The following is a 68,285-nucleotide window of genomic DNA, read 5'->3' as shown; positions in this document are numbered from 1 at the left end:
CCTCAATTCCATTTCATCACCAGGATCCATCACCCCCACCCCACTGCAGAGCACAGCAAACAGCCCCAGGGAAAAATGCTGAGCTCACAGCAGGTCCCCCCTCTACATTTAGACCCCCAGATGGGAGAGGCACTCTTTGGGGCTTTACCTCCCAAATCCATAACTGGAAGGTTCCAGATGGAAGTTCTTGCCATGATGCTCCATCAGACCACCTGGGAAGCTGGGAATGGCCCAGAACCTGCCAAAAGCTGTCACCCCCCTGCAGCCGAGCTCTGTGGCCTCTGTCTGAGCTGGCCACTGGATCAGAATGGGCCAACGAGGAATCAGGAGGAATGCTGCTTATTTGCTGGAGCTCTGCAAACAATTGATGTGGCCTTGTCCTCCGGATGAACCTGGTTTGATAAGGATCCTATTCATATTCCAGTGATTCCTGGAGAACAGAAAGTTGAGTGCAAGTGAGCCATCCTGCTCTTGTCTGCCAGAGAAGTGCATCTGCTGGCTCAGAGCCCTGGGAAAAGAGAGGTGCTCCAAGCTTATGAGGATTTTCTGCACAAATCCTGTGTTGTAAAAAATATATATATATAAAAATATTTAAATATACTATAAATAAATAAATAAATAAATAAATAAATAAATAAATAAATTTCCACCCTGTAAATCAGGTGGGAGAAGGGTGGTGGGGAATCACTGGCTGAAGAGGCAGCCTGACATTCAAAGGGCACCAAAGGATGGGAATATCACACTAGATCTTTAGGATGAATGGAAAAAAAATGGTGATTCTTTTACACACAAAGTAGTAGAATAATGAAAACAGACGAATACCCAATTTCACGGCTTATTAAAATCCTGGGGAAGGTGATCCTCTCTCTGCACACAGCCCCCTGAGGAGGAACTGTGATTCACTGCTCTTGGGAGGACTCAAATGCTACAGGGATGCACAGAAGGCTTTAGGCACAGTGGGAAACACAAAGGTACCTTTGGCTGGGGTACTTCATCCTTCTTTTTTTTCAAAATACTAATTCAGATTGGAAGAGAAATACATAACACTCATGGAAATACATGCTTCTCTCCAGGAAAAAGAACTGCAAGCCCACACAGCCACGCACAAGCTGGGAAGAGCAGAAATGCCGACAGCTTTGTTCTGGAAAGCTTCTCCCCATGACAAAGACAACCTGTGTGTAAGGAGTGTAAGGAGAATTAATTCAGTGTAAGGAGAATTAAGTGGATTCAGTGAGTGGCTTTTGTGAAGCCTGTGGCTCACTGAGGAAGAGGAGTGGAAGGAAGACACTGCCTGCTGCACAAGAGAACCATGACACAGACATAATCCAGCTTAGCTGCCCTGCTGAAGCTTGGAATGATCCTTAGCATGTGGGGAATTCAGATCAGCTCGATTTGCATCAGCTCAGTGGCTCCTACAATCCCCACCTTTTCCTTTGCAAACACTTTTCCTTTTAGCCACTTTCATTCCCTCTTCCTGACCACTCAGTGCTGCCAGAAACGCTCACACCTGCAGACTGAAAAGGAATTCTGCTCCAAAAGAGCAGCTCTGGAAAAGCTGGTGGGGGGGGCAGGGTTTGATCTCCATGACCTGCAGAAACTGAGCCCACAGCTGTGTCAACTCTGCAGTGCTACTGAGGGATAAGTGGGAATGCTGCCACCAAACGTGGATGCTCAGGTGGGAGCCCCACCCGAGTTTCATTGGGGTTTTTCCCTGCAGAGGCTGCACCAAGCCTGCCAGAGGTCAAGAAGCATTTGGACAACACTCAGGCATAGGATGGGACTTTTGGGCTGTCTTGTGCAGGGACAGGAGTTGGACTCCATGATCCTCCTCAGGATGTTCTGTGATTCTGGATTTCCCCAGGATGGGCTGTGCTTGGAGAGGAACTTGATGGTTGAACCCCTCTGATAAACCCAAAAGGAGAATCAGCAAGCTGTAAGCAGAAACAAGAACAATTTGCAGTTTTTGTTGCCCCGAATCAGACCTTTGCTTTTGTTTTGCAGGAACCCCTGGTATTTTTTGCAAAGACTTATTTGATAGAAAAAGGAAAGCGTCGCTGGACTCAAGCAAAGTGCCAGCCCCTCTCACTTATCTGTGTTTATACAAATACACACAACACCTCGCTGGGTTTGTACCACCCTGCTGATTTCCAGGCAGGTCTTCTTGAGAACAGCCCTCCTCTGGTTCCACAAGTGCCCGAGAACTTTCTAAACAACTCACAGAAAATGTAATTGGGAATGTAACAGGGCAAATGTAATTGAAATGAGCAAAGGCAATCAGCTGGCAGGGGGGGAAAAAAAATAAAATCACACAGAGCCACATGCCTCGTGCTCTTCCCGTGGGGAAGGGGAGGCAGAAAGCCAACACTGGCCTGTGTTCCATCCGTGGGGATGCTGCTTGGGAAGCTGGGAGGGCAGTCCAGCACTGCCTGCTGCCTCCAATCACACCGCTGGCAGCTCTCGTTGCTATGGTCCTCAGGTCCGAAACTTTGGAAATTAGGTAAAAGGTCTGAACGTGAAACTTTTTCTTTTTTTTTTTTTTTGCCTCCTCCCCCTCTGCAGTGGTGCCCCTTGCCTAGCACAATCCCTCTTCCTGCTGAGCCCGAGGAGGAAAGCAGCTGGGATGAAGAATTAACTCTCGCGGTCCCAGGGGTTTTCCAGTCAGGAGCAGCAATGTGAGACAGGAACGGTGTCCCAGGGGAGGGGGAATGTGCCAGCAGATCGTGATTTCCACCTGTCCTGGGGTGGTGAAACACCGAAGGGATTCATGAAGGCATTCATGAAGGGATTCATCCCATTCGTGGAAGGATTCATCCTCTCCTCCCCCAACAAGGGCGTGGATTTAAAGTGGGTTTCATGCTGGCGTAACAAGCATGGCAGATCCCAAAGGATGGGATTTTTTTCCATTCCCTGGGTAGAATTTGACATTTTTAAGGGTGCTAGACCTGGAGAGATCCATCTCCTGCCATTCCAGAGGAGAGGTTACCATACTGATACATGGATCCCCAAGTTTTCCCTCCATCCTGGCAAGGGGCTGGCTTTGCGTGGCACAGCTTGGTTTGGCACAGAGAGAGGTGATGCTGATCTAGCACTGTCCCCACCCACCAGGGACCCTCGCAGTGCCATTCCCACAGGAATTCCTGCCTGTGCCCACTCCTTCTGTGCCAGTTTTGGGTGAGCAAAACTCTTAGCAACATTGATATCTCTGTGAAACCTACAGGACTGGGAAAACTCACTCTTTGTCCCTCATGGTTCTACAAAACCTTGGTTAAATTCCTTCCTTCTGTTGTGTCACACATCTCCAGCATTTCAAATCATGAAAGGGGAAAACCCTCCTGATGGAAAAGGTTTATACCACCATTACAGGAGACAGAAGGGGCTGAGGGCCTTATTTCAGTGTTTGTATAAAGCTGCAAACAACAGTATACAGCTGCACACAGTTTTATCTGAGTTGCTTTGATGTTGCCATAGTCTTAGATCCTTCCAGCCCTGCCTGGTCCTTGCTTTTGAGTGGCAGCACTCATAAATTCAATTTCGAATTTGTGGCCATTCCCTCACCCTCCTGCCCACCAGGGCCACCCCAGGTGTGCCTCGAGGGGTACAGGAGCACCTCCAGCTCAGCGAGGTGGGCTGGGAGCGCTTTCAGGAGTTACCCCATCCGAGCCCCTTTTATGCTGCTGCCAGGTGAGAGGTTGCTTTTCCAGGTGAGAGAGCAAGTTCTGCTCAGCCAGCCATCCCCAGGCCTCCAGAGCGAGCCAGGCACCTCACTGCCTTGGGGCCAGCTCTGCAGGGATGGCAGGGGAAGGGCAACAAAGGTGGCTTTGTTCCTCCTGCCTGCTCGCTGCTTCACCCCAGCCCTGCTGTGGCACCTCCGAGGTGGAGTCATCTTTCCACAAAAAATCTCCAGCAGCGTTTCCCAGATGCCGCGTTACCACAGCGGGATCGGGATCATCCCCCTCCCACCTTTCCCCAAGAAAATTCCAGGCCAGGAGCGATGCAGGTGGGGTTATCGACCAGGAATGTTTGCGTTAATCCCTCTCAGATCCCCGTCCCCATCTCTGCCTGTCTCCCTGGGACTCACCTCCCACCTGGGTTCTGTCAGGGGGAGGAGCTGTGGAAAGCACCTCACACATCTTCTCTTTCAGAATCACAGAATCTTTCAGCCCTGTTTACCCAAGAAAGCTAAGGTGGATAAACCACAGGTGTCAAGTCCTTAAATCTGTAGGGAAAGGAATTATTCTCTAGCAGAACAGCTGGGGAAACCCCAAAGAGATGCTGGCCCAAACCCCCCTCAGGTTTGAGATGGGGCAAGAGGTCTCCAAAGCAGGGCCTGGCCAGGAGCAGAGCCAGCTCTCATTGCTGGTTTGAAGCTGGCCACGTGTCTGCTCACACGTTTCTTGTTTTCTTTCCCTTGTGCCAGCAGGTGAACTGTTTGTTTCCCAGTGATCCCAGCGTCCAACAATGTTTTACCTCTCCTGACAAACTCTGCCTTGCCCATCACCCAAAACCAGCCCAGCAGGCACTGGGCAGCACTGCTACAATCCCTCTTCACGCACAAATGAATCTCTATTTGACACAGGAGCTACATTTAGGGACAGCAAAATATGACCACTTTAAAATATCATCCTGTTCTTTGTTCATGCTCTCAACTCCCTGCTTAGAAAAAGCCCATCTGGGAAAAAAAAAATGCCCTTGGATATTAAGCACCTGCAGCTCCTATCAAACATCAGCTGGGCCCACAGAAAAGGAAAGTAGGGGTTTTTTTGATGAGGAATTTGCTGCCTGAGTCTCACCTGAGTGCTCCCAGCACTGTTGAGTGGTTTGGGCACAGCAAGCTGGTCTGGGATGGAATGGAAGCTCAAGCCTGTCCCACCAGAACAGGCTCCCAGGGCAGCCCAGCTCCTCCCCATCCCTGTCCCAGGAGAGCAGCAGGAGCCAAGCCAGGATGCACCAGACTCATCCATTATGTGGCTGTTGGATCCCAGGCTCCTCTGGCACTCTGGAATTGCAATAATTGCATTTTCCCTGCGAACTCTTTTGGATCCTGATGCATTCAGGATGCTAAAAACGTGCATCCTGTGCCTCACTTCTGCTTCCAAATACAGAGCTGCTGTGCAGCACAATGTTCTGCCTCACCACCTGCAACACAGCACCAGACCAAACAAAAATGCCAAAAAACAACCCCCAAAAAAATCCAGACCTGAGGGGCCCGACCTTGCTGTGGCAACGGTGAGACTGATTTTTGGGATGGCAGTGGGTGTGCAAAATAATGTTCTTCCCAGCCTGTGCCAGGGGAAAGAGTTGGGAAGGATGCAGGGAGGAGTAAAAATTAATGAGGTGTCTTCCCCTCCTCCCATTCTATCTTGGGTTTAACAGTTGGGAAGGGCTCAGCAAATGCCAACAGCTGGAAATGCAGATTTGTGCCAGGGAGCCCAGCACACCCAAATGAGCCCAGGGATGGGGCAGAAACGTGCAAGACAATAAGCCCTGGGTGAGAGCAACCAAGTCAGGCAGCAAAAGCCATCCAGGGGTGTAATTTATTCCATGCTCCCACTGCTCCTGTTTGCTGCTGTGTTGAGGGGCACATCCACGTGTCTCTGGAGGAGCCACCTGGATCCCTGAGGATTTGGCAAGCTGGAAACAGCCAGCACAGGTACAGGGAACAGCATGGCCAGGACAGAGGCTTTTGTTTATTCGGTGAAGGGAGGTGCAAAGCAAGGGGAAATCACTGATAGGTAGAGGGAGGATGGAGCTCTGACAGCAAAGGTCCCCTCAGGACTAAGATCTCAGGAAGGGGAGAGAAAACAGAACAAAACAAACCCCTCCCCTCCAAACAAAACAAAACAAAACAAACCCAAAAAAACCAACCAACCAACCAAACCCCAACAAAAAAAAAAAACAACAAAACAAACACCCCCCAAAAGAAAAAACACACACACAAAAAAAAAATCCCCCAGGTTTTTCTTACAGAGAGAAGTCACATGTTTCCTCATGACTGGAATATAATGAATGGCCCAAAGAAATATTCCAAGCAAACAAACCAAAACCCTCTCATCTGAGCATATTCCTTGCCTTCCAGCCTTCTCCTGTCCCCAACATCCTTCTCATCCGTGTCCTACACTGAGCTACCCATTAGTGGGCAAACAGAGCAGAGGGACAGGAGGCTTGAGCTGAGGATCCAGAGGAGATGCAATTCTAATTAACACAACTTTTCTTCCCAAGTCCTTCTGTGCAAAGTGCAGGGCTCTGGCACGGGGGTACCCCCAGCACAGGGACAGCGGAACAAGTCCTGCCCGTGCCAGGGAGATGGGCCAGCAGTGCCTACAGGCACATCTGCTGCTGCTTGCTTTGCTTCCCATGGCACCGACATTCAAAACAAGCTGTTCCCAAGCCCAGAGGAAGGGCTGGCACGTGCCCAGGGGTACCTGGCAGAGGGAGGCACAGCGTATCCCACGGGACGGGCGCACGGTGCCGAGGACGCTTCCCAGAATTGTGGGAGGTTTTGGCAGGGCTGGAGCTCTGCTCTTGCAGCGTGCTCAGGCGGAGTGCAGAAATACACACACACAGCTCCAGGTGCCCCTGGTTTTTTGGGTTCAGAAGAGGACTGTCCAACAACAAGTGACCCACATGACTAAAATCTCATCCAGCAGCAGCCAAGCTCCTCATCCTGCTGCTCCCACAGACCCCTGAGCACACAGGATTGTTTCACCACCCCAAAATCCTCCCAAGCCCCAGTCTGGGAGCCCAGTTCAGGATTGCACCACTTTCCCTCAGCCCTAGATCTGGCCCAGCTCTGCTGAGAACACTTGATCTCCTCCCCGAGCGCTGCCAGCTGGGTGAAATACAGCTGCTGCCTCAATAGCGCTGGTGAAAAAAAGCCTGACATTATTCACAACAAAAAGACAAGCATTGCTGTGCTTGCTTTAGATTTCATGGGAGCAGTTCCCACTGCTCCATGGGCAGGGGGAGACGAGCAGGGGGGAGATGGGCAGGGGGAGCTGCTGCATCTCAAAGAGCTCTTTGGGCAAAGCTGCCACAAGCTCCCACCCAAAACATCCCTGCAGAAGCCATGTGGTATCGCTGCCATCCCCCTACCCCGAGCTCTGCATAGAGGTTCTTGGTTTGCCAAGACCATCTCTTCCAGCAGAAGCTCCCATCTTACAAGATTTTATCCGGCCCAAGATCATCGGCAAGCTGAGGGAGAACTTGCCAGGAGAGGCAGCCACAAGGAAAGGTGGAAAAGAGGGAGCCAGTTAATCACCCAGCATGTATTATCTGTCTGGGTGGAAAATGGTCTGAAAATACCCTGTATTTTGGAGCAAGTGCATAGTTTTTGGTCATTCAGCCACCTGAAGCCTTGTCCTCCAACTTTCAGATTAAGCCCAGCTGTTCCCAGGTAGCTTCTGAAATGGAAATGGCAATGGCATCTGGATAGGATAGCCCTGGGCACAGCTATTCCCACCCCAAACCTGGGGCCTTGCTCAGAATCCCCTAAAAACAAAACCACCTGAAGCTTATTATGTCACTTTTAAGTTTCTTACTCTGAAGTTCATCAGAAAATTACAATTTAGCATTTAAATCAGCCAGTATGCAATGAGTTTAGAACAATGCCAAAGGATCATTTGAGGGCTGAAGTGGTGCCTTAACTGAAACGATCTTTTCCTGTTTGCATCAAATCCAGAGTCCAGACACTCTGACAGTACCTTTTAACACATCAAGCAACTTTTCACACCACTTTCAATATAATTGTACTTAGGAACCAACCATGGATTAGTCTATAATGTTACAAACAGTATTTAAGCAGAGTAGAAAAGGCACCTGTAAATAAACAAGATATTTACAGGTGATAAAAGATTAGCGTGAAAAGGAAAGAAACCATCCTGAAGAGTGCAATGAATGACATGGAGGGGCACTGGGCAGATTGGGGTTTGTGGTTGAAAGAAATGGTCCCAGGATTTTTGCAAATAGCTGCTGGCCACCACGCTTACCAGAATCCAGCTCAGGAGGGCAGGAGGCTCCTATTCCCTTCCTTTCCTAGTGTTTTAGGCATTTTGGCCAGGCTCTGGCTCAGGACAGAGGCAGCTGGGCAATTCAGCAGCTGCTCAACATCTCCACGAAATGGATGGGTTGGAGCCACGCAGCTCTGTGATGAGAAATAACAGCCCAACCCTGGGTCTGATTAATATTTCTCATTTTAACAACATGTTTGGCACTGAGAGAAGCTGCCAGCAAAAACTGTGGAGTCTGGTGCCTCACCCACCCACAGGACATGAAAACAAGACTGCTGTCAGCTTCAAACCTGCCTGAAGGGTGAGGACCTTTCCTTCTGAACCCTTATGCCCAGCCAAATGGGGTCCTGAAGGTCACCAGTCCCAGCTGCAGGGGGTTAGGGCAGCTGGCTGAGGCTGCTGGGGAGCCACCAAACACCCTGCCAAGCACCCACTGCTGCCCTGCAGCCTCCTGCACCCTGCCAGGATGGTGCCAACAGGACCCCTGGGTGCAGGATCTCCAGACTTTCTGTTATCATATTGCACTGCAAGGCTTATATTTGTGAATTTGGAGAATGGATTACTTTAGAATATTAACTATTATTTGCCAAGGAGGAGGTAGACTTCCTGCTTTGTTGTTTCCTCTCGTGGCATCAATAAAAAGATCTTTGGTGGGACAGGAACCACATCCCACAGATGGGACACTGGGAGGGCAGCCAGTGCTGAGACAGGTGAGAAGTTTCTTGCCACCAACGTGGGTCTCCCCTAGGCTGCATTTTCCATGCCAGTCTGCCATTGTTTTCTGAGGCTGGCATTGTGGAAGCTTCCGTTTCCATTTTCCTGCCTTACCAGCATTTTCGAGCAAGTGAAAGTGAAGCCAAGGAGGGCAGAGAGTTCAGCAAAGAAGGGCAAGGAGAGCAGGGTCCTGAGGTGACCTGTGCACGCCTGGGCCACCCCCTCCTCCAAAGGGCTTGCTGGGAGGAGACCTGGGCACAGCCTGTTGACAAAGGAGCTCCCGAACAAACGAGCTGGCTCCACCTGGGGCAAGGGATGATTACAAGGCTCGGCTCAGCCCTCGGATTCCTCTCGGCAAACCGACTGTGGCTGGAGGCAGGGATTAAACCCCGTGCTGAGGAATGTGGCTCCTTCCCGCTGCGGAGTCCAAGTTGGCACCGCATCCCCACTCAAGACTCGGCTTACATAATGCAGCTTATGAAAGCAAAATAGCACGGCTATGCCAGCCTGTGGGCAGGCCAGGATGGGAGCAAAGAAAGGGAAAGAAAGACGTTTTTTTGGCTGAGGTGAAGCCTTGCTGCCCCCCCCTGCAGCGCTACCCCAACCTTGTGCTGTGTCACCGGGGAAAGAGAGGAAGGCAGCAGTGAGGGAGAAGGGCCAGTCCTCCTCCTAGGCTGTGAAGAGGTGCACTCCTGGTGCTCAGTCTGGAGCCACAGAAAGTGGATTTTCCTCCCCGGTTTGCCTCTCTGACCCTGGGTTTCTCCTCAGTCAGGCAAGTTCACGTTGAGGTCAACCACTGCAGGTTTTGGGGGGGCTAACATGCAAGAAGCACCCCAGCCCCAAATTCCATTCCTTCTGAACATAGACACTTCCAGAGGCAGCTCGGAGATGCTCTGACCCACATCATCTCCCACTGGGAATGGAGCCCCTGGAGATGATGCTTCAGTGGGGAGAGCAGTAGGATTGTGTCTGCCCAGATCCCTTCTCCACAGGTTCCCACTAGAGATCAGTGCCCAAAAAGGAGGAGCAGTCCCCAGACACCCAGCACTGGCTCAGGGTGGAGTCATGAGGATCAGACTGAGATCACCACTCAGGAACCAGGCAATTCACAAGTGACATCTTTAAGTCATCCCTCAGTGACCGATATCCCCCAGTTCAACCTGCATGGCCTCAGGAAAAGCTGATCCTGCTGATGGCCTGGCCCCTTTGTCAGCAAGCAAAGAGTCAGGGTTCAATCTGCATCCGCACCAGACGTGTTAAAACTGCAAATGGGTCATCAGTCCCAGCTGGAGGGCCTGGAGAACCACTCGTGGGTGGAGGACCCACTCGGGAGCCAGCCCAGGTCTGCCTCTGCATGCAGCTGGCTGGGGAAGCCCGGCAGGCCTAAGGAGATCTTCCCTTTCAAGAGCTCCCACTTATTCCCTAAGGAGCTGTCTTCAGTTTAATCAGTAACTGAACAAGTGGGATGAGATCCTGGCTCAGCTGGAGCTGGATTATGGATGTGTGTGATGGCAGGAGTCCCCTCCCAGCTCTGCCAGCTTCCTCAAAGGGCTCACACAAGGAATTACCACACCTGACCTTTCTCCAGCACCCTTCCAGCATGCCCTGGTCTCCTTCGAGGGCACAGAGAGCCTCCAGCCACTTCTCCTAAGGTGGAAACCTCATCACTTTTATCAGCTGATGAACTGCAAGTGCAGATCTCAGCCGGGCCCCACAGCAGAGGAGCTGCTGGAGCTCCAAAAGGCATTTCAAGAGAACAAAGCTGCTCTGATAACAGCAGCTTCAAGCCCAAACAGAGGCTCTTGCAGAGCAAATCACCCCCTGAGCAGTCTGTGCCTGGGGCCATCCCTTCCCATCCTCTGTGGGCAGAAGGAGATGTAGGACACTCACAGCACCAGCACCCCAGGAAGAGGGGAAAACACAGATTGGAGAAATAAAACTTTCACCCAGCAACTTCTCCCTCCCTGCCTCTCTTCTCCCCCAGGTAAGGGCATCCAAAAGACAGCTCAGCAAATCCTGACCCAGCTAAAGCTGGCTGATTCCTCCTCCTCCTCCAGGTGTGTAGAGACAGAGGCTGTGCCAGCCTGTGAAGGCTGACCTACCAACAAAATGTAATCAAGGAAGATCAAACAGCACTGGAAAATGCCAAAAAATAGTAAGGGAAGTGGGATGGGGATACTGGAGCAGCATCAGGGCTCTCTGGGAGTGGGAAAGGGCAGGAGAAATCCAAACAGCCACACCTGATGCACCAGGCTCTGCAGAAAGGGAAAATCCCTCGTATCCAGGCAATAACTGAGCTGGCACAGCCTGGCACAAAAAGATGCTTCAAGTGTGATCTTGATTAGCTCATGTGCTCCAGGCTGTGTTTGGAGGGGAGCTGTGGCTAATCTTCTTTTGATTGCCTTAAAATCCAGCTGTGGGGAAAAGCCTGGCATGTGAGCAGATATATTAATGGGTTAGGGGCAGCCTTGTCTCCTAAGCTGGTGTTTGATTAAAAGGGAGCACAACCAACAGGCACTTCAAAAAGCTGCTGCTATTTTTGGCTGCTTCATTTGGAGCAGTTCCTGATGCTTGGATGTGCCCAGCAAACCCTTTGGGACTGATCCTTGCTATATCATTATTCACATTTTAAAGATGTGTGAGTACAGAGAAAAGAGATTCACTTCCTCCTGAGAGGCTCAGATCAACAGTCAAAGTGTTTTCTATGAATGCATAAGATATAAATTCAGCTTCTGAAGGTTTCAGTCTCAATTTATAAGAGCCCCATGGCCTTAAGAGGAGGCCTCCCTACCCTACAGAGCTGGGAAATGGTGTTTAGGTAACTACAAAGCAGATTCAGCAAGCAGGCTTTAGGCAAAAAAACTCAGAAAACAATGTCTGGAGGGAATAAATTATTTTTGCCCCCTTCTAATTCATTATAATCATTCCCCCCCCCCCCCCATACTTTTAATAATGATCTGAAAAGCCATTTCCCAGCACAATGTTGTTCTGACCTTGTTTTCAGCCGGGTAATTGTGCAGTGAGTGGATAAATGCTTTCTCAGCTGAGAACAAGAGGAACCATTAAGCATCAAGCTCCTGACCTAAATTTAGGTTCAGGGCAGCCGGAGGAGCAAAGGACTGATGCCTGCTCCCCTTATCAGCCTGAGGGACACCCTGTAGATGGCATCTTCCTCAGGGACACCCCAATGGCACAGAGAGGTTCTGTTTGTCCCAAAGCAACCCAAGGAAGGTGTCCCTGCCCACGGCAGGTGGTTGGAATGAGATATTTAAGGTCTCTTCCAAACCAAACCATTCCATGATTCTATGGCAAAACACAAACCCTGCTGCCCATCAGCTCCTCCTGCCTTGCTGATGCTTAGTGGCCAGAACTGAGCTATGTCTCCTTTTTCCAATTTTTTTATTCCCCAGGAGGAAAGGGTTTCTGGAGGGAGATTCAGCTTCAATGATTCACAGTGTTTGGAAGCACAGGATCTTTAAGAAAAACAAACAGAAAACCAAACCATGTCTTTTTCCTTCCTTCTGTGCCAATGCTTTTAGAAAAGTTCCCTTACTTCAGGTGAAATCTGATTCTTTCCTCTGTAACATTTTCTTGGAGTGCATAAGAAACAGCAGCTGCCTTGCCCCTGAGCCCAGATCAGAACAGAACTTCAAGATTTCCAGGCTCCTGACTTACCCCTGGGTTTGTTTTGGCTGCAGCACCCCGGCTCCCAAGTCCTTGTGGTCGTGTCAGGATGGGAGGAAAGGAAAGGTGTTGCCTCTGTTCCTGTCACACCAGGCACAGGGACAGGGTAATTTTGGGACTGTGCTGAGGAAGTTGCTGCCTTCAATGTTCCCCAGGAGGGAGATGCAGGAAAACAGCTGGACCACAAAAAACCTGATGGCAGGAATGGGTTCATCAGCCCAGCAGGATGCTCAGGTGCAGTTAATCCAGATTTAAATGTGGGAATGGTTAAAGCATCCTCTCCTGATGGAAGCACCTCCTGGGGAGCTGGGGAGTGGCACCACGGGCTAAATAAAGGACCAAGGGAGCAAGGTGACACATTTCTACTGCCTGGTTATTTCCCCGAATGACTGGGTTTATGCCAAAGGAGGGAGGACAAACAGCATTTTCTCATTTCTCTCTCAGGGAGAATAGGAAAGGTTCTTCCACAAAGCTCCCTTTTAAATTAAGTCTGCTGGAGTTTTGTTTTCCGTAGGATTTCTATATCCTGTAGAACTTATGAGGAGGAGGCTGGGAAATGCACAAGCATTTGTAGCGACCCCATAACCCTCCCTATAGACACTCACAAGCCCAGGCCCTTTCCCATCCCAAAAGAATCCCATTCAAGCCAGAGCTGAACCATCTCTCACCACGGAACCAACCACTGCTGACAAATTCCCATTTTCTGGAGAGCATATATGGATTGAAAGACCCCTGACCCCTCCAAAAAAAAAAAAAAAACAAAAAAAAAAACCCTACAAATGAAAAGCCACATCTACCCACTATCAGAGTCAAAATCCTTTCAAATGATGAAGGCAACACACATACAAAAAGAGGCTGCAGAGGTCAGATTGAAGGTTTTGTTCTTTTTTTTTTTTTATTACAAAAAAAAAAAACAAACCAAACCTATTCAAGAAGAAGTCCAAATGCAACGGAATATAACTGGCACCATCTAAGATACCCAAGTGTAAAATCCCGGAACATCTGAACCCCCCAGCAGCAGCTGGGAGTGCCAGGCCTGGCTGGGAGGGACAGGTGGCCTCTCCCTTTCCTTCTCCTAGCCCCCATCATCCTGGCTGGATGGCAGGCAGCCTGAGAGAGCCAGGACACAACAGCGGCATCAGCGGTCTCTGTAAAACCATTCAGTCAGAGAAACTAAAAACATTATGAAAAAAAAAATCTAAAACTTCTCTTTTGTTTTTTTCTTTTTTGTTTTTTTTAACCTTTATCCAAAGCCCTGCTTTAGTGACATGCTAGCCCTGCTGGACAGGTGACACAGCCACAGCTCTGTCCAGAACGCTGTTGACCAGTCAACTCTTGGTTCAGGACACCTTCCTCCCACTGCGAGCGTGTCACGGCCACCTGAATTACAGTAACATATGCTTCTGCAGGCTTCCTGCTCTGGGAACCCTCTCCTGCAAGCTCCACTCTATGCTGGAAGAAATCTCATCCCAGTGTCCCTCCGAGCTCACCCTCAGTCCCACCTGCATCCGACTGCATCCGCAAGAGCTCTGCCCGCTCCAGCTGGATGAGGCGCTGGAACGGTATCTCTTCAAGAAAGAAACGCTTTCATATATAATTTTTTTTTTTTTTGCTGTTTTTATATTTAAATACAAAAATACTACTTCACTCTGTGTTATGAGCCAGAGATGGGTTGACTTCCAGTGACAGAACCAAGAGTTCTCCTCAATGCCAGAAGATTCCCAGAAACCTCAGAGTGGCCGGAGGGTGACGATGTCCCTGTCATGTCCCCATATAGGCAGGAGCACACGCACAGCTCCCATCACCACAGCTCCCATCTTCCCTTCTCCACAGAGAGGCACCAACCTCAGACAGCCATCAGTCTGCAGAGAGCCAGCAGCGGGGCTGGCCCCCCAAATGTGGCTCTGTTTTAAGCTTTCTCCTCTCCTATAGGCTTTCTGCATGTGCCGTCTGTCCCTGGAAGCCACTGGATCCCATTGGATGTACACATGAATTAGACAAAAAAAAATAAAACAGTGGTTAAAAGTTCTCTAACACCCCGTCCTCCTCTTGTCTTCTGAAGAGTCAACGACAAACAGACATGGATAAAACTAAACCTGCCCTCCTCCCCACCTCAAGACAACAAGAGTTACTGAGACACGAAACATGTTATCTTGTACCCTCGGGATTACAGCTAGAAGGGAACTTTAGGGGCGCGGGGAGCGCGGGGGGGAGGTGGCGGTGTCCGCGGGGCGCAGTCTGCTTAGTTCTTGTACTCAAAAGGCTCGTCCCCGGTTTCGTTGAGGAGACACGTGCGGACCAGGGCCTCTGTCACGGCGTAGGGGTCGCAATTGGCGGAGGGCCGGCGGTCCTCGAAGTAGCCCTTCTTCTCGTGGCCCACGTTGCGCGGGATGCGGATGCTGGCACCGCGGTTGGCCACGCCGGCCGAGAACTCGTTGATGTTGGATGTCTCATGGAAGCCCGTCAGGCGCCTGGCATTGTCCAGCCCCCCCTTGGGGTCATAGGCACGGATGTGGTACTGGTGCCGCTTGCTCAGCTTCTCGATGGCCTCCTCGATGTGCCTGCAGAGGGAGGGAGGGAGGGAGGGACAGCGGTGGCACAGTGAGGGACGGGACGAGCTGAACGCCTCTGGACTGTCGTGTCAAAGTGACAACGAGATTAATGGCCGTCCCCAAGGCACTTTGTGACGATGCCTTGTGCCCCACGGCCCGCTTGGCTGTTCATCCCAACACAGGGTTTCTCTCCGCTCCTGCTGCTGACCCAGAAAAAGGGTCCTCGTGGCCCCAAGTCCCGCAGGCTCCCTAGGGAATGCCATCTGTGAGACACCACCAGTTAAAGTTCCCACTTCCACCTGCTCTCGGAGGGGAGAGCTCTCAACATTGGTGTTTCTATTCATGAAGCTCACAGTCATGGGCTGTCCTGTTATCTCAGGGCAGCACTAAGATTAAGGCAAGAAAACAGAGCTGCCAGGATGGATCCCTCCACACAGGGTCCCTGAGTGCACTCAACACAGCAGTCCCATGCAGGAACTCACAGTTTGCATTTTTAGGATGTTCATCTTTTAAGAAAACATGGCAGCCTTGCCCAGATGAAGCAAATGGTCTTTCTCTTTCATCATGGCTATAAAAACATAATTTAAAAAGCCCTGTGCTGAGTTGGTTTGTTTGTTTGTTCCCAGCACTGGGAGGTCAGGAGCTGGACAGGCTGTTAGGGATAGCTGCATCCTGTACTTCCAGCAGCACTGTACTGCTGGCTGAATTGCCCAACAAGCATCAAGACAATAATGTGTCATTATAAAAAAAAATACATACTAAGAAAAAAAGAAACCACAAAAACAAAACGACCAAAAAAACCCTATCCAGAAGACTCAGATGTCACGCCAAGCACCAAACTCCCTTGTCATCCAAAATCCTGCTGCCCAGTAAACAACCCAAACACTTACTTGAGACCTCCTTCTTCCCTCATGCTCTTGGTGCTGAAGTTGGTGTGGCAGCCAGCACCGTTCCAGTTCCCAGGGATGGGTTTGGGATCGAAGGACACCACGACCCCGAAGTCCTCGCACACCCGGTGCAGGATGAAGCGCGCGATCCAGAGGTGATCCCCCATCTCAATCCCTTCGCATGGTCCCACCTGGAACTCCCACTGCAAGGAGGAGGCGTCAGGGGCTCAGTGGGGTGGAGACAGGCACCTCCCACCCCCTGATGCCGGGCACAGCCACACAGCTCAGAGCAGGCAGACGCAGCTCCCGCTGCCTGGGGTTTTTCCACGCTACTCTCTCGCTCCATGCGGCGTCTTAGAATGATTTACCTGGGCTGGCATCACTTCTGCGTTGGTTCCTCCGATTTTCACGCCAGCATAAAGGCACGCTCGGTAGTGGGCCTCCACAATGTCCCTGCCATAGGCTTTGTCAGCCCCTACACCGCAGTAATACGGACCTGCAACAGCACAGGGAAACATCAGCCTCCACAGGGAAAAATGCTGGCATCCAGTGGAGACCCAGCATGTACAGAGAACTCTTTGAAAGACCCAAGATGTGTTTTTCAAGGAAGAACTAGCAGGGTAGAACACTGACGGAGAGCGAGTTCCCCAGGAGTTTAAGTCTGCCCCCGAGTTTAAGTCCTCTGCAAACCCAGCAGCAAATTTGGATGTGGCCAATCCCCACCTGAGCCTTTCTGCAACAAATTTAATCTCGTGATTAGTTTTTGCCAATATTCCACTTTATGCCGTCCACCTTCAGTCCTAGGAACACCTTGGATCCCTCAACTTGCCTGAAGCTGTGCCACACAGAGTTCAAACACTCCTGACTTGGTCCAGGCTCCCAAAAGATTACCTTGGGGTCCAGGGAAGCCATTGGAAGGCCAGCCAAAGGGATGTCCGTCTGTCCCCAGAAGAGTGTACTCCTGCTCCATCCCAAACCAGGGGTGCTGGTTGGACACCATGTCCATAATCCTCCTGCAGGTGTGCCGGAGGTTTGACTCTGGAATGGAAAAGCGACACGAGGCTCATGAGTGATGCCACCTCCACTCCCCATTTCCACTTATTTTACAGTTTGAGTCTCAGCAGCGTTGAAGAATCCCAAGCCCAGCCCTTTGTCCATCACCAGCACTTCGTTTGCCCTCTACTTTCAAGTTATTTCTGTGTCATGCTAAGGGCACAGACAGCACTGGGCAGGTCTCCCATTCCCCTTCCCGGGAACACCACCTCCACCAGGAGAAGGTCCGTTCATTCACCTGCAGACTGGCGGTTGTATTTGAAGACCTCACAGAGAACGAGTTTGTTGGGGTCCTTGCGGAAAGGGTCCCGAAACATGGCAGCAGGTCGCAGGTACATGTCACTGTTGGAGCCTTCGGACTGGTAGGTGCTGGAGCCATCGAAATTCCACTCGGGGAGATCTGGAGCAAAGAGAGGAACCAGCCACAGTGACCCAGGGTGCCAGGATGGGCTCCCTGCTGCCCTCCAGTAAGACAGAGGTGAAGATGCTCATAGAGAATAGGTTTAGTCCCAGCTCAGCTGATTTCGTTGCAAGTGGGGGAAGCAAAAAAAGAAAAAAAAAAAACAAAATCCAAAACAAGCAAAGAAAAAAAAAAAATCACAAGAGTGCAAGTCCCCGGCCACCCTGGAAAATAACAAGTTGCTGGGCTGCTGGCCAAGCCCGAGTGAACAGAGTAGCACTGAGGACACTTCCCATGTCACAACAACTACAGGGATGAGCAAAGCACCCAGTCCCCTCGGCTGGGAGAGGGCAGACCACGAGCCACCTTCCAGCTGTGGGAGTGAGGGAAGCCATGGAACACCCTCAATCAGGCCTTAAGAAGGTGGGAAGGCAAATCATAGAGAGGTGAAATCTCATATGGAAGGGGAGTGTGGCCCCTTGCCCACCCCTCCATCCTGAGCACTGCCCTCCAGGTCAAAGCCCAGAACTCCACCCGGGCAATGTTATCTCCTCCATATCCCAGGGGGAAAGAGGGAGGAGGGGAAGCACAAAGATTTCAAAGGAGCTCTGCCAACCACTCCCTCAGAGGGAAAAGGGGAAAGGAAAGAGGGGAAAAGAAAAAAAAAAAAAAAAAAGAAAGAAAAAAGATAATTCTGCTCAGTCACACACAGTATTTTCATTTCATAACTGCCTCCAGCCAGCTCCATGGCAACCTGGGGAAAATCCTAATGCTATTATTGTGTAAGCTGGGACTGTTTGTTCTGAGGGACACAAGCTCTTAATTACACCGGATAGCTCCATTCTTTCCCCTGCACTTTCTTCTGCCAAACTACTTCCGGCCAAAACGAGTACTCAAGAGTCAATGGGCAGCTGAGCCCCTGCCAACAGCCCCCAGCCCCTGCCAACAGCCCCTCCACGGCGGGGACAGCACCAAGGACAGGCTCCCAGCCCCAGGCATCTCCCCGAAACTCCACATCTGGAGAGCTGGGAACGTTCCCCTGCGGCATCTGAGGAACGAGGTAACTGGAAGGGTGCGAGGAGGAATGTCTTCCCTAAAAACCATCCTTCTGCCACAGGAAGAGAGAAATGGCATCCTTCCTCCACCCAGTGAGGGGCTACGAGTGCTGCACCTGCCCTCTCACCTTCCAGGCTCTTGGGCTCATGGTCCAGCGTGCGGGTTTTGCAGCGGAGGTGCTCCCCTGTGCCATCGATCCAGATGTACATGGCCTGGACCTTCTCCCCCTGTGGCAGCTTCATGTACATGTGCTTGATGGCTTTGCTCAGGTGGGAGCTCGCTGAGGTGGCCATGGCTGCAGTCCTGATGAGGGGGTTCCTGCAGGGGGGAATCACAAACAGCCCCAGCTGTGAGCCCTTTCCTGCGTGCCCACATTTTTCAGCCCCCCTTCTCCACCCAAGGCCAGGGAGGAGCACGGGACAGCTCGGCCGCAGGGCTGGCTGCCATCTCCAGTGGTTCCCTGTCATTCCTCAGGGAGAACACAGCAGCTCAGAAACCCTTCATTAATACCCAAACTCCTGCTAATAAACCAGAGCAACAGACTTCCAAAGGGCTCTTTAGCCCCACATGAACTTTTCACCTCTACACTCCGCTCAAGTGCAAGGCTAATGCAAGGAAAGCTTAGCTGGGGCTTTCTTAATAAATCTGCATCATCGAGGAGGGCTTTTCTGCCCCAGCTGCATTCTCAGCCCGGCTGACGTTATCCAAGCCCGGTCCCAGGGCAGCAGGAAAAGCAACAGGCGGCACACGCAGCCCTGAGCACCCCAGGCAGCAATGGGGAGGCGGGATGGGCCGGAGTGGCTCTGGAACCAGAGGGTGGGAGCTGCAGCATCCCCAGAGTCCTGCGAGCCGGGCTCCTAACGCCAGCCATCCCACTCGTGTCCGACCCACAGCACCGGGTGTTTTCCAGGAGGCTTGGAAATGCCAACAGTTTGGAAACGCGGACTGACTTGGGAAGTCGCTCCAACATCCCGTTGTCCTGCGGGAGGGCTCGGGATGAGCCGTCCCCAGCCCACCCCGCCGCGGCTCCCACCGCCCCGCTGCCCTGCCAGAAGCATCTCCCGCGCGTGCACCTCCAGGGAGCAGCTGAGGAGCCTCGTGGGGGTAAAAAAAAAAAAAAAAACCAACCAAACAAAAAACAAACAAAAAAGCCCCCACAAAAACTGCAAAGGGAATGTTTTCAACAGAAAACTCAAGCTGCCACTTCCTCTCCCCCCTCGCCCCATCCTCCCCTTCCCCCAGAGGAGGAATTTTCCCTTGGAAGATCTGCCCGCCGGGCACCCCGGGGCTGCCTCCCCGGCCCTGCCGTCCCCGAGGGGCTGCGGGCAGCGGCACCCCCGTGTCCCTGCGTCCCCCCGGGCCGGTACCTGGGCTCGGCGGCGGCTGCGGGCGGGCGCGGAGCTCCCACGCTCGGCTCCCGGGGCCGCGCCCGCCGCCCCTTTATGGCGGAGCAGCGCCGGCCCCGCCGCACGGATTGGGCAGCGGGGCGGGACGGGAGGGACACGGGAGGGGGGACAGGGCCACCACCCCGCCTCCTTCCTCCTCCTCCTCCTCCGCCCGCTCCGGCGGCATCGCGGCCCGGCCGCCCCCGGCAAAGGGGCGCTCGGGTAGAAGGGGAGGGTGCGTGCGGAAAACTCAGGGAAGAGCGGGCAGAAGGTTGGGAGGGAGAGGTTGGGTGGGTTTGGGGTCTTTTTAACAACGCTCCCGACCGGAAAAACAACCTCTCGTCTCTTGGGCAGGCGGGAGCGGATCCGGGGCTCTCGGCAGCGTTTACATTAGCCTGCCTTGGCATGGCTCGCTGGGATGGAAACCGGCCGCCCCGGGAAAACGGGGGGAGAGAGGGAGGCACCGGAGCTATACCGAGCCCCGGGCACAGGCTTTGGCTTGGTGCCCACTCTTGGGAGGGGGACAAAAGCCTCGGTGCCCCCCTTTTCCTTGGAGCAGGTCACAGCCTCCAGCACCTGGATTTGCAGAGCCTCGCTGCAAGGATCGCTCACCGTCACTCGAGGTGGGGAGAAATCCCCCAGCCCCAGCACGGGAGCACCCAGCAAACCGCAGGCAGTGCCCAGTATTTTTCCACAATGTCCGGGTCTCCACCCCACCGGGTCGCTTGTTCCAACTCCTGCAGCTCAGCGCAAGTCCCAGCCCGGATCCAAGGGGCAGGAGAGCCACGGCAGGAGGAGCAGACAGAGCTGCCACCCCTGTGTGCACACGGCGAGGGCACACGCAGATCCCAGGGCGAGCACACGCCACCCACATGCCTGCCACGGAGCCACAGGATCCTGCTCTGCCCCGTGCCAGCCTCGAGGCACCAAAACTGCCATTCCTCGAGAAGCTGGAGCCTCCTGCCCATCGCTGGCCATCACAGCCACCCTGCCGCAGACATGGCCACTGTACAGCCATAATCCAGAGGGAAAGTGGCCAGGGAGAGCTGGATCCTCGGGCGGGAGGAGGTGGGGAAGTGCTGGCCAAAACCAGGCTTTGATTTATCGCCCATCTCAAGAGCCAGATCCCCACCCTCCCTGCGGGGACAATTTGGCTCAATCCTCACCAGCACCTTGGAGCAGCCATCAGTGTGTGGCAATCCCCCGAGGCTGTCCAGAACAAGGTGAAATTCAGGGGCTTTTCTCCTGGAATTGCTTGGGCAAGGCAGAGCCACCGAGCATTGCAACAGCCTCCCCTCAGCACTCCAGAAAGTGCCGCCTGCCAGCAGCCCAGCTCCTGCCCCCTGTGCACAGCGAAATGGCTCCAACACACAAACAAACGTGGTGTTTCACCCACGGAAATGAGCTCAGGAACTCACGTTCAGCCCAAGTTCAGCTGTGGTCACCCAAATCTAACAGCTCAGCTGGAGCAAAAGGAAGCAGAGCAGGAGCTAGTGCCCAAAATAGCTCCCATGAAGGGGAGCTGTCAAGCCACAGGCAACGTAAAGCAGTGTCCAGCCCTCTTCCCTAGGTTTGTTGAGGGTTTCTTTAATCGGAGAGCTCTGATAGCTCCAAATTCTTGGAATTAGGGTTGCTACCTGCTAATTTCCCAGTGACTTTGTCCACCTTTGGCTTCGAACACACCCAGATGTTTACAAGAGGAGGCCTCTGAGCAGTGGGGTGACCCCTGTGCCCTGCAAGCCTTGGGGCTGGGCAGCTCCAACCAACCCTGAAGGCAAGCAGGGAGCAAAGGCAGCTTGACAATGTACATACACATCATCTCTCCATCCCAAAAATCCACGCCGGGCAGCAAAGCCCAGCCTGGGAGAGACCCGCAGGGTGGGCAGGGCTGTGATGGCAGGGTGGGAGGATGGAGCTGCCAGCCCCGGGAGGGTTTGCTGGCTGGTTCATGCCCAAGTCCCTGTGCTCGCCCTGAATGAGTTGACGAGCCCGCGGAGAAGCGGCAGCCGCGGACCCAGCGCCCTCTCCCGGGAAGCGTTCCGGGGCCTCCTCGCTGGGCTCATCCAGCTTGTTTACCGCCTGCTTTCCTTCCCCTCCTCCCCCTTACAGCCTGGCCTTTTTTTTTTTTTTTTTTTTTTTTGCGAAAGCCTGCTCGGGCTGTGCTTTGGCCCAGCTGCGTGCTCCAGTGACCCGCGGTGTCGCCGACAAAACCCTCCTCGGCGGGAGCTGGGGAGGGCTCGGTGCCAACAGGTGACACCCAGGGGTGGATTGAAATCCGCCTTCAAAGGGCCACACGCGCAGCCAGAGGTCGAGACAATGTTCCCTTCCAGGGGCGAGTCCCAACTGGCACAGGTTTTTCCTTCTTCCTCCTGTTCATTCGTGGGAACACCTTTATTGGCTTTTATTGGCCTGGCCCGGCGCTTCCCGCCGGCACAGTTTGATATCCTGACAGAAGTGCCAAGGTTGGGAAGTGGCTGCTGAGTTATGAGGGTTGGGCAGGCTGGACTTTGCAGCCTCCAGCCTCCAAGGCAGCCGGGCAAACCCTCAGGGACAGGGCACAGCCGTGTCCCTGCGCTCTCCAGGGAAGGTGTGGGGACCAGGATGAGTTTATCTCAGGTAGCATGAGACATGCCTCCCCTTTTCCAGCTCCAGCCAGCAGCCAGGTAGTAAAGGATCAAGGCTTCCCTCTGCACTGTGCCTTGCTGAGGCTGCTGTGACCCATCTCTTGTCCATGTGTCCCCCTCCATCCCTGTCTTCCATTTGGGAACACCTTAAAGTGCAGAAATGTCACACCATTGGGGGGTAGGAGGGTGGGTGGGAAGCAACTTGAAGGTTAAATAGACAGGATATGAAATTTACCTGTGGCTCAGGCCTTGGGGCAGGTGGCTGATGGCTTTTGGGGACTTTCCCAGAACCATGATCCTTACCACAGATCCTGGGATCTCAAGCACAACAGATGGCAGACCCCAAATGTTAAGCCCAGGTACCCATTGGTTTTTCACCAGCACTAAAGAAAAATTCTGAAGTAGAAAGGAATGCTATTATTTTGGTTTTTTTTTTCCCAACATAGATGTTACGCAGGGAGGAGGAATTTCCCATTCTGTTGTGATGGTTAGGTCCCAGGAGGAGGCTGGACACACCGAAAATGCCCCAGCCTCCAGCATGGCACAGCTGGGAGGGAAGAGGGGTGGGCATAACAACATGGAATCACAGAATGCTTTGGTTTGGTTTGGAAGGGACCTGAAGGTCATCAAGTCCAACCCCCTGCAATGAGCAGGAACATCTTCAGCATCTCCCCTCTCCCCATGCTCAACAGTCAAGACACTCCTAAACTGAGCTAAATAAGGTGGCTGTGCTCAGGTGGGGTTGGGCTCTTTCTCCAGGCAGCACTGACAGAACCAGAGGACACAGCCTCAAGCTGCACCAAGGGAAATACAGGTTGGATATTAGGAAGAAGTTTTTTACAGAAAGGGTGATAAAGTTCTGGAATGGCTGCTCGGGGAGGTGGTGCAGTCACCATCCCTGGGTGTGTTTAACAAAGCCTGGATGTGGCACTGGGTGCCAGGGTTCAGTTGAAGTGTTGGGGCTGGGTTGGACTCAATGATCATTAAGGTCCCTTCCAACCCAGTGATTCTGTGAATTCTGTGACTTTCAGATGCATCTGGAGAAGTGCTTTGGGCTGGGAGGTCCTGCACGAGGAACTGAACTGCACCCAAGTGACCTCAGCCATGGGCTGCCTGTCCTGGCATCACCTCCATCCCTGCCCACCCCTGGGCACAGCTGCCTCTGCTTGGACCCATGACTCCTGGTGGCCTCCCAAGGCACTCCCAGGCTGGGACACCTGGAGATGCAACACGATTCACCTAGACTAGCAACAGCAGGGCTGGAAAAACCAACCTAACACCCGAGCAAGCTATTAGCTCAGAAGTGACCGAGCACGGGGAGCTCACCGTGGGGAGTGGGGATGAGGGCCCTGGGGGGACTGACCTTGTGCAAGCAGCAGTGGCCGAGCGGTCTCCCCCGGAGCGCTGCAGGAGGCTGACGAAACCCCCCAAGGCAGGCAGGCAGCAGCTGCTGGCCCTGGCTGTGAGCAAACATTGCACGCTCCGCAGCAGGCCCATGCTCCCTTTGAAGATGCTGCCAGGGTCAAGGGTGGCCGCGGGCTGGTGGCCAGAGGGCTTTCAGCCTTTCCAGAGCAGATCACCTGGGCTGCGCTAAAGGGCAGTTTAGGAAAGCAAACGAGTCAGTGCAAACTTGCAGAGGCACACGCAGAGTGAAAAAACCAAAAACCCTCCCTCCCCATTCAGCTCCCTGGGCCACGCACAGAGGGAAGAGGGACCTTGGGGCACGGCCCCCAGGACAGCCCAGGTGCTGCCACCTCCCTCCCCACCCCTTTCTGAGCCGCCTGTCCCCGTGCCCACCGCTCAGCTTGGCACCCCTCCCAGGAACCCGTGGCGCTGCTCCATGCCCCAGCAGCCCCTTGCCCAGATCCAGGGGCATTCCCGGCAGGCAGCCCCTACCTGCTGTGCTCCACAGAGCTTGCCCGGGGGCCCAGCACGTGTTCGCCTTCAGCAGCAGCCCGGGGGGAAGCTGGAAGATGAGAACATCAGGGGCAGGCGGGATTTGAGACCCAGGAATTGCTTGGCTCAGTTCGTTCTGTACAAGGGTGGAGAAGATCCCAGGGAGCGCTCGGCACATGCCTTTCCCCGCAGTTGGAAATCGGTCACACTGTGCATTGGCAGGGTTGGTTTTGTTGGGATTCTTCCCCCTTCCCCCCCCCCCCCCCCCATTTTCTTTTTTTATTGTTCACACTGTTAAAAGCACTCCCAGCCAGGCTGGGGCTGTGTTAGCTGTGGCTGGCACAGTTAATTTCAGCCTAACATGCCTCACATCTCCATAAGAGAGAGTGCAGAAATCCTCAAACTGCTGCCTAAGTGGATGAAGTGGTGAATCCGGGCCTGACATTGTAAATTATAAAAGAAAAAAATATATACATTTAAAAAACAATATTAATTAATTATAAAAATAATTATTAAATGTATAAATTATAACAGCAAAGTGCCGTTGCTCATGTCCCTCCCTTGTGGCTGAATTAGGTCCCTGTCCTGGCACAACACATACTTAACCCGGGCTGCTGAAGTCAACAGCCCCAGAGGCTGGGGTAAGGTTACACCAGTGGTTCTGCTTCAGCTGCAGGGGAGACAAGTGAAGGCAGAGCCTGCCACAGGGGCTTTCAGGTGTAAGGGACAGTCTCAAGCAAGGAAACCACAGACAGATGGCAACAGGCTGAAAAATACTTCCCAAGGAAACACCAGTAGTGTGCTTGCCCAGCAAACAGATCATATGCACTCAGACTGAGTGCATGGAAATCACATGTGAAAAATCATTGTAGTATGTTCAAGACAGGAATTCATATTTAAGGCTGAGCTGGAATTCCTCAGCCTTGGGCAACTCCAGTTTTAAGGCACTGTGGGCCTAATGTTCTATAAACTAATTATATGAGCGTGTACAGGGGGAAAAAATCCCAAATCTTCCCCCAAAAGCTCATGGTGGGGATATAATACTTATGCCAGAGGGGAGAGCAGGTTTGTGCACTCAGGCTGGAGTTCCCCAGATTTCTGGCTCTCCAGACCATCACCCTGAGCCAGAAGCAATGCTGAGATGTTTGGGGTGTGGGGGAAACAACACCCACCCCGCTGATGGCACCAAAAGGGACAGGCTGGGCTGCTGGGGGGGCTGTGAGTGGCCAGTGACCCCAGGCTGGCATTGTGTTAGGGCAGCCTTGGACTTTGCCACAGTTAGGAGCAGTTGCCAGCTGATGTTGGGCAAGGAGAAAAACCCCAGCCCATCCCCTCTGGGAACATGAGGCTCTGCCCCTCATCACCTCGGGGCTGCCAGGGGAGGGCTGCTCCCCATGTCAGGGGCAGGGGATGTGGGTGATTCAAGCTGGGGCAGGGGGCAGCGAAGCCCTCCTGACGTGTTTGATGTTGCAACCCTGCCCTTATCTTTTTATGGAGTCCAGCCACTCCGAGCTTCCTTCTAAATCTGAGCTGTGCTCGTGTGTCCACTTCTTTTTTTCAAACCTTTTTGGTTTTTTTTTCTTTCTTAAACAGCCATCCAGCTCACGTGAGCTCCTCTTGTGAGGAGACCATGTGCCCTGGGAAAACCTGGGAAGCTGCAGCCAGGAGAGGAGAGCTCCATCCTGCCAGACCTCTTGGGGTCTTCCCTTGGGGAGAAACTCTGGAAATGGGCCTGTGCCCTCCCACAGTAAACATGCTGGCCAATTCCTGCTCACAACCATTTTTTTTTTCCTGGCAGAAGCCATCACAGTCCCACTGAGGCCAGTTCAGAGCTGGATGAGCACCCAAGGAGCCACCCCAGCCTCTGAGGATGCTACTGGGCATCTGCTCAGTTGCCAACTGGAAAATGTGATTATTTTTTTTTTTTTTTAAAGTTTTGACCTTTCTCTGAGGATTTCTGAGGATTTTAGGTGTGAGACAGCCACCACTGCAGTTCATTCTTAACCTCCCCCCGCCCCACTCTTGGGCTCAGCAGCGGAAATCTGTATGGATCCATGGTGGGAGCTGCTCCTCCCCAGGGTGTTCCATAACTCCTTCCCACATCTCTGCCTGGCACCACTGGGATGAGCACGTGTTTTGTGGCTCACTGCTGCCCCTTCCCCGCATCAGTTTGGGTTTTGGCACAGTGACCAGCCCAGCACCATCCCCACAATCCCTTCGGAGCTGTCCCTGTTCTCATTGGCGCCCGCGGAGACGCAGAGCTCTGCTGCTGCTGCGAACAGCTTCGCATTCCTGATGTGACAGCGCCACCTCGTGAGGTGGCCTCGCTCCTGGGGACACTGTGGGACCCTGTTCTGCCCCCAGGTCTGGCACCACGGCGTTACAAAGAGCAGGATCAAATACCCACCTGGGAGCAGATTCCTCCTCCTGCCAGGGGAACAGGTCACTCCTGCTGCAGGACGGGTTCCTTCTTTTTCTCCTCCTTCTCCTCTTCCAGCTGGAGGGTCTCCAAGGCCAGGTCTCAGCCCCAGATCTGATGAAGAAAGACAGCTGATAAGAAATGTGGGCTTGGTCTGTTTGGGGCAGACAGAGAGGGGTCTCCTGTGAAATTCCCATCCCGAGCTGAGCAGATGGACTGACAGCGACCACACCCAGAGCTGAGGTGCCACCAGGAACCTGCTTTCAAGGCAAGAAGTCTGCCCCAGCAGGGAGAGGGGAAGGGTTTCATTTCAGGACTGCCCGAGTGCAGGGCTGGCGATTTAAAAGGTGACATTTCACAGCATCACAGGTGAGGTCAGAAGGGACCACCTGGTCCAACATCTCAGCTCAAGCAGGGTCCCCTGAGCTCAGTACTGAGGATTGTGCCCAGATAGTTCTCAAATATCTCCAGTAAGGGAGACCCCACAACCTCTCAGGGCAACCTGTTCCAGTGCTCAGTCACCGTCACAGTAAAGAAGTTTTGCCTCATGTTCAGGTGGGAATTCCTCCATTCCAATTTCTGCTCATCCCATTGCTTGGCACCACCGAGAAGAGCCTGGCTTCCACCCTCTGGACATCCCCTCTTCAGGCACATACAGACACTGCTCAGATCCTCTGCAGGATAAGCAGGCCTGGAGGGAGCTGCCCCGAGAGCCCTGCAGCCCCCCAGGAGTCACCCCAACAAGCGTGTCACAATCAGGGTGGCACTTTGGAACACAGCACAGGAACACTGCACCATCATGATGCCTGCTGGTGAGTTACCCTTTGCTGGGGGCTTCAGCCCCTCTAAACACACCCCAAAAGGTGGAAAAAGGGAGGAAAAAAGCAGTATTAAGCTTTGAAATACAGGTCCTCCCTGTAACACAACTGTGCCTTGGTGGAAGAGGGCATTTCCAGGGGCATCCACTCACCAGCAGGCTGATGCCAGCCCACCTTCTTGCATCCACATCTTTCAGACATAAATAAAATTTTGCAGGGTGGTGGGAGGTGTTGGGCACTGACACTTGCACTGAGTCCTGGGTGGATAAGCTGTGTTATGGCTGGTGTCTGGGTAATGCAGAGGAGCCGAGCTGGTGCTCTGCAGCCACAGCACCTCCCTTCTCCTGCCCTATGGATGCCACCACATTTGTGCCCAGCCTCTGTGAACCACGTACCTTTGCTGCTTGGGAGGCTGCCGTTCAAATTTCCCAGCTCCTGCATGCTCCTGAACCTGGTGCTTTCCAAACAGCCTGTGGCACCCATCCCAAAACACATTTCAGACTGTCCCAGCTCCAAATCCTCCTGCATGAGCACAGGACAAGCTTGTACCACACATCCCCTAAAGCTGCTTCCCCCCCAGAACTTCTCCTTTGGCTCACAGCTGGCAGCACAAAGCCCAGGTAACTTTCTCTTCTGCCCCTGTAGCATCCCTAGCCTCCACGGACATGGGGCTGCTGCTGCAAGATGATGTTTTTGTTGACTTTTTCAACATCTTTCTGAACCTTCCCCTAAGTCCACTCAGCACCATAAAACCTGGAGCCTTTCAGAGCTCTCCTCAGGTGAACTTTCTGTGGCATTAGAGGCTGCAGGAAAACTGGGAGTACACCACATTCAGGCTGGAAAATGAGGGAAACCTGAGGATCTCAACTTGGAGATAGAGGTCTAAAATGGAATTCGATGCCCTTCTGTGTAGTGGGAACTAAGCAGAACAGCTGGGCTCTGGGCTCCTCTGCCACCCTCCATCTCTTTCAGCTCTCCCTTTCTGTTTGGATCCAGGTTTTTGGGCAGACACCCCTTTACATCAGTGGCAGGGGCCGGTGGTGCCTGTGGCCAGAGCTGCCAAGCCACCTGGTGAGAACATGCCCCTTGCTAGAAGGGAGGAGTGGGAGGAAGAGGGAGGAAGGGCACAGGGCAGGGGAGGGAAGGAGCCGGCTTGTCACTGCCAAGGCCCCTCCCTGGCTCTCCTGTTCGTGCAGCTGGGCGATCATTTCAACGCCGGGCGTCATTTCGCTTTTAAGCCCTGGGCGGAGCGCAATCCATTTAAAGTCCTGCTGCTGTTTATGGGGTCTATCTATAAACACCGAGAGCTGGAGCGAAGGAGAGCATGTGTGGCGTTACAAAAGGACACAAACATCAGCCCCTTGTCCTGGATTCCTCCTGAATGCAACAGGAGCAAAGCCCAGTTTGTCACCCAGTTGGCTCAGCCCTCCCTCCCCACGCGTCCCCGATCCCCACAGCCGCTTGCAGCGCTCAGATCCCAAAGCAAAAAGGAACCCCCCGCTCCTCTGGAAGCCCCCGGGGAGCTGCCATGCCTGGGCTCTGGGAAGGCGGGCGAGGAGAGGCAGGGGAAGGAAGCCCTGCAGGCAGCCGCGCAGCGCCGGGGCTGCCACGTTCGTTTTGGGGACGCAAGCAGCGGCTGTAACTTGAGTATCCCCCTTGTGCCTCACCACCGTCATCGCCATAAAGCAACAGGGCGCCTTCCTCACCTCCTTCCCCTATAGCAGGGACCTGTTACTCACCCTAATGGGCAGGCAGGAGCCGGCTCCTTGCTCACAGCTAATCCTCTCCTCGGGCAACGCAGGATGCCAGCCCCGCGGCTTTACTGGCTTGGCTGGAAAAGCACCGGCTGCCTCACTTCTGCAAATCCAGCCTGTGCCTCCACCTCGTCCTCTGCCAGAAGCTACTGGGTTTCATTCGCTCGGGGGAAGCAGGTGAGTCATCGCGGCACGGAGGAAATCGGAGCGGCTTCTCCTCTGCGCCTGGGCTTCCTCTCTCTGCGGGGCTGTCGCTGCCTCTGCTAAGGGTCTGCTAAGGGTTAAGAAGGCGTTGCACATCCCATTTTTAGGGATGCAGCAGGTCCCGATGGGATGTGCAGGGATTTACTCCACCACGCTGTTAATGCAGGCTCGCTAAGTACCCGCCTAGCAGGGTTTACCGAGAGGTCCTGGGGCATGGGAATCCGAGGTGCAGATGTTTTGGGATTGCTGCTGGGCAGGGATGCCCTGGGAAAACAGGCTGTGGTCTCTCTTACTGTCAGCAACTCTGGATTGTGCTCACTTTGCCCCTCAAATGAGCCTTCTCAGTCCAGCTAGGTACTTCCTCAGCCTGTGTGTGACTTGCCACTGGAAAGAAAGCTGTGGCAGCAGGAATACAGATTCTCATTTCATTAAAATAAGCAATTCACCACGGCTTTTCCTGAGTATATTGCTGCTGCTTCTCCAGTCGGGTTGAAACTCAAAGCTGGAGGAAGTTGAGGTCGAGCCCCAAACTCAGGCAAGAAAAGATGGGCATTTGCAAGGAAGAGAGGCACAAGAGCTGAACAAACTGTCCCTGACAGGAGCGAGTTATCCTTGCAAACACCCCGTGTGCATCCACAGCCTGTGTGAAACTCCCAGTTCAGGGTGATTTGCTGGTCTCCCTACAGCAGCCTCTTTCAGGGTGGGAGCTGGAGAGTTTCCTTGGGATCTGGCAGGCAACCCCGGATGCCATTTGTGCTCTGTGTCCCACAGCAGAGCTCCTGAACTGGCAGAGTGCTGACCAGTGGCTGCTGGAGAGGTGCATCAGTGGGAGCCAGGACATGCAGCACCTCTGTGCCTTCGTCCGAGGAATGCCAGGTGGGCACAGGATGCTCCACACCCCCCTCCCAGCCAGCCACGGGCCACCTGCCTGGCAGGATGCTGGCACAGAGCTGGGGGCATGGGTAAGATCCCAGAGAAAGCTTTGGAAGGTGAGCCAGCAGCAGAGCTGGGAGGGAGATGCACAGCCGTGGCTTTTCTCTGCTCTGTTCCCTCGGTTCATCCAGGTGATGTTTCCTTCTGCTTCATCCACCCTTGGGGCTTTCAGGGGCCCCTCCCAACTCCCATGGTGATACTTATCTCTTCGAGCCAGGTCTCATAAGCTCTCAGAGAAAAGTACCACACCTGAGATAGTTCAACTACCTCAGACGGCATAAAATAGCAGGATGGCTTCTGTGACAGTGTTTTTAACAGAAAAGTTTTAAATAAAGGCACAATAACAAAGCTCTTTGCAGAGAAAAACTGAGCCAAGGCAAGAGGTTCTTGCTCCTGCTAAAACACTGCACAAAAGCGATTACTTATTTTGTTCTCTTCTTTTTCTAGTGAATTGCTTAGGCGGGACTTTTTGGCTTCTGTCCAATTAGCTGTCCTTAAGTTGGAGGTGAAGTCCTCAAAGTCTTATAAGGTGTCTTTTAAGCAAATTGAGGAGAGAAACTTCTGGGCTTTTTTTCCTTTTCAAGGAGACAAAGGGTAATTTGTTCGCTCCATTCCTACACCATCCCTTGTCTGATCTGTAGGGGAATAACTGATCGACTTCTGGATGATCACTGAAAGGCTCCTGGGTCTGGACGAGTCAGATGGGAGTCAGAGGGAGCTGTTCTTGTCCCTGGTGCACAGGCTGAGAGCCACTCACCTGCGTGAAGGCTCCAGCGTCGTCACCTTCTGTGCCACCGTCCTTGGTAAGAGACACAGGAGCTGGGGATGAGCACTGCCCTGCCAGAGAGGGGGCCTTCCCTGGCTGCTCCCAGGGGGATTGGATGCCATCCCCTGCCTGGGGAACAGCCTGCATGGAGCCATCTCCCCGTTGTAATTCCCTGCATCCATCTCAGGATCTTTTCCGAAAGCCAGGCACATCCAGTCCATCAGCAGCAGGAGGGAGATCCTAAGCAAGATGCAGGAAAAGGTCCTTTTTAGGATTCAGAGTTACTTGCTCCCTAAATTCTTCGTGCACTGCAAGATGGGAATGGAGGAAGAGGAATCGTGCTGGCCTTTGCTCCAGGAATATCGGGAACGTTTATCACAGGCCGGCTGGCAGGAGCCCCCGGGCCTGTCAGAGCCCCTCCCCACCATGCACATCAAAAGGAGCCAGGGCGTCTCAGGGCCCTACTGCAGCCAGAAGGCCAAAGCAGAGGTCTGGGCTCTGGCCAAGGAGGGGAGAGACACCCAAGAATTGAAAATGGCCACTTTAGGGGTGAAAGCAGAGAAGCAGCCAGGGCCAGCTGGGAGCAGGGAGGACTGGTGTCTGGACAAGGATGTTTTAGGATCAATTCCCCAGCAGTCACAGCATCCTGCCTTTGGAGGCAGAGGAGGAGCAACATTTCCTAGAAGACCTCAGTCCAGTGCAGAGCAGGATCTAGAAAACCTCTGTAAGGAGAAAATCCTCTCTGACCTGCCTCCCTCTGCATCCCTTGCCCGGCTGCCATCCCTGAAAAAAACAGTCAAGACCTTGGATTTCCTTCCCTGGGCCCTGCGTGCCGAGGCCTGTGCAGGAAGACCCTTCAGAGATTTCCTACAGCACCAGAACCGACCCATGGAGACTCATCTCCTGGACCTGTGGCATGACCTGGAGGAGTTTTTGCCCATGGCACTGGACTCCAACAGAGAAAACAGCTTCTTCCTGCACCATTTGATTGGGAAAAAGATCTGCAAGACCTACCTGGAGGACAGCAACATTGAGAAGCTTCCCTTGGAGAACAGGACTCTCGTGAGTTTGTGGAACCATCTGATATGTGGAGAATTCTCCCCCTGGATATTCAGAGCCCAGAAGGAGATTTGCAAGGTACACAGGGGTGCTGGCAGAGGTCAGGCTGGGAGGTACAGCTGGCATTGGCAGCCCTGAGGTGGTGTGAGGGCTGTGGGGATGTTTAAGAAGTGAAGCATTTGGAAATTGAAGAGGAGAAGGGAACAACTTGCAGTCACCTTGCTGGACCAAGCCAGTGGAGAGGAGCATCCTCACTGATTTGCTGGGCAGCAGAGCAGTCACTGAACCTCTCTGGTGACCCTGGCTAGGTGCACATTCCAGGGGCTGGGGATGACAGGGCAGTGGCCATCCTTTTGCACCCATCACTAGTTCCAGCACAACCCCAGAAAAACCCATTTAGAGTGCCAGCCCTTCTGGGCAGCCCAATGGACCAAGCCGGACGTGCAGGCGTGTCCTGGGCATGTCAGCAAGTTGAGAGCCACCCGTGGCACTGGCACTGTGACCCTGCCTGAGGACCATCCCCCTTTGCTCCTCCCCAGGTGCTCTGTGGCCTCCATGAGGAATTTCTGGCCTCTGATGACAGGACATTCCTCCAGTTTATGGTAAGGGGAATGCACAGGGGCATCCTTGGGGGGGGGGGGGGGGGGGTGTGTAGGCTCCAGTGGGGATGTGAAAAGTTGGAGAGGAGAAGCCCAGCACTAGCTGCAGTGGTCTGGCATCCCATATCCCCAGCCAGTGCTGCCAGAGGGTGACACAGCTGATCCTACCCTGCTCCAGCTGCCTGGAGCAATGACCCTTAACTCTTCCAGCACAGCATCCCATTCAGCTGGCAGCACTGCAGCCACGACCTGCAAGAGCTCCCCTGAGACAAGCTGTGACCCTGCCTAAAAGCTGGGAGAAACATAATTGCAGGCTTTTAGGGTAGGCACGGGCGAGCCCAGCACTTCTGGGAATTTATCTCCCCTTTTTTTCCTTGCCCACACTATTAATGTGTAATTATTTCTGCTCTTAATGTGACTCATGTGAATGTCACACATGGGATGACCCTGCCCCAGCACCAGTGCCTGGCCAGCACAGGGGGGAAGAGGCCGTGTAGCCTTTTAGCCTGTGACTCAACCACCCTCAAGTTTTCCACATATTTTTTTCCACCAAAAAGGATGAGATAAGAAATCAGAGTCACACAAGCTCTCTTCTCAGACCATTATTCCTCCTGGCATCAGAAATCCCATAAAACCTCCCCAAATTCCAGCATTACACCCAGAAACCTCCTTGCAGGCAGAACCCCCTGAGCATCCCACCTGCACTGGTACCTGCACAACCTCTGCAGGCAATTCTTCTCACTGCAGAAGGTGTTCTTCAAACCAACTGTTTTCCCAAAACGAAATGCAAAACCAGCAGCTGATCCTGGAAATGTTAAAGAGAGGCTGTCAGGGCTTGGTATCCTGAAAGACCTGGCTCCCAGAGCTTCAGCCAGGGAGAGCTGAGCATTTTGGAAAAGTCAGCTGGCAGCTCCTGACCCTAGCTCATTAACTGCTCTTAGTGGGAAGTTAATTAGCCGCCCAGGTTTTTAAGCACCTCTTGTCAGGGCAATCTCCCCTCGGAGGCCAGAGCTGGTCTGGGAGTGTAATTAGCACTTCAGCAGGTCATCGGGGCCCTGCTCTCTGTGGGCACCATCCCCTGAGCCAAACTCCTCCCGGCGCTCCTGCTCCGGGGTCAGGGGAGCTGCTGGCGGCTTAGCAGGGTTATTTTTGGTGCCTGCTCTCAGCTCCCAGCCAGAAACCAGCCACTCTACCCCTGCTGCTTAGCGAGCTGTGCAAACTGTCTGTCTGTGGGGACAGGCAAAACCTGCAGCAGGGTTTTTGGGGGGAATGAAGGAGGCACTCCCAGGGCACCAGCTGGAGCCAGCCCTGGTGACAACAGCCAACAAAACAGCACACGAGGCTGCCAGGCTGCTGGGGACACCTTCAGGGTTGTTTCCAGCCCTCCTGAGGGGATGCTGAGCCCTTCAAGAAAGCTGCAAGGCCGTGTCTGGCCTACCTCTGGCTGTCTGTACATCCCAGCCAGCTTGAGCTGAGCTTTGTGCCCTCACAGATTCCTTCCAGACTGCTTAAAGCTCAAGCAGAGGCCTAAACCAGGCAGGTTTGTAGTCTGAGGCACAGTAAAACATGTGGGTGATGCCTTGTGAAGGCTGACCTAGAACAGAGACTAGACTGAGTTAAAGAATAAAGTAGGGATTTATTAAGAGGCCTCAAATAGATCCACCTTGGGCAGCACAACCCCAAATGGCCAAAAAATGCATGACCAGTCACAGGGTCTGACATTTTAAAAGTTCTGCTCCATTTACATATTGGAGTTCATTGTCCAATTACAGCTTTAGGTTATGAAGTCCCATTTTTCTTGTTTTTCTCTCTTCAGTCCACTGTTGTTTATGTTCTTGGGCCTGAGATTTGGATCATTTGTCCTTGGTCCCCATCTGGAGAAGGAATTGTTTTGTCTCCCTGCTCTGTGCAGAGAGCTCACCATCCCCTCATATGAAGCCCAGAGCCACACACTAAAGTAGCACAGAATGTGAAAAATAGAAAAGCTAAACCCTGAGGCATGATGGGCGCAGTGCTGGAGATGGGGAAGGTGCTATGTGCCATCACCCTGCCCTGTTCTCACCACAAGCTCCAGGCATGGATGTCCCCATGGCCGAGGTGCCAGGCCATGCTGCTGGCAGAGGGGGACCTTTCCATCTGTCCCAGAGGATGAACCAGTCCCTGCAGCTGAGCCAGGCCTTGCATGGCACGAGGAGCTTGGAGGGGGTCTCCTCCAAGCACTGGCAATTGCTTGCTGCTTGGGACCTGCAGAAAGGGGGCTCCATCCAGGCAGAGCTGGAGCTGCTCCTGGGCAACGCTGGTAAGAGGGGCTCTCCATTCCTGGTGGGGCTCACGTTGGCTGAAGCCAGTTTTATGCTCTGGTGGTAGCCCTAAACAGGTGATGGACATCATGGGGTGGGTTGGTACAGTGGGTGTGGGAGCCTTCATTTGTAATGAAAGCTTTGGCAGCTTTTCTTTCCTGTCAAAATCAGTCAAAACTGTCCAGAAGGATTTTAGACGAGGGCCAAATTTCCTCCTGCCAGTACCAGGCACACCAAATGCCACAGCCCTGCACTGGCCTGGATCACCAGATCAAATGAAGGGTGCAGCAAAGTGGCTGAAGCCCAAAGCCAGCAGTGGTTCCTGCCTCCCAGCTCCACATTTTGGCCTTCTGAGGATGTTGGGACTGGCCATGCTGGTGCTGTGGCCCTCAGCTTTGTTCTGTCATGCAATCTTTTGGGAATGACACCAATTTTCTGCACTGAGGGTGACAGCAGTCACTTGTGGGCCCTCAGTTTGACCCAAGAAATGCAGTGTCAGGGGTAGATCATGGAGCAGGACACACAAGGGGACAGGGAAAGTGCCAAAACCCAGCCCTCAGAGCCAGTGCTGAAAGGCTGTTGTAACCAGAGGTAATGGACATGGGGTCTGTCCCCTCTCCTCTCTCTGATGCAGAATTCCAGAGGATGATAGCAGATGAGCTGGCTGCGGGCAGCCCAAGCAAGGAAGAGGAGCTTCTGCAGCTCATGAGTGCAGCACTCGGTGAGTCCAGGCTGGGCAGGCAAGAGGCCAGGTGGGCTCCCAGACCCATCACCCTTGGGGATCTTATCCAGAAGGAAAGGCCTATCCACCCACCACAGGCTGTGCTCTGGGGCATTAAAGCAGCCAGGGAGGGTGGCAGTGGGGGATTTCTCTGAAGCAGATGCTGAGAAGGTCAAACCATGAGAGGTGAAGTATCAGCAATGATGAGAGAGATGGGGAGACTGTGAGGTGGTCAAAGAATCCAATTTTATTGTGGACTACAGAAGCTTATATACCATTTTAGGAAGGCTAGTAATGTTTTACTACAGTGATTGGGTTAATCATCCCATAAACAAACTTACACATTTTAAACATCTCTTGCTTGCAGAAGTCTGATGTAATTTTCTTTTTCCAGTAAACCCATCTGATTGAATCTTCTTTGCAATCTTGATTTAATCCTCAAAGTTCTGTTTGCTCTTGCCAAGGCATCCTGTTACCAAATCTCTTATGCTAAGCAGGTCCAAAGTCCATAATCTGTCTTGTGTGTCCCAATATCCCAGTAGTGAAGAGCTCCCACAGTGTCTCCTGGGCCAGAGTCACCACAGAGACACCACGTGGAGGCTCCAGGGTCCAGCTGTCTGCAGGCTCTGGCTGTCACCTGAGGGAGAGGCCAGCCCTGTTTCTGTCCCCACAGCTGTTGCATCTGAGAGGATTGCTCGAGAGAACGCTGCTGCTGCTGCAAGGAAGAAGGCAGCTAGAAAACGCAGGTCTGGCACCTGGCAGCACACAGCTTTGCTCCTTCCACTCTTTCAGGTTTTCCCAGAGCTCCCCTGTAGCGCCACTGCTCCCTATTTGCTCATTTGGCCCTCTCAGATGTAGGGTGGCCTGTGGGTCTAAACTGCAGAATTACCAGGGAAAAGAGAAAAATTAACACTCCCCACCCCCAGTTCAAATTTACTCTTCACACCTTGTGCAAATCTCGTGCACTTCATCCTCAATCAACCCCTGGAATGCCACCTGAGCAGTGCTTAGATTCCCAGAAAAATCACTTAAAATCACACTGTAGACATACTTAAATCTCTGGACTCACGTCTCACCTTCTGGGAATACTCCAGCCACAAGTCCTTGCAGCTTCACACTGGGATATAAAGCAAATGGAAAAATGATGCTGAGCACCTGGGCTGAGCTGATTTCTTCAGCCCAATTATGCAAATGCACCCTGCCCAACATCCATCCCACCCCAAGGGGTCAGACAGCAACTGCTAAAAATGCATTTTTCTGTGACCCATCAGCATTGATATTCCATCCAGACCCTCACCCCAAACCTACCAAATCGCTTCTGGGCCCGCAGGCTGCTGGACTGGAGGAGGAAACACTGCAGATAAGCAGGACAGACACTCCCAAGGCTACCACATGCAAGAAGAGAGTCCAAGGGAGGGTACCTAGTGCCCTCTGCCATTGTCCAACCTCCTCCAGGAACAGAAATCCAGTGGGACCCCAAACCTGGGGCTATCCCTTATCAGCTACTCCCCACCTTACCCCCCCTTCCATCAAACCAGTGCCCTCCTCATGCCTCTGGCTGGCCTTTATGCTCTCTCTGCTCTCCCATCTGCCAGGTTTGAGGAGGAGGACAAGGAGGATGAGGAAGAGGAGGAAGGACACTACTATCAGAAGAAGAAGAAGCAGAAACAGACACAGAAGCAGAAACAAAAGAAGAAGCAGAAGCAGAAGGAACAGCTGCAGCAGGAGGATTTGTTGCCCTGGAGCAAAAAGTCCAAGTCTAGGCGCCGTCAGCTTGTGCAGGAAGGGACAGAGGACCTCAGGACACAGAGGATGGTAAGGAAGGACCCTCCATGCTGCCAGGCTGAGGGTGTTTGCCAGGCAAGGAAGAGAGGAGGTGCTGTGAGACAAGGGGTGTCACATAAATGGGGTGAGGGGGTCAGACTTAGAGAGCTGCAGAAAGGCAGCAGGGAAAGGCTCCCTCCTGCAGGCTCAGGACTGGCCGAGCGATTCACACCATCCCCCGTGGCCACCAGGGAAACTGAGAAATGCTGGAAAGCAGAGATGATGGCTGGGTCACAAATCCCACTGCCAAGGCTGCTCCAGCTCACAGTGGTGGCTCCAAAGAGGAGGGCTCAGCCCCAGTGCTGCAGCTCCCTGGCTGATGCCACCTGTGCTGTGTCTCCACAGGGATGGGCCTGGGATGCCATCCGGGAGCTTGTCAGGAGCTACTGCAAGTTCCAGAGGGAGATAAAGAATCACACACGCCGTGCAGAATTCGAGGCGTTTCTCCGTCAGGTCCAAGAAACGAGAGGGAAAGTATGTTCAGTGTCCTGCCACCCCTGCTCCTCCCTCCCCAGGACACCCCTGGCTTTAGGTAGAGAAGAAAATGGAGAAAACCTGTCCCTTACCTCTCACCACCATGACTTAGTGGCCCGTTATACTGTTGCATCTCTCTCAAACAATGTTGTATATGCAAGTATGCATCCCTGCTTCAAAAGGGAAAAAAAAACCAAAAAAAACAACCACCCAAAACAGGAAACACTAAATGGAGCTAAGGTGAGACAGGCCAGAAAAACAAGCAAAAGGAAATTGTTTTCTGGGCAACCGAACAGAAAGTTTACGCACAGGTCTGAGAGGAAGCAGGAAAAGCAGTTAGAAAAGTAATCCACTAAACACACAGAAACCCTTTTTAGATCAAGAGAATTTTGTATATGGGGGAAACAGATTTTTTCCCTTTCATCCTCACTCATTATCTGCTTGTGGGCTGTGTCAGGGCCAACAGCTAGACAGACTGGCAGCAAACAGTGAACATAAACACTCTGTGGGTGCAAAGAGGAGGAGGGAAGGAGGAGATCACCAAGCTGGAGGGAAGGTGTCGTTCACAGAGGTAGAAAGGCCCCCAGCAAATTGCATGCAGCTAAGGGAAGCCCAGGTGAGGTGAAGGAGCAAACCCAATGCTGGGCAGGAGCACACAGCATCTCTTCCCCTGCCTCAGACTTGCCTGTCAAGGAGAAGAGCAAAAGCCCTGCCAAGAGCTCTTCCCACAAGGGCAAGGGCAAAGGCCAGCCGCAGACGGTGACACTGATCAAATGCCACATTTTGGACAAACAGCTCATCATCGTCAACTTCCTCGTCGACGACCTCCGCTTCTACCTCAAGATGGACAAGTAAGTTCTTCCACCAGGTGCTCGGGTATCTCTACAGAATCCAAGAATGGTTTGGGTTGGAAGGGACCTTAAAGGTTATCTCATTCCAACTTCCTGCTTTGGGCAGGGACGTGCCCCTCTGGACAAGGTTGCTCAGAGCTTCACCCAACTTGGCCTTGGCACCAGCCTACCTTGGCTCTGGCCTGAACCCATCTCTGATGGAGACCTCCAATCCAAAGCCCCCATTTCAGCCTGCAGTCATCCCCTGGCTCAGGGTTCCTGTTTGAAATCCTTTTGTTTTGGTAGTCCCAAGCAATTCAGCATTTGGATACACCATTCTAGATGTGCCAGTTGTGGTAGCATTTCTCCCTTGACTTTGTCCACATTCCCATCAAACCTGTAAGACCAATCCATGGTCGACAGGTACCAACCATGCAGCCAACACCCCCACAACAGGCAAATCCCCATCTTTCAGTCCTCCTCTTTCCCAAAAAGGGGGAACATCACCTGCCCCAGGTGAACCCTGTGACCACAAGGGTGGCAGAAGAGGGAGGTGGCTTTTCATACCTCCTGTGTCACTCTTCCACACTTTGAGGACTGCTTTTCCTGGCCAAGCAAATACCAAATTGTCGGATTAAGCCCTTTTCTGACCCAGAGATGGGGCAACTGAGAGGTGTTTTAAAAACTTTTATTCCATTTTCAGTCTCAAGTGAAGGGTGATATAATACAGATGTTATAATTCACACCATCACAATCAGAAGCCAATTATTTCCTAATTACAATACATTATAAGCGTTTCTTGGCCTATCAGCTTTTGCCACACCATGCTGTAAATGCCTTAAAGCCAATCATCTAAAATTACCCCTTGTGGGACCTAGTACAATGCATCTTTCATAGTTCTATTTCTCTAAACCACTTTGTCTTTTTTGCAAGGCCAAAGGTTTTAAAAATTTTCTACAAATCCATTTCCCACACCAAATTAAGCAAGAACAGGACTGTCTAGCCTAGCAGTTAAGCAGCACTTGTTTCAGAGCAAGACTCCACGTGCCTTTGCAGGTTTTCCAAGTTGGCTGACTGCGAGGAAACTGCAGTACCCCGCAATATGCGGTCAGAAAAGCACACTGCCTTTCTCTAAAGGAAACTTGACATCATCAGCAAGCTTTTCCTGAACTCTGACATCACCCCAAGCTGCGGGTGAGACCCCAGGACTGCCCAGGAAGGCTGCTCATTGCTCAAGGCCATTGCAGCACAGCTGGGAACAGTGGTGGGGAAAGAGGAACAGGCTCGGGTCTGGATCAGCTGGGGGGCTTTGGGGTCCCACATGGGCTGGGAGGGGGGGGAAGCAACCCCCCAGCAGCCCCGATAAATTGAGAACAAGCACGTGAATAAGGATGGGATAGATGGGGATGATTCTCCAGCATTACCTGCTGCTGGAGGAACACTAGGCCTGGAGTGCTAGGTTCGTCCTGCACACCACCAGTCCAATCCTTTCACTCCTCAGATGCCAGTGTCACCATCATCCCCTCCCACTGCACCCACCCCATCTCCTCCCAGTAGCTCTGCCATCTCCCCTTTGGAGGGCACAATGCTTCCCCCGGAAATCCAGGTGGGATCCTGCTCTTGTGCCTGGGGCAAGCAGCCAGGATGGAATTTGGGTCCCTGCTTAGAGACTGCTGAGGTGGGGTCAGGGAGAGAAACCTGGCCCCACCAGGAGTGCTGCAAAGTGCTTTGGTCTCTTCTGTGCCCAGGTCAACATCTCTGAGAAAGACAGGGATTCAATCTGGTGTTCATCTTCCAAGGGGCCGCTGACCCAGGCCATTTACCACAACGCCAAGGTCACCCTCTTCCCCATCCTGATGTACTTCTGGAGAAGTTACCTATCCATCCCCTCTCTCCCAAGGTGGAGGAGGCCCTGGGGATGCCACCCTTTATCTCCAGCCACTGGTTCCTCTGCCGTGCCGAAAATGCAGACCAGACGCTCCCCAGGAGCTCAGGTGGAATTGTCTCCTTGGAGCTTTTCTGTCCCTGGTGTTTCTCACGCAGGTCCTGCCCCTGGAAGGTGATGAGGAGCTTTTGGGGCTACCAGGAGGTCAGGAGCTCTGGGATCCATCAGGAGGGCTGGAGCTTTCAGCTCACCAAGGGGGACAGGAGCTCCCGGGCTCAACAGGAGGAGAGGAGCTCTCAGGAGCCCAAGCGGGGCTGGAGCTCCCGGGGCCACAAGGAGGGCAGAGTTCCAGCCTCTTCACCTCCTGCAAAAACCCCCTCCAAAGTACCCAAGATCCCCTGTCCCAGGAAGCTGGTGGCCATTCCCTCTACTACACATTATGCTCTAGGTTTGTTCTTCCAGTGCAGAAATACCCAGACCTGACATCTTTTAAGTTCCCCTGGAAAGATCCCCTCCTTCACACAGCTTTGAGAGTGTATGTGATGCAGGCCTGCTGGGAAAATGGAATGGAATAATTTTTTTTTCCTGTCAAGATCAGTCAAAACTGTCCAGCAGGATTTTAGAAATTTTCTTTGGTGAATAGGGAAATGAGCACAGGGACTTCCAAAGCAAAGAACTGTTGCATAATTCCTATTTATCTCAATAGCCAAGTTAAAAATACTCAGGCACACCCCCTGAAACAGAAATCTTTTGGGCTGCGAGTCAAACGGGAGCAAGAAAAAGAGAACAACTGTGCAGCCAAACACCAGGCACACTGGCATTCCATGGAGGGTGCTTTGAATATCTGGAATGGAGAATAAGCTCCATCAGAGTTTTAGATGACATCTCCAGGGAAAGAGATGTTTATTCTTCCTCATCCCCTTGTTTAGTTTCAATACACTGAAAAACTCTAAACTGGAAAACACAAAGAGATGCTGAGCACTGTCAGTCTGCGTGACAGCCCAATCCTTGGCTGAATATTCATTTGGAAATTGCCTAATTGATTTTTGATTAAAGGGGGAACCAAAATAGGCACATACTAATCTTGCTTTGACGGATGAGTGGGCGTCAGCAAGCTAGTGTTCTGCTCCCTGTCATTTATCACTGTCAAGTTCTGGCTAAAAAGCAGCAGAGTTCAAGGATTTGGATGCCTCCAGGCAGATGCTTGAGCTCCTGCTCCACAGCAGGGCTGAGGTGACAGAGCCCTGTGCCCCAGGAATGCCAAGCCATGTCTGTAGCTCAAACCACCTCACCCCGTGGCTATTCCCATGCACAGCATCCAGTCTTCAGCTTGGGTCTCCACCTTGTTACAGAGCTTCACTGCTCTTCCAGGACCTTCTGAAATATAGTTGTTTTAATGCAAAAGTCACAAAAAAAAAAAAAAAAAAAAAGCAAACAAAAAACCAGAAAAACCTCATGTATCACACATGTATTCCAAGCTGGTGATAAGCCAGGAAACTTGTGTTACAGTGGAGTTATCCAGAACAAGGACAGTGTTTGCCAGGGTCTTCATGGAGCAGAGAGAGTGACATTTAAACCGATTCAGATTAGAGATAGGAAGTAGTTTCTTACACTAGAGGGTGGTAAAACACTGGTATAGGTTATCCAGAGAAGCTGTGGCAGCCCCATCCCTGGAAATATTCAGGATCAGGTTGGATGGGGCTCTGAGCAGCCTGATCTAGTGGAAGGTGTTGGGGGCTGCACTCGATGGCCTTGAAAGGTCCCTTCCAACACAAAATATTCAGTGTTTAAATCAGTGTGAACTGCTGCAAGGCCTGGGAGAGTCCCAGGCAGAACAGCCCGTGTTTAACTGCAGTCAGAGAGTGACTGCACTGGGAGCTGCTCTGGACACATAGAAAAGACTCTGATCTCTCCAGAATGGACATTAATCCCACAGGGAGTGTCCCTGGGACAACACTCCCCAAGCCACCGCTGCTTGCTGCATCTCACAGGGACGAATGAGACATGGGGTCAGAAAAAACAGGAAAATTTTTAACAGGAGCCAGGCAGAAAAACATCCCTCAGCTTGCCTGGCATGTGGGGGACAAGATGTGTGACCCAAAATTGCTGTTTCTGACTGTGCTGATGTTCACACCAGCTCCCAAGACACATTTCTGCACCTTATGCTTTCAACAATGATCTTTCTCTAAAGGTCTTGCTTTTCTAACCTTTAGGTAAAAACTTGCTTTTGAGCTGTCAGGAAAAAAAGTTTGGTTTTGTTGCCTTTTAAAAAGCACCGAAATTGCTGAGGAAAACACCTGTAAAGGCAGAAAAAACCTCTTCTCCTACTCATTTATTTTGAGGGATGTGCAGACATGGTTTGAGCAGGGCTGGGTGGTGGCAGGCAGGGACCCATCTGCCATCACCAGGCGTCACTGTGGCACTGTCCACAGGGCACTCCTGGGACAAGCTGCCCAGGCAGGCACAAAGCCTGGCACACCTTTCTTTTTCTAGAAAAAAAAAAAAAAATCCAGTTTGTTTTCTCAATCATCCATGGATGTGGTTCAGAATGCTTCAGCTTGGCAGGTGATAAATGCATAAGCTGAACTAGTAAAAAGTGTCCCAAGAAATTTGAGGACAAACCTCCTAATGAGCCTGTATTAAAAAAAAAAAAAAAACAAAACAACTCCCTTTTCTGCAGCCCCCAAACTGTTTCACCATCAAGGAGATCTCAAGTCCTCACTCAGCCATCCTTCCCTGTGCTCTGGGCAAGCCCCAAATGATCTGGGGGGCACACCACTGCTGTCCTCCCTCATTTGCCATCAGAGCACTCCATGTGTCTTCCCTCACCAGGTAAAAAGGCTGTCCTTGCCTTCATGCTGAAAGAAGGCCTCAAGCTCCTGCTGCCATGGCCCCAGAAGAAAACTGAGCCTCCAGAGGAGCAAAAAGGTGAGAAAGCACAGAAGGGAGCCCTCCTGCTCCTGAGGGGATGGGAGCTGGGCTGGAGGGCTCCCTGCAGCAGCCGTGGTGGGAACTTTGTGCTGTTGTTTCCCTCAGCTGCAGACCCCAGTGGGAAGAAGAGGCCCTCGCTCAGCCAGCCTGCCCCACAGGGCAGGTAGGTGGTCCCAGAGGTGCTCACCTCCTCCAGACCCCCCCAGCACAGCCTGTGGCTCCCTTAAATCACAGGGGTTTGTGCAGGATGCGGGGCAGCCCCACCATCTGCAGTAACAGCCGCAGAAACTCCCAGCTGCTGCATTCTCCATGCCCAGAATGCCTCCCTGGGAGCACCCCTGATCCGCCTCCATGCCCAGAACGCCTCCCTGGGAGCACCCCTGATCCCCCTCCATGCCCAGAATGCCTCCCTGGGAGCATCCCTGATCCTTCTCCATGCCCAGAACTCCTCCTTGGGAGCATCGCTGGTCCTTCTCCATGCCCAGAATTCCCTGATCATTCCCTATGCCCAAAACTCCTCCCTGGGAGCACCCCTGATCCATCTCCATGCCCAGAACTCCTCCCTGGGCATACACAGCCCTGTGCTGTTTGTTGATCACCCTCACCCTTCCTTCAGCAGCAGCAGCCACTGATGCAGCATCTCTCCCTTCCCTGCAGGAACTAAAGGAAGCTCAGCCCTCCCAAAAACAACACCCACACAGGTGTGATCCAAGGAAGCCGAGCAGCCTGGACACAGGGAATCGTTTGCACTCAGCAATAAGACCTAAAAATAAAGCAACTCACAGCATCCTCCAGCTTACCTGGTGACAGCACAGCAGCTCACAGCTCACAGCCGTGGCAGGGACATGCTGTGACACTGGTTTCCAGCTGAAACACCACACAAATCTCCTTCCTCACATGGATCTGTAAAATGCACCTCAGCTCCTCACCTTCCCACACAAATGGAATACTTCCTGTGGGTAGCGAGGCTGAGAGAGCCCATTTGGTTCAGTTAGCTGGTTGCTGAGATGGGGCCTGTTTTGCCAAAGCCTTTCTGATTTTCCAGCAAAAATCAGCTCGTGGCTGACTGGGGCTTCAGCATGCTTTTTTTTGGTGAGGTTTGGGTTTTTTGGGGATTTTTTTAAGCCTATGTGTGTTTACAAAGCACTAACCAAATCATAGCAAGGGCATTAATTTTCCCCAGGTGAAACTGGGTCAAAGTGACTTTGCCAAGTCACCAGGAAGCTGCAGAAATCACAAATATTCTTTGGACCTCGTGAAGAAAAGACCACAACCTTTATCAGTTTGTCAGAGGCAAGCTCTCAGTTTTGTCATTTTAAGCTATTTTTATCCACTTTTTAATCCCAGATCCTAGAAGAATGCATCCTGGGAATAACACCAGGTACATTTTAAGGCAGAGGACAACACGTTTCATATTTATCAGTTGTGATTATCAACACTTTGCCTCTGGATGATCAAAAATACACAAAGCCAAGAACATTTATTTAACTGAAGGCACTGGGAGGTTGATACCATTCCTACAACATGAAATGTGACCAACTCTCAGAACTGCTGTGCTGGAAGTTGATTTTGCCCTGAAAGCTTTCACCCCCAAAGTCTTGCTGTGTTTTTGTGAGCTTTTCACCAACACTCCTGAGCCCAGCTGAGCCCAGGCTCTCCAAGGCCTCACAGATGTGCCTGAAGCTCAGCACAGCAAAACCAAAGCCTAAGAAAAGCCTTCACTCCACTGCTCCTGTGGGCTGCTTTGTGGGTTTGTTTTTCAGAACAGCAGATGAGCCACAGTGAGCTGGGAGCATCCCTGTGCACACAAGCATGTACATCCTCAGCATGCAAGAGCCAGGACAGGGAGCACCTGATCCCATCACTCTGGGCTGAGCCAGCTGTCCTGGGGAGCCCCAGCAGAGGGAAAAGGCACAGGCACAGCAAATGCAGGCAGGACAGCAGGGCAATGAAGCGTGTGGGGCCGAATCACACCCTTGGGCACTGTTCATGGGCTGCAAACCTGCCTGAGGCAAAGGCAGGCAGCACCTCCCAGGTGGGCACTGATGCTGGGGCATCCCACAGCACTAATTTTGGCAGCTGCTTCTGCCCCCAGCTCCCCAGGACACCTCCATGCTTGGGCTGTGCCCCAGACATTGCCACACCACCCAGCTACAGCACTACCCAGCAGTTTCCCATCCTGCCTGGCATCTCACTGGCCCATCCTCCTGGGAGAGGCAGCCTGGTGTTTTTCACAGAATTCACAGAATCACTGGGTTGGAAGAGACCTTCAAGATCATCGAGTCCAACCCAGCCCCAACACCTCAACTAAACCCTGGTACCCAGTGCCATATCCAGGCTTTGTTAAGCACATCCAGGGATGGTGACTCCACCACCTCCCTGGGCAGCCATTCCATACTTTACCACCTTTCTGTGAAAAACTTCTTCCTCATATCCAACCTGTATTTTCCTTTGGTGCAGATTGAGTCTGTGTGCTCTTGTTCTGTCAGTGCTGCCTGGAGAAAGAGCCCAACAGCCTTGCTCCCAGCCCTGCACTCCTTCTTCCCATGGGCCAATGTGTGAAGGAAGCCACAACCCTCCCCTGGAGGGAAAATCCCTCAAGCCATAACCGCCTTCTTAGGGTGAGGAAAAGGGCTTCTCCCAGCATGCCTTGCTGTGACATGCAGATTCAATGTATCCCATTGGCCCTTCCACACCTGTGCCCTCATCCCATTGGCCCTGGGGTTCTGCTCTGCCCCTCAAAATCCATATATAAACCCCTGCTGAGTGGCTCTTTTTCCCTGGATCCTTTTGAGGAAGAGGCTCAATAAAGCTCTCATTGGAACCCCACACAAAGAGCTGGGATCACTGGGTGTGAGCGCAGATGTGCTTGTGCTACCCAGGTGTGTTTTTCAAGACGCTTTTTTGGGAAGGCCGCAGCACCGATGCTCCAGGACCAGTTTGCTCTGTAGATGCTGTGCATGGATCAGGTTTCTTCTCTGACACCAGAACAGAGCACAGGAGCCATCCCTGGAAATTCTTCCTAGCAGCCAGAGAGATAAGTCACAGCCTCGCTGGGTTTAATCACTGCTGTGTTTCGGGCACACCTTTTGAGGCTGCCTGTTGTGTAACAGCAGGAACAACAAAATCTTGTGCCAGCTTTTAGTGCATCCCCAGCCATGGTGCCCTTTTGCACCTGCCTGCTGCCACAGAAGGATTCTCCCCACAATGGGGTGGGGACTGGGCTCAGGAATGGAATCACTTTACAAATAGCTCAGGTGCTGTTCTTGAAGGATTTTATTTGGGATGGATTCTACGTAGGACCAAAATAAAGCATAGATGTCCCACAAGGGAAAATTCTGATCAAAACAGAGCCGTGACATTATTTCTTCATACTGGGACAATATGCAGTCATGCTTAAAGCATGTTAATGAAATGTTTGTATGGATCTCTTCTAAACACAGCATATTTTGTAGATGACAATGACAACAAGAAACCATAATAGAAAACTAATTTCTCACCATTAAGGAAAGTGCCTCAGCCACCATGCAGGCTCGTATGCTTATCCTGACCATTCAGTGGAACAGCAGAGTGATGGAAGAAGTTGCAAAGGTCACAGAAAGACAGAAATGTGGCATTTTACAGGAGGCTGGAGGAGCCCAGCCTGTGGCCTCACTTCTCTTCATGCAAGAGCAGAAATGCAGCCATGGCACAGGGTACCCTATAGCCCCCTGCTCCCCTCTATGCTGAGACCTGAGCATGCATCTCTGGGTGTCCTCTTGCCTTCTGGGCATGAGAAAGCCACAGTGAGTAAGAAAAAAAACCAAACCAAAACAAAACAAAAAAAAGAACAGGAAGGAAAGGTAAAAAACCCAAAGATATTGGCAAAAGAGGAGCCAGCATTCTCCAGGTTTCATTTTCTCATCGACAATTGAGTAGTCAAACCTCCATAATGTATTTAAAAGGTTCCCAGGACGCTCAGAAGGACCTTTACTCCAAGGCAGGGCCACTGATGCAGGTGGTGGTGCTTTGACACTGCTGCAGAACCTCTCTCCATGTGCAATGTGCCATTTGGATTTTTTGCAGGCAACTGCCCGTTGAGGGCCACAGGCCACTGAACATGAACTCCAGCCCTTTTCCCTGTGAAACAAAGCTCACCACCCAGGTTCCTGATGTCAGTTTGTAGGATGCACTTGGGACTGTCAGGGCAACCTGAATTTAAAGTGGTGGCAGGTTGGGTCTGGGACACATCCTTTGCCATTCGGATTTTTTGGAGGCAACCACCCATTGAGGGCCACAGGTCCCTGAATATGAACTCCAGCCCTTTTCCCTGTGAAACAAAGCTCACCACCCAGGTTCCTGATGTCAGTTTGTAGGATACGTTTGGGAATGTCAGGGCAGGCCAAGTTCGAGGTGGTGGCAGGTTGGGTCTGGGACACATTGTTCGCCGTTTGAAATTTCAGGAGGCAACCTCCAACTCAGGGCCACAGGCCCCTCAGCATGAACGCCAGCCCTTTTCCCTGTGAAACAAAACTTGCCACCCCAGGTTCCTGATGTCAGTTTGTAGGATATGCTTGGGACTGTCAAGGCAACCCAAGTTAGAGGTGGTGGCAGGTTGGGTCTGGGACACATCTTGGGGACCTCGTTCCTAAAGGAGCATAGAGTCAGTTTTCTTCTCAAATTTATTTCAAGTTTGTTTCTCCATGGGGTTATTGAAAGAATAACAATCCCAGTTTAAAAAGCTGAGAACCATTTCCATAAGCAATGTATAATCACAGTGCAAATCAGAGCATCCAAAGGTTGTGGCTGTTACACCAAACTCTTTGGAATCTTTCCTAAATTCAGTCCTCCATACTGTCCCTGTGTGTGCTTTATCCCATCTCCTTACCCACATCTTCAGCTCTTTTGCAGGTGAATAAATAAGAAATAAAAAGAGTGATGGTGAGATCAGACACAGGACAGGAGGCAGTGACATCCTACAGAGAAGGGTCCTGGAAGTCTGTGAGGTGACTGCACGTGGGGTTCTGGCGTAAGCTGTTGTACACATAGATGGTAAGTTCTGGGAAAACCTTCAGGAAATACTCAGCATAGTCTCCTATTTTGTTGCTGATCCTGAAAGAGAACAGAAGCAAACAGGATTTTTAAAGCTTGTCTGAGGGGTCAATATTCTAGGATGCCCTTGCAGAGAAAAAGCCATTCCAGAGAGGCTTTCTGACAACATGGAAAGGAAACCGCAGAGCTGCAACTGTTCTACTCCTCAATCCTTTCTTTTTTTTTTTTTTTTGGCTATTCCTCCAGCACCTTCATCTGCCTTTCACTTTCATCTTGGGCAGATCTCTCAGGCACATGGTGGGGATTCTTGGGCTTGTCCTGGGCAAAAACAGACCTTGGTGATCCTTGTGGGTCCTCTCCAGCTCAGGATATTCTCTGATTCTATGCACCCATGGCAGGGGCAAGGATGGGAACACGTACCCTTCATCTTTGTGTTCATCCATGTTTCTCATGAGCCTCAGGAGTTGAGTGACATCATTTCTGTATCTGGTAGGTTTTGCATTCTTAGGATTTTCCATGACGCGTAAAACATCTTTGTCAATCTGAAAGAAAGCACACAGATTATTCCCTGCCTTTCACACCCCACAAAAAACAATAGATTTTGAAGGTTTGCCAGCCAATTTGAGAATGATCAACCCCTTTTATCACCCCAGTTAGCAGAGCTTCCTTTAGCAACAACATCTTCTGACTACGCGCCTTCGATTGAATTGTTTTTTCCAGTTGTCTGTATTTTATGTGGGGCTGCTTTTTCCAGTTCCATTTTTAAACACTCGGAAAATCTTATGCCTGAATCTCTAGCTCAAACCTGATACCAATCCAAATTGAAGAGGATTACCATTTTAGTCCACTGTGGATAAGGAAAAGCTTTCTTAGTGACATTAGGATCTTGAAAAATACTTTTTCGGTTTGGGTTGTCTTTGATTTTATTCCATATAGTCTTCAGGAAGTTGAACCTGCTGTGGGATGAGAAGCTTCATTAGCTGCAATGGGACCTGACTGTTCCCAGCAATACAGGCAATTCCCACACCAAAATTCCACCTCCTTTGTACTCCCAGGCCTTACCTCTGATTGCTCCAGAAATAGGGATGTTTGCTCAATCCTTCCAAGCCTCGTTCATCAGGAGAGGACAGGCTTTGTACAAGGTCCAGAGCCTCCGTGTAATCTGGGGAACTGGGAGCCAAATCCCTGATTCCAACTTGCTGGAGGGGTTTCCTACCCCCTGTTAAAACGTAGAGCACGAGCCTGCCCAGGGCCTGCAAAGAGACATCACTGCTCCCGTGCCACAGGCACCCAGCCTCCAACCCAATGGAAGAGGACTCGTATCCCCAAACCCTGCAGGGGCCCAGAAGTGTAAAACACACACCTGTTGGAACCCTGGTTACTGAGAATTTCAGACTTTTTGTGCTGACAGGCACCCCAAAAGAACACTGCATTCCACCTGAGGCCACGGAGAAGGCTTCCAAAATCAACATCGCACTTATGCAACATCTGTCACTACACTGATTTTCCCACAAATCAAAGCATTTTCTAGTTGGGGATGCAAAAAGCCTTTCCCTAGGACCCACAGCTACAGAGCACCCAACATTTTAAACCATAGGTTGGTTCCCAGAGAACTTACCTCTAAATCTGACTTCACAAGTTCTTCTTGGCCTTCAATTGACCTTCTTTTATTACCAAAGTCCGCCAAGTAAATTTTGCCACCTAAATCTGGGGAAATAAGAGAAATTGTTAGCAAATAAAAGGTGGCAAACCTTCATACAGTCCATCACTGACTTCTGGATGGCCTCTTCTTTAAAAAAGTTCTCTGAAGGCAGCTGTGATGGGTTGATCTGCCTGCAGAGCCCTGGAGAGGCAGGCAGAGCTAATGACATGTGTAAGCTTGTTTCTCTCTGTGAACCTACCTGTACTTATTTAAAGAGGAGATCTAAAGCCACCCCATTCAGCACAAAGACATCTCTACTTTTACAGACAAGTGTGAGACACCTCCTTCTCTAAACTTCAGGGAAAGCGAAATGAAAACATAAAGAAAGCAAAACATAACCTATTACGAAGTTCCCAGGCTGCAGATCCTGGTGAGCAAATCCGAGGGAGTGCAGCTCTCTCAGTGCCTGGAAGATGATCTTCAGAGCAGCTTTGTAATCCTTCTGGCCTTCAGGGTCCTGCAGGTGCTCCTGGAGGTTTTTTTCCCAGAGCAGGAAGCACAAGTACATGCAGCCTTTTTCCTTCTCAGACTGGAAGAGCTTCAGTAGATGTTCACTGTGAGAACATTTTCCAAGGAACTCTTTCTCTTTGTCACCCTCTGCACTGCGGGTTATTTGCACTGCTACCTCTGTCCCTCCGTGGAGCCCGAGGTAGATGCCATCCTGAATTTTCTGCTGGATGTATGGAAATGTCTTCAGTTTGCCAATCATGGGGCGATACATTTGATCAAGTTTTTTCAGCTGGGCCCTCCAGCGTTTGCTCTTTGGCTCCCACGCTCTGGGGGGATCTGGAACAAGCCTGACCTTGTACTCACGAAGACGGTTTTCCATGCTGGAAGAACGATTTCTCCTTGCAACTGCAATCAGGTTCCCACGATTAGTCCTCGCTCCCTTTTCACACAACAACTTTGCTATTCTGCAATCATCTTTCTCCACAGCCACCATCAGGGCTGTGTTGCCCTCCTCATCTGCGTCATCAATATCTATCTCATCCTTCTCCAACAAAGCTGTCACCAGCTCTGGGCTCTCCATTTCAACAGCCAGGATGAGGGCAGTTTTCCCACATTCATCTTTGCTCTTCACATCCACACCGTGCTCCAGCAGGAAATGAACTATGGACACAGCTGACTCATACTTTTTTTTGTCCGAACCCTTCTTTAGGGCGTGGATCAAGGCATTCCTGTCTCTGTTGTCACGGATGTTCACATCAGCCCTCATCTCCTCGACCAGGATTTTCACAGCCGAGAAGTGGCGCTCCTTGCAAGCGTCCATTAGTGCTGTGGCACCTCCTTTGTGCAGCTTGGCTTTCTCCTCGCTGGTCTCCCTCCTCAAATTCACCTTTGCCCCTCTGCTGTACAGGAATCTCAAGGCTTCCTCCTTCCCGTACCATGCAGCCTCCATGAAAGCTGTGAAGCCATTGATGTCCTGCTCGTGGATGTCTGACCCACGCTCCAGGAGGAGCTTCAGGACCTCCACGTTCCCTGCTATCCCTGCCTCAGTAAATGCAGTGCCACCATTGTCCTTCCTGGCGTGCAGAGAAGCTCCCCTGTCCAGCAGAAGCTGGACCAGCTCCTCCTCGTCGACTCTCACTGCAGTCTGCAGGGGTGTCCAGCCACTGTCTACCTTGGAATTCACATCTGCCCCCTGCTCCAGCAGCTCCAGCACAGCTTCTTTATCCTTGTTGTACACAGCAGCATTTAACTCCAAGTTAAGGACTTCAGCTGCCTTCATTCTGGGAGGGGTAGAGCCCTTCTTCTGGTTGCGAGCTGGGAGCTCCATGGTGGTCAGAGGGAGGGCTCTGGGTTCACCACCAGAACCCAGGGGTCCACAGAAGGATGGGAGAGGTGCAGTGCTCAGCGCCTTCGGAGGGGAGGATGTGCCAGGCGTGGCCCATGAAACACATTAGGGGGCAATTTTAAGGGCCCTGTGGTCTTCACCTGATTAATGAACAGAAAATACCGTTTCATTAGCCTGTGAAACCTCACCATTTACACTCCTTATGTCCTGTGTGAGGGGCAGCTGAGGACAGCAGTGCCAGGGCCAGCCGGGGGAGCCAAGGGCTGGAGAGAAGCACAGCTTTAGCACTCATGGACTCCTTGTTTCCTTGCCTGGCCTCAGCCCCTCCCATGGCGCAGGGAGGTGTCCCTGCTGCTTTTGCTGTAAATGTCATCTCAGACTCATCACAGGTTACCTGATAAGCCATCAGTGTCAGGCGGAGATGGGCATTCCCCTTCAGTTTTGGATGGCAGCCACACACAGTCCTGCCTGCCCTGGATCCAACACCTGGAGTGAGACAAAGCCAACCTTAATCCCTCCTTCTTCTACAGGCCACGAGGAGACCCTACCTGACAGGAAGCTTCTCCTAAGCTTTTCAGCACGTTAGGAGATTGATCAGGTAGGACTTAATTTGCCTTAATCTATCTGGCATCTAGAAAAAGTGGGGCTCCAATACCCATTTTCTGATCAGCACTTTCAGGAGTTACTGCCTGACAAGCTGAACTGGAAATAAATTACCTAAGTAAATCAGGAAAGGGATAGAGAAGTCTTAAGGTATAAAAGCAAAGTATAAACTTATATGAATTTACCCTCAGGCAAGCCAAAGATTGGATGGTTTATTTCTCTGCTCAGCAGGAAATAAACACAATATTTCATTGATTTTGATGCATTTCATTTCCTTGTATTAATTTCTATACCTTTGCCACAAAGAAAAAAAAAAAAAAAAAAAAAAAAAAAAAAGTTACTTTCCTGGCCAGAAAAGCAGCACAGCATCCCCTGGGCACGGTGGGGCTCAAGTTCCTCACCTCTGTCAGGACAGCAGAACCCTGGGGAGGAGGAAGAGAGAGGCTGAGCACCTTCTTCCTCCTCCTCCGAGCAGCAGAGTCACAAGATCTGCACTCCAGGAAATGTTTAAATATTTCTATCCCCGCCCCACTGACTTTTGACCATGCCTGCGTGTCCCCATGTGCCACCCAGCCCTGCCTGCTGCCACCCACAATGACACGGCCACCAAGGTGTCCCCAGATATGTGCTGGCCCCTGCCAGCAGGGAAGGTTTTATTCACTGGCAGGAGGATGCTGGGGCTCTGGGGGAGTGTTGGGCAGCCTTTTTTTCAGCATGTACCAGAGAAGTCATGAGCAAAGTGCTCTCCCCATGCACCCAGACCCTGTTCAGAAGCATCTACTCAGCAGTGCTTCAGGAGCTGAAGCGTGGAGGCATTGAATGCATCAGGCCTGTGGACTGGGGGACATTTGGGGGTTCATTTTAAGCTTTTCCTCACCTTTTTGGTAAATCCATCCACGTGAGGGGAGTAAATGCCACTAAATTTCACCTGGGGAATCGCTGAGCTGCAGATCTGTGGGTTCCTCCCTGGCATCACCCTGGCACCCTGCTCCTTGTAAGCAGCTCTGTGTAAACACTCAGCCTGCTCCTCCAGGCCCTCCTTATCTGCCTGGAAAGCCTGTGCAAGAAACACACAGGAGGAGCCCAGGCTGTGATGTCCCACCCAGTTTCCTTCACTGCCCTGTGACGTGAGATGAGCTCAGCAGAGCCTGTGCAACTCCCCCAGCCACCTCCACTGCGCTGTGCCAGCGGCAGGATGCAGCTCACGTCTGAAACGGGGCTGGAATTGTATCAATCAAATCATTCCTGACCTTCCATGGTGCCTGGGCACATGCACAAACTGGGAATCTGCATATGCACACAGAGATGTGGCCTGATGCAGGCATAGGGCACAGAAAAGCCCTTAAAGGGCGGGGTGGATGCAGCCCTCTGTGTGTTTTCCGTGGATATCCCAATCCTTGGCTCACATCTCCACGCCAGCTCTCACTAAACTCTGCCTCTGCAGGAGTCACATCCCTGTACCTCATCATGCTGTTAGGCATCCTGCTTCCCACAGCATCCACAGGCTCTGGGAACATTCCATGGTCTCTGCATGGAATTCTGCAGGGTCTGTGCTGCCACAGGAGATCTTGATACAGCCCCAAAGGGACAGAGACTGTGAAAACTCAGGGGCAATCTCCAGTCTGTCCCATGGCTGTCTGGATTTCATTTTAATTCACAGGAAGAATCTCTCCCAGTTTGACCAGGGCTGTGGCTGCAGCTGCTGCTGTTCGAGTACCCATTTGCAGGCTGCAAAACAAACAACTAGAGCAAGGGCACATCTTGGCTTCAAAGCCAGTAAAGACATCCAAAAAGAGCCAAAAGACATTTAAAAAAAGCCAATGTAACAACATCACATCGCCCACCCACCCAAGTACAAGAGCCTTCATCAGCTTGCTGCTTTAATTAAAGTCATTTATCATCTTATGGTGGGAAGATGAAAATCCCTAGGATGGTAGGAATCCCAACCCAGTGGTGGGAATGAGGTGTTTGCAACCAGCAGGGCTGTCCTGTCCTGTTTGCAACCAACAGGAGTGTCCTGGGCCTGCAGCCCAGTGAAGAAGGGTTTGCTGCTCGTGCTTTCCTGATCCAAACTGTTTTTCACAGAGCCATAAGTTTGAACTCTGAGTCCCTGCAACAGGCAGTTTCCAGGGAATGAAAAGGTCTCAAAGTTTTTCCAAAGCGTGGGAGTAACAGAGCTCCTCTCCACCATCATTCTGCAGTCTCTGGGTTATGGAGTTCCTGCTGTATTTGTGCATCTGCAGAGTCATTATTTGCCCCCACGCACCCAGGGACTCAGGGGATGAGCTGCTGAGACACAGACAGCAGGAAAATCAAGGGCACAGCTAAGCAAATCTCCCTTTTCTTCCAATCTGATGGACTTACACCCATTTTTGCATCCCTTCCCTTGAGATGACATCTCCCGAGAATCCTTGTCCTCCCAGCAGCCACAAATAAACATGGAGCATAATGTGGCAGCAAAAACTGCCTGCCAAGGGCAAAATAATTTTTTAAAGGAGCTATGAATAGTAGGATGAGGTTTTTTTCTTCATGTTCCCTTCACGTGCTTTCTTATTATATTTCCAAGCGGGAATATCCCAGGCTTTATGTGCTTGGCCATGCTGATGTGACTTTCAGTGCTGGAACACAACCCTGGAAAATAGTCCACAGAAGGATGGCAGGTGATGCTACCCATGGAAGAGCAGCAACCATTTCTCACAGAACCATTTAGGTCTGAAAAGACCTCCAAGGTCATTGAGTCCAACCATCATCCATCACTACCAAGTGCAGCACTGAACCACATCCCCCATATCTATGCCTTTTCTGGAGTATTTTTACACTTTTTAAACTTCATTTCCTAGTTTTTTAGACTGCTGCTCAATTCTCATCACCACCAAAAAAGAAATTTTTGCCAGCAGGGAAGGAGAGGTGAGGGCAACAATGAGGCAGGCAGGGACCTCACCGTGCAGGGCAGCACATCCCAGTCCCTGGACAAAGAGAGCAGGGCAGATCCATTTAAAACAGCCCAGAGCAGCCAAAACAGGTCAGAAAATGAGTTGGGCTGAGCCCCTGAGCTTATATGCCTTTCCCAAGGAGAGCAGGTGGGTCTCCAGCAGGATTTCTCCCAGCTGTTTCTCATCCCCATCTTTCCCCCATGGCTGTGTCATGTCCCAGCTCCCCTCCAGCACAGGCAGCCCAGCCCTGGGGAAGCAGGAGGCCTGTTGGATTAAGCCCTTTTCTGACCCAGAGATGGGGCAACTGAGAGATGTTTTATAAATTTTTATTCTATTTTCAGTCTCATGTGAAGGGTGAGACCATACAGATGTTATTATGCATGCCATCACAATCAGAAGACAATTATTTCCTAATTAAAATACATTATAAGTGTTTCTTGGCCTATCAGCTTTTGCCACATCATGCTGTAAATGCCTTAAAGCCAATAATCTAAAATTATCCCTCAAAAGTCCTACTACAATGCATCTTTCATGGTTCTATTTCTCTAAAGTACCTAATCTTATTTGCAAAACCATCCTTTGAAACTTGTTTCTAGCTCCATTTCTCTCTCAGCAATGTCTGTCCTATCCCATGGCATTTCTAAGTCAGCATTTCTTATCTCAAGGTTTGCATACAGATGCACACTGTGTGAGCCTTCTGCCAGATTTTGAGAATTCTCTACAAATCCATTCCCCACACTGGCTGCAGACACCAGCACTGCCCTCGGTGCCCCAGCAGCAGCAGAAAGCTTGAAAATCACCTCTCATTCTTTCTCTGATCCGGAGGCAGCCCAGGGGTGCAAATCCTCGTGCGCAGCTGGAGTGGATTGGCAACCTTGGCATTCAGCTGCCTGTTCAGGGGAGGGCGAGCCGAGAGGGGGCACATCAGCTGGGAATTCTGGCACCTCGTTCAGGCAAAGGCCTTGAAGTGGGAGCTGCAGAGCGATGCCATCCAGCTGCTCCCTCCCTGCTGGCCAGCCCGGGGGCTGGCAGAGCACTGCAGGACGTGGGGTGAGGCGTTCGGCGCATTTGAAATGGCTCAGTGCATCCTCTCTGCTGCTGAGCTTCCTCCAAAAACATACCCAGATGACATTTTATAGCCTTCCTTCATGGCCTTTCTTGAAAAAGAGAAGTGAATCATGGATGTTACACACATGCAGCTGAGCTCCCTCCAAAAACATACCCAGATGACATTTTACAGCAGGCTGTTCTTTAAAAAGAGAAGTAAATCAGGGATGTACACACATGCAGCTGAGCTCCCTCCAAAAACATATCCAGATAACATTTTACAGCATTCCTTCATGGCCTTTCTTTAAAAAGAGAAGTAAATCATGGATGTACACACATGTAGCCTGTTGTCACATGCATGTATCCATGGAAAAATTAAAAGCTCAGAATTCCTGCACTTAAATATCTGCACATCCACCTGCCTAAATCTTCGTGTGAATGCACCCCTGCATCCATGTCCATGTCCTAAGACCACCCCAAAGCTGCCTGGTCCCACTGGAGCAGGGATCTTCTGGCTGCAGGAGCCCCTGAGCTGCTGCTGGGAATGCTCCAGCTCCCAGGGCAAGGGGAAACAGCCTTTTTTCCCACCAAATAAATCCACCCCTCCCCATCCTGGCTCATGGAAACCTGGCCCAGGAGCAAGTTCGTGTTCACAGCCTGGGGGGCAGGGCAGTGCCAGCCCCCACGGTGGCTCCCCGGAGCTCAAATCCCCTTAGCTGCTTCCAAATTTGCATCCTCCTCCCTGGGAAACTTCAGCCTGGGTTTATTGGGAGCGACCACAGCTGGATGAGGGAAGTTTTGGCTCCTCTGTCTCAAATGTGGGTTTTTGGGTTGGGTTTTTTTTATCTCCCCCCCCCCCACCCGAGGCTTTAAGGTTTTGTTGTATGACCGCTGGGTTTTGGCAGCAGGCACAGCTGGATGCAAGGCTGGCTTTTAGTGACTGGGTTTTCTCTTTGGGAAGCATCTCAGAGGAAACTGGGCTGCAAATGGGATTGTCCAGGATCAGCTGTGGGGTCTAAGAGCTGCCACCGAGGCTGAGGCTCAGTTTGGGCCACACATGATGCAGCAAGAAGGGACACAGCCTCACATTTCCTTCTAAAGAAAGCTCAAAAAGGTTTAAATTCTATATTTTTACTCCTTCTTTATTTTGTTGTTGTTGTTGGCCTGTTTAATTTTTTTTTAATGGGGAATCAGTTCTAAATTAACTTCAAGGTGTGCAAGACAAAGTATTCATATTTTTCATTCAGAAGGTGCAGTTAAAAAAAAAAAAAAGGCAACAACAACATTATTTTTGATTCTGGCTGCTTCTTGTCTGCTTTACTGCTGACAAGTAATTTAAATATTTCCTGGATACTTTCCAGCTCATTTCTTCCCTCTGACACGGACAAAGGCCAGATAGAGATGCAAACTGCTACGATCCCAAATCAGCAGGCTTGTAAGACAGGGCCATGCTTAATTTAAAAGGAGATGAAAGGTGAGGGAAAGCCCAAGCTGCTTTCCCCTGGATCGGTGGGGATGGAGCAGAGTCCATGTATTTTACAGTGCCTGCTGATCCTTGGACCCTGCATGGCTGTATCACAGGGCTCAGGAGCTTCTGCTGCAGCTCCAGCTGCTTGTAAAATGCATTTGAGTGGCAGGGGGTGGCTTGTGCTCGTAGTGACACCTTGGAATATGCACATTCCAAGTTATTCCCTGTGATTCCAGCTCCTCCTCCTCAGTCCCCTCACACTCTGCTGACGCAGGCCAGTTAATTTTGGCTTCCAGAATATGCAATAAATAGAAAGAAGGCAATGAAATAAAGCCATATTTCAGTTGGGTTTTTATTCCAAGCACCCCTTCGAGCTGCACTGGGCTGCTCCTCTCCAGCCCTGGGTGCTTCCATGGAAAGCACTTTCCATGCAAACTTCCCCTTCCCTCCCAGAGCATTGAGGGAGCTGCTCAGACCTCACTGCACTCTGCACAGGAATAGGATTTTTTTTTAACCCCTCTGATACCAGAGAGTTTCCCCCTTGTCAATGAATTCAATCATCAGGTGTGTTACTGACAAAAATGAAGTATTGTTTATGTCAGTGACCCAAAAGCAGGGTTTTTCCCCTGCATCCTCTCAATTTTATGACATTCGTGTTTTTAATAATACTGAGCAGATATTGGGAACTGCAGTCCTGTAAAGGGCTCAGAAATTATGAGCAATACAAGCAGTACTGGCAGTTCATACATTCAAAACTTCATTTCTGCTTTCATGCTTTCTATGAACCATTCTGTTTTCTCTGATAACCCAAATACCACAGAGCTTTATGCCTCAAAAGTCTTCCCCCTTCCTCTTCTGCTCTGGACGCTGTCACTTCTAAAGCGACTGGAAATGCCCCCTGAGTCACCCAACACAAGCAGCTTCGCAAAGCGTCCAGAATTAGAACGCAAAATTTAACTTAAAGTCCACAACCAGAAAAATAAAGACCCAGCCCGTGTTGTCAGGGTATTTTGCTGTTTACATTTTATTTTGTAATGCCAACGTTTCCTTGGTAATGAGAACAGACCATTGTGCATCGCTCGCTTCAGTAACACAGCAAAGGTGGTTCCAGTTGTAAAAATAAATAATAAATAAGAAAGCAGCTATCTCCCTATAAACACAGCCAGGACAACAGCCAGAGGCTCAGACGTGGGACCAGGATGGGGGTGGTGGAAGAGGACTCAGAGTAACATCCCCAAACTGGTCTTTGGTCCCTTGCTCTGCTCAAGCAGCTGTGAAAATCCCAAAGGATGCTGTGCTCTGGCCGTTGCTGAGACAAAGGGGCAAAAAAGAGTTCCCTTTGCAAGGAGAGAGTACCAGTGGGATAAGGATCTCCAGGTTTGGTCTTTGAGGATAAACAGAGCCCTGGAAAGCAGCCCTCAGCAGAGAGCAATGCTGGTGGCACATTCCCCAGGACCCAGCACAGGCTCTACATCACCCACCCACCTACCATTGCTGCCAAGTGGGACCCACACCTCTCCAGGATGCCAAAATTCCTGCTGAGAGGGACTTTCTGAAGAGCTGCCCCCAGGTCTGGGCTGGTGATATGTTCTGCTACCCCCTGAGTCACAGAATTCATGGGATGGTTTCACTCACTCCACGGGTTTCTGGTAAGTGCTGTGGCTGCAGACTGGTTTCACCATCCAAGCCCAATTATAAAACCAGGCAAAGCCCCAGGGTTTTCTCTCCCATGTGTGAAAATCAAATTTTCCACAGAGTTGCTCACCAAAGTGCCTGTTTGACCTCTCTGTTCCCTGCCCAGGACAAACTGCTGAGATGCCTTCCACATCTTTAAGGGCAGAGAGGGAACAACATGGGCTGCAAAGCATCCTTGCCCTGCCATCCAAACACTCTAGCAGCTCTCCCTGCTGCTGCTGGTGTACCTTGCTCCAAAACTGTGCTACAAATCTGTCTGGTCCTCTCAAATTATTACACAGAAAAGGTGGGAGGCATGCTAATTGCTACAACAGCTAAAATAATTTCATTACAGGCTCCTCGGAACAAGGGATACACATGTGTGCTTTCAGAAGTGCTCCTCTAATAAATATAGATATAATAATAATAACAATGATGAAATAAATAACAGTAACAGGGATAAAACGTCACGCACGTGACCTAAGATTAGGTGCAATCTGAAGGTCGTGGAGCTCAAGCGAGGGATAAAATCGTCACTGCACTGGAAGGAGGTGGAAAGCTTCGCTGCAGAGCATGCATAGGACACAGCTGGAGGATCTTGGGATCAGGAGAAGGCAGGTGCAGGATCCCTCCAGCTGAAGATGCCACGTAGTCTCGGGGCTTTTATCCTGGCCATTCCCTGCAGGCGGGAGTGGCAGTCTCCGGTGCTGGCCCCGCAGCTGGTGGCTGGTGCTGCCGGTCAGAGAGCAGGTGGGAGCTCTTCGGTTGGGGGTGCTCAGGGGAATCCCATCTCTTTCCGCTGCTCTCGCAGCTCAAACCTGATTTCTTTCCGTGTCTGCAGTGCCAAAGGTCTCCGGCCGAGCTGCAAGGGGAGGCTCCGGGCTCCCACCCCCGGGGAGGGAGGAATGAACACCGTGTCCGGCGGCTCCAGGAAGCGCTCGAGGTGCTGGGGATCCCGCTAAAATCCCAGAACTTCAGCCGGAACCCCGGCACACGGGCCTCAGCCCTCGCAAACCACGTCCCACCCTGTGCCTGGCCCCCCGGCTCGTCCCCCGGCCATGCGTCGCACCTCGGGTCAGGTGTGTGGCCGCTTGCTGCTGCCGCGGCTGGCGGCCTGCTTGGTCATGTCCTGGTAGGAGGCGGATTTCAGGAAGCGGGGGTAGGAGTCCTTCTCCATCAGCGTGCGTGTCTTGGCCTGCGCCTCGTTGAAGCAGGTGGAGGTGGCCCCCGAGAGGTTCTTGCGGGTGATCTCCCTGGTTTCGTGGTCGATATTCACCTGCAAGGCAGCAGCGCCCACAAACGTTAGCTCCTCTCCTATGTGAGGACAAAACCTTGTTTTAATCCATCTTCAGGTGAGGGTGAAGATGCTCACAAACCTTTCTATCCATTCATGGTTTGACTCAATTTCTGTTCCAACATTACGTGATGCACCACACGATGTTAGAAATTAAAGCTCTCATGAACAAGAGCACATCTTCCCACTGATCCAACAGCACTTTAGTAAAATCTACCAGGATATTTTATTCTTTTCCCACCCTATTTGATGTGACAGAAAATGGTCTCACCTCCCTGGGCGCCTCACTTTGGACAAACTCCTCGAAGATCCTGTTGGCTTTGGAGGCCAGCTTGGTTTTCGATCGGATCTTTTTGAAGTCCTCGCATGCCAGCCAGAAGTCGAGGTTCTCCTCGCTGAATTCAGTCTTCAGGAAGGTGTGGAATGCATTTACCCCACCTATGGAGGGGAGAGAAGAGCAGTTAATGGGAAAGGAGGCGGGGAGGAAGAGGACCAGCAGCAGACAATGCCTGGCGAGCGTTGCCCTGGGAGCTCAGACCGTGACATCCGCAGATTTCCTTTCCTTCCGGGCAAATTCCACCCTCTGAGACACCATTAATTGGCCTCTAGACTCCAATAAAATCCTTTCCCACAGACAAGTAATCCTCTGGTTTTATTTATCTGACCTTTCTGTAATGAGGCTTCAGAGTATTTTCTTTACAGCTTAGAAAAGAGCTAATTCTACCTAAGGAGAAGCGTGCTGACGCATTGGAACACTGCAGGAGCCGAGCAGCGGTGCCTTGATTTTGATTTCTCAGCCCAGATCTGGGGGGAACGAGATGCTGAGGATGGAAGAGTAATTGCAGCAAGGTTTTCAAAGCTGTGCTGGGAAGGTGGATTAAGTTACAAAGCTAGAGATGCTCATTAGCCATCACAGCACATGAGGGAGACCGGGAAAAAAAATACAGTTGGCCTCAGACTAGCACTGTGGAAGGACTTTGCCTGGCTGGGGAAGAGCTTTTAAGGTGGACAACTACTTTTGGATTAAAATTTGGCACTTCTGCCATTTGAATTTTGCAAAGCTCAATCAAGGTAATCTTTTTTTAAAGGTAAATAGATAATTACAAAGTCTTGGCTTGTTATAGTCAACAATCTCGTTTTGGCTCTCATTATAATTTGAGTTATCATCTTTATAATTGTAAAAACTGTTTTTGGAGACTGCCATTGTGCAGAGCCCAGTGTAAGGAGGGGATGATATGTGGGACTGAAAAAGAGGTCCTGTCTCTGTGTCTGAAGGAGCTGCCTGCATGGGCAGAGGGAGACAGCATCTCACAGGAGCCCTGTGCATCACAGACACACAGCTGATACCAGAGTAGGAAAAGGGCAAGGTTATTCAGTCAAACAGCTGAATTCCTGCTCCCTGTGGAAGAGCCATCCCCGGAGGCACAGGACGGAAAGACAGAGGGCAGCAATGCAGTTGTCTGAACAAGCCTGAGGGGAGCTGGCTGCATGGCTGTTTCCACCAGATACTGAGAGCAGACACTGCCTTCTCCCCACGGTGGAGAAAGGGGTGCTTTGGGAATACCATGACGTTTCCCCTCCTCATGGGATGCCTGTGACAGTGCTCCTGTCCCAAGGCAGCAGCAAGACAACACTTCTGCCCCCACAAAAAACCCAGCCAGGAGGAAAGGGTACAGCTTCATGGGGCAGGCAATGAGCCCTGTGCCTCAGATGTGGGCAGGAAAGGGACCTCTTTCTAAGTCCTAAAACACCTCATTTGAGGAGGAGGCAAGATCTCATCTTACACTGACCCAAGTCATACAGCTCACTATGTTATTTGTCCTACACACTCTCACCAAGAGAAGAAAACAAGATGCTACTCACTTTTACTCTTGAGGAGCTGGTCAAAGGACTCCCTCCATTCCAGCACCTCTTGGGAGGAGTCTCTGGAAAAGACAAAAAGGATGTGAGGCTCGCTGTCCAGCAGTGAGGCTGGGAGCACTTCAGCTGTGCAGCTCCATCAACGGGAGACAGCAGCATTCAGCAGGAGACCAAAGCCATTACCTGTGGGCTCTCTTTCCTCTCTCTTCCCTTTCTTTCACCTTCCCTGATGGCTCACCCGACCTCATCTCCATGCTGCTGGCCAGGAGGTTCTCTAGGGGATGCTCAGAAGAGCCCTTTTCTGCTGGCCCAGCAGAGCCTCCTCTGCAGAAGACCCCCTGCCCACAGCAGCAATATTTAGTGTCCTGTGCTTAATGCTGCCTGCATTCCCCAGGGATCCCAGCCACTGGTGTGAGACACCAGGAAGTGCACGAGCCCTGCGGGTTCCTTGCCTCTTGCTCTCTGTGCCTAATGCCAGAGCATCCGTTCCCTGCAGGATTTTATAGCCGCTGGAGCAGGGAAGTGATCCGCCTTCCCGGCCCGCCTGGGTGGGACTACGTGGAGGGGGAGCTGTGCTCTGTGCTGCGCAGATGGGCAGGAGCATCCCTCGGGAAAGGCTGCTCCACGGGGGCTTGGCCCGGGCTGGACCTGGGGCAGAGCAGTGCTTGGCTTACCTGCGCCTAGAGCCCAGCTGCAGCTTGCTGGAGCTCCCCGCCTTGTGTCCCAGCTCGGGTTTATGGAGCAGGATGCCCAAACGGGTCTTCAGATCCTTGGCTCTGGAAGGGAGGGAGGAAGGGAGGGGTGAGATGGGATCTCTGGGCCATCGGTCTGCTGCTGCCACCCCCTCCGCTGGCAGGGGCTGCACCCCACGGGCTCGGGGGTACGACCCTCGCTCCCCAGCTTCAGCCAGTCTTTGCTCTCTGGTGTGTGAAATAAATGCTCCCCACCTGCTTTTCCTGCTCCCTGGCAACCACGCATTAAGCCTGGGGGACCGGTTTCTCCTGCTCGCTTCCCAGGCAGAGACACATGGAATATAAAGCACAACGAGCTCTTTCCTCTGGGGCAGGTAAAAGCTGCGGAGTGCCCAGCTGGAGCCCCCCCACAGCCCCCTGGAGCTAACCTGGTTCCTTTTGCCATCCCACTCTCCCGCCAGCGCGCCGCTGCTCCCAAACCGCTGGGAAAACACAGCGGCTTCTTTCCTCTCGGCACAGCAGGAGCATCTCCCTACTGCCTGCCAGGCTGCTGCTCCCCTGCTCTCTTTTTTGGGGTGCTCTGGGCTTCCAGGAGCCTGTCACCAGGCCATGGAGAGAGCAGCGCTCCGCAGCAGCGCCATCCACCTACCCCATGGCTTTAGGAGGCAGCGGCAGCACTGATGCTCCTGTGCCAGAGGCTGGGATGCTCCTGTGCCAGAGGCTGGGATGCTCCTGCCTGTCCCCGCGGCTCCGCGGAGGAGGCACCTCCCTGCCGGGAGGTGTCTGCGGCAGCGGGGCAGGAGAGCGGCTCCTGTCTGTCCCCAGGGTGCCCCTGAGGCGGCGTGTGGCCCAGCTGCTGTTTGCGTGCCCGCGGCTCGTTCAGGCGTCCCAAGGCGCCCATACAAAAAGAAGGGTTTAAATGTCAAGCCGGCAGCGTGGGGCTTTGCAGGAGGAGCAACATGTCACGTAACAGTTTCGGCCGTGTTGACAAAAATACTCCTGCTGCTCTGCTGTCAACTCGGAGCAAGTTGTGCAGAGGCAGAGCCAGAAAAACCTGGTGTGTTTGTACAGCCCTGTCCAGCCTCCTGTCCCTCCGCTTGTTTCACCTCCGTGTTCCCCTCCTGGGGAGCAGAAGGGATGCAGCCACAACAAATCACTTCGCTGCGTGTTTTCTGCATCCCGGGTTCTACCCTACCATCACATCGGCAGCAGCAGAGCCTGGTCCAGGCGCGTCTCTTCCAGCGACTCCTCTGCCTCCCAGAAGCGCCTTACCTTTCCAGGCAAGTGATGGGGAGCGCGGCTAAGCCCCGGCACATGCTGAGAGCTGGGCACCCAGGCATCCAGCCACTCATCGGCTCCTCGCGGGGCTGGCAGGGGGTGCGACAGGCGGCTGCGGCACCACCTGCCCCGCGGACCCGTGCTGGCGGCTGCGACAGCGGCGCGGAGCCGCGCTTTATATCGGGTGGGAGGCGGGAGAGCGGGGAGGGGGAGCCGGCATCACTCCAGCCTCCAGCCAACCAAAAGCTGCTCAGGCAGCGCCCGTGAGGATGAGAGCTTAGGTAAGTTTGTGTGTGCTGCTAAGGGAGGAGGGAGTGGGAGGCCCAGGCTCGTCCTTGAGCATCACAGTCATAGCCGCTTCCTCGGGAACAGGAAAAAACAGACTCGTTTCCAGCGACGTGTGGAGCCTGCTGATTAACCGCCGGCGGGTGGGAGAGCGAGGGACAGGACAGACGCCGAGAGTCGTCAGCTCCATCGCGCTGCTCCATACCGCTGCCCGAGGGCTTCCAAACCTCCCCGCTCTGCCAAAGTGGTTTAAGCAGGGGGTGGCAGCGCCCAGCGGGGTCAGGAGTGTTTGTGCTTCCTGGGGGGATACAGATGGAGCAGGAGGATTTAATGTTCCCACTTCCCTCTCAATGGCACTGCCAGTTCACAGCTGGAATATATAAGGACAATGTGCTGGCTGAAGCTGCACTTCTTCAACGCAAATTCCCTGCTGGGTGTGTGGTGAGAGGAGGGAAGGGAAGGGATGCACATCAAAGGAGCCAAAACCTGGGAAAGCATCTGACAGTGGAGGATCCTGATGAAACCTGAAAATTGAAAGGAGATTAAAAGCCAGGGAGAGGTTGGAAACTGGAGGGGAAAGACTGAGCCAGCAAAAGAGAAAGATGAAGAGAAAGGGTTAAACCAGTGCACACCAGCAAACCCCAGGGTCTGGAGCTACAAGAACCAGAGGTCCATGAGAACCAACAGGTCCCCTGTGGTGAGGTCAGGCTCACACACGATCCCAGAGCTGCCCTCCCTGCAATTCCCCAGTTCAGTGGCTCTGGAAAGGAGTGACCTTAACCCCCCTGCTCATGGCCAGCCAAGCACAAGGCCACAGCTGCCACTTCCACTCCTCATCCTCTCCCTTCCTCCCTGCTATTCCCAGCTCAGACATTTTTCCAGAGCTCAAGTTGTCTCCTACCCTTACTGCCTGCATTCATCACACACAGCACATTGCCAGAGCATCTTTCCCAGGAGAGATGAACTGTGCCAGGAGAGTGGCAGCACGAAGCCATCTGGGCCCTGGGCCAGGGAGAAAGGCTCCTCTCAAGCTGCCTTTGGGAGCAGGAGCATGAGGATATGTGGATGGGAGACTTTGGGAGGAGCATGAGGCACCTCAGCCCCACTGAGCAGTAGAGTCCTGTCTTTCTCTCATCACTTACAAGAAGGCACAGAATGGTCTTGCTCATGGACAGACTAATGACTGAACACACACTTTTAGCTCCTCATGTAAGAGCAGCCTCTTTCCTGATGGCTCTGGGGATTTTCACTCAAATAGTCAAGTTTAAGCCTTCTTGGTTAGCAGATATTCAGCTACAGATAAATGGCTGGAGCTACACAAAGCTCTTACTCATGTCTTCTCTGTGCCTTAAAACCAAGATTAGAGCTGTGATCCTTGCTGTGGATTTCAGGGAAGAAATGGGAGACTTGAGGAGAGAGGGCTGGAAGGTTGCCTTTGCCTGTACAGCTGCTGAGAATGTCTGTGCACACCCACACAATGTCTGTGCACACCCACAGCTTGGACAGTGCTTGGCTTGTATTGGAAGTGCCACACCAGCCTGGAGCTCCACCCCAGTTCAGCACCACGCTGGGACCACTGGTGTTGCACCAACAGTGGCACATGGGGGTGGGCACAGGCTTCTGGCACCCCCACTCAGCTGTTCCAGAGTTACTGGATGGTCAGGGTTGGAAAGGAGATCTGGAGATCATGCCAAAGCAGCTTAGCACTCACCTCCCAGCTGCAGCAGGTGACCAGAGGGTTTAGGGAGGCAATGCCCCTTCTCCTCATCCCCTACATCTCCATCTCCTCCCTGGTTTTTCCACACAAATGCTGTGGAAATGTTCACCTCTGTCCCTTTCCCCTCTAGCACTGCAGCCCATCCTCCCAGCCGCAGATCTGCAAAGTCACAGGATGCTCTGGTAACTCTCCCTGGTGTTTGAGGCATGGTCTGAGCGGGTCATGCCGAGAGGAAAACCTCCAGGAGCCTGGACACGTGTCGCAGGCACACGGGACAGATGATTTCTGGCTGCAACTCCATGGAGCCTGGCACAGCCACTGTGCTGGGAACCACGTGCTGCCTGGAGCAGCCAGGCAAATGTAACTATGGCAAAAACACAGCTGGGATGGCAGCAACTGCAACTGGTGAGGAGCCTGGGGGATGTGAGCCAGAGCAGAGAAACTCTGCACATCTCTGCCTTGAGACTGCAGCCTGCTGAGCCCCGCTCTTTGCTTCAGGCCCTGTTTCCCTGCTGTTTTTCCCCAGAGAAATAAAGTGCATTGGACAAGCGTGTGTGTGTGTGGTTTTACCTTGTCCCCTGTGGCAGCTTTTGAAGCTCTGGGCTCAGGTGAGGCCAAGCTGACAGTGAAGCAGAGGTGAGGAACTGCCCATGGTGAGAGAGAGAGAGCCCTGTACAGCCCCAGGGAAGGGAAGGAGTCAGTCAAAGGCTGTGTCAAAGGGGACCACAGCAGCTCAGCCAGAAGAGGCACAAAGGTGTTTGCTGCAGAGCTGGCTCTGGGACACAGGGCAGTGCCAGATCCATGTGTGCAGGTCTGAGCCCTGGCACAGGAGTGGGATTAGGCAACTTCCAGCATTAGGACTTCCAGCAACTTCCAGGGATTAGGACTTCCAGCAAAGTCCTCCTCACCAGGGCTGGGACAGACCCTCTGCCCACTGTGCCACAGCCACCAGCTGACCCCTCTGCTCCCCAGAGCAGCTTTTCTGCCTCTCCCCTCCGATGGGGCTGCTCAAGGACAGGCAGCTGGCCAGCATGGGCTGCTCTAGGTGAGATATTTCGTATTGCACAGCTCTTCCCAGGGTTATGCAATAGCCTCTCAGCCCAGCCCCGTGTGTGTACTCAGATGTCTTCAT

General features: G+C 52.1%; 3 protein-coding genes and 2 long non-coding RNA genes across 8 annotated transcripts; 1 reads left to right on the top strand and 4 right to left on the bottom strand.

Annotated features, from left to right (window-relative positions):
* Nucleotides 1-13,614: 13,614 nt before the first annotated feature.
* Nucleotides 13,615-19,825, bottom strand: GLUL (glutamate-ammonia ligase). The gene is made up of 7 exons (XM_053985018.1): nt 19,720-19,825; nt 18,480-18,670; nt 17,135-17,296; nt 16,735-16,881; nt 16,212-16,339; nt 15,847-16,046; nt 13,615-14,965 (listed from the first exon to the last, which is right to left on the bottom strand). Exons 2-7 carry the CDS (start codon nt 18,643-18,645, stop codon nt 14,647-14,649), a joined length of 1,122 nt encoding a protein of 373 aa, XP_053840993.1. The 5' UTR covers nt 18,646-18,670; nt 19,720-19,825; the 3' UTR covers nt 13,615-14,646.
* A 4,462-nt stretch (nt 19,826-24,287) lies between these two features.
* Nucleotides 24,288-27,356, bottom strand: LOC128811402 (uncharacterized). Of its 2 annotated transcripts, none has more exons than XR_008438331.1 (3): nt 27,166-27,356; nt 26,665-26,790; nt 24,288-24,327 (listed from the first exon to the last, which is right to left on the bottom strand). It is a non-coding gene; the product is annotated as an uncharacterized LOC128811402 (long non-coding RNA). The 2 variants fall into 2 exon arrangements; XR_008438332.1 differs by having other exon boundaries at nt 27,199-27,356.
* Nucleotides 27,357-41,216: 13,860 nt separating this feature from the next.
* Nucleotides 41,217-44,515, top strand: LOC128811401 (uncharacterized). The gene is made up of 4 exons (XR_008438330.1): nt 41,217-41,291; nt 43,676-43,771; nt 43,880-43,937; nt 44,432-44,515. It is a non-coding gene; the product is annotated as an uncharacterized LOC128811401 (long non-coding RNA).
* Nucleotides 44,516-48,450: 3,935 nt separating this feature from the next.
* On the bottom strand, nt 48,451-53,331 carry RNASEL (ribonuclease L). The gene is made up of 8 exons (XM_053985039.1): nt 53,307-53,331; nt 52,697-52,788; nt 50,847-52,442; nt 50,424-50,512; nt 49,868-50,058; nt 49,641-49,761; nt 49,226-49,347; nt 48,451-48,865 (listed from the first exon to the last, which is right to left on the bottom strand). The coding sequence occupies exons 3-8, from the start codon at nt 52,282-52,284 to the stop codon at nt 48,730-48,732; spliced, it is 2,097 nt and encodes a 698-aa protein (XP_053841014.1). The 5' UTR covers nt 52,285-52,442; nt 52,697-52,788; nt 53,307-53,331; the 3' UTR covers nt 48,451-48,729.
* Nucleotides 53,332-59,359: 6,028 nt separating this feature from the next.
* RGS16 (regulator of G protein signaling 16) lies at nt 59,360-65,288 on the bottom strand. Of its 3 annotated transcripts, none has more exons than XM_053985609.1 (5): nt 65,146-65,288; nt 63,856-63,957; nt 63,185-63,246; nt 61,593-61,759; nt 59,360-61,303 (listed from the first exon to the last, which is right to left on the bottom strand). In XM_053985609.1, exons 1-5 carry the CDS (start codon nt 65,223-65,225, stop codon nt 61,103-61,105), a joined length of 612 nt encoding a protein of 203 aa, XP_053841584.1. In that variant the 5' UTR covers nt 65,226-65,288; the 3' UTR covers nt 59,360-61,102. The 3 variants fall into 3 exon arrangements, with proteins under 3 accessions (XP_053841584.1, XP_053841585.1, XP_053841586.1); XM_053985610.1 differs by lacking the exon at nt 65,146-65,288 and adding an exon at nt 64,523-64,695; XM_053985611.1 differs by lacking the exons at nt 63,856-63,957; nt 65,146-65,288 and adding an exon at nt 63,365-63,634.
* Nucleotides 65,289-68,285: the final 2,997 nt, after the last annotated feature.

The sequence above is a fragment of the Vidua macroura genome, chromosome 9 (genome assembly GCF_024509145.1).
Source record: "Vidua macroura isolate BioBank_ID:100142 chromosome 9, ASM2450914v1, whole genome shotgun sequence".
Taxonomy (NCBI): Eukaryota; Metazoa; Chordata; class Aves; order Passeriformes; family Viduidae; genus Vidua; species Vidua macroura.
Note: the sequence above shows the minus strand (reverse complement) of the source record. Positions and strands in the feature narration are given on the sequence as shown.

Excerpts from the sequence above, each read along its gene's own strand:
- GLUL (XM_053985018.1), bottom strand. The coding sequence starts at position 18,645 with ATGGCCACCTCAGCGAGCTCCCACCTGAGCAAAGCCATCAAGCACATG. Across the intron at positions 17,297-18,479 it reads TGAGCCCAAGAGCCTGGAAG|ATCTCCCCGAGTGGAATTTC; the intron begins GTGAGAGGGCAG and ends TCTTTGCTCCAG. Across the intron at positions 16,047-16,211 it reads CAGAAGTGATGCCAGCCCAG|TGGGAGTTCCAGGTGGGACC; the intron begins GTAAATCATTCT and ends TCCTCCTTGCAG.
- RNASEL (XM_053985039.1), bottom strand. The coding sequence starts at position 52,284 with ATGGAGCTCCCAGCTCGCAACCAGAAGAAGGGCTCTACCCCTCCCAGA. Across the intron at positions 50,513-50,846 it reads GCCTGGGAACTTCGTAATAG|ATTTAGGTGGCAAAATTTAC; the intron begins GTTATGTTTTGC and ends TTATTTCCCCAG. Across the intron at positions 48,866-49,225 it reads GATGAACACAAAGATGAAGG|GATCAGCAACAAAATAGGAG; the intron begins GTACGTGTTCCC and ends GTTCTCTTTCAG.
- RGS16 (XM_053985609.1), bottom strand. The coding sequence starts at position 65,225 with ATGAGTGGCTGGATGCCTGGGTGCCCAGCTCTCAGCATGTGCCGGGGC. Across the intron at positions 63,247-63,855 it reads CAGCTGGGCTCTAGGCGCAG|AGACTCCTCCCAAGAGGTGC; the intron begins GTAAGCCAAGCA and ends TGTCTTTTCCAG. Across the intron at positions 61,304-61,592 it reads AAAGTGAGGCGCCCAGGGAG|GTGAATATCGACCACGAAAC; the intron begins GTGAGACCATTT and ends GCTGCCTTGCAG.